Source organism: Balaenoptera acutorostrata, chromosome 13, assembly GCF_949987535.1.
Source record: "Balaenoptera acutorostrata chromosome 13, mBalAcu1.1, whole genome shotgun sequence".
In the NCBI taxonomy this organism is placed as follows: domain Eukaryota; kingdom Metazoa; phylum Chordata; class Mammalia; order Artiodactyla; family Balaenopteridae; genus Balaenoptera; species Balaenoptera acutorostrata.
Genome location: NC_080076.1, coordinates 93,748,528 through 93,820,616, shown reverse-complemented (window position 1 = coordinate 93,820,616; position 72,089 = coordinate 93,748,528). Strand labels below are relative to the sequence as shown.

Below are 72,089 nucleotides of genomic sequence, written 5' to 3'. Positions count from 1 at the left end.
CTTTGAGCTAATCAACTAATGAAGCAAAGTTATAGAACAAAATATCAATTCATGAAAATCTATCTTATATGCATACGCTGGTAAAAAATAATCTGAAAAAGAATTTATGAAAACAATTCCATTTTTAATAATGTCAACATCAATATTTAGGAGTATATTTAATCAAGGTACAAGACTTGTTTTTATGTATGTAAAGTTGTATGTTTGAAATTATTGGAAAGTCAATTACTTTTCAAAACATCATGTACGTCAATAGCATGCCAGAAAAGCAGAGAAAACATCAGACTTCCATATAGAAGCCAAGCCTTACCCAGATCCAGTTCACCCAAAGTCCACATGTCATTTAGAGGCGCTGTGGGAAGGTGATATTAGGAGCCGCTGTCCTCCGTGTTGTGGACGACCTGGATATGGTAGAAACAGTGGGATTTTCGAATTCCAATTTTCCACTTCATTCCACAAAAAAACTATTAGAACTAATAAATTCAGTAAAGTTGCAAAATCAATACACAGAAATCAGTTGCATTTCTAAACACTAATAATGAACCATCAGAAAGAGAAAGAACGCAACCCTATTTACAAATGCATCAAAAAGAACAAAATACCTGGGAATAAAGTCAACCAAGGAGGTGAAAGACCTGCACACTGAAAACTTTAAGACATTGATGAAGACAGTGAAAAACACACCAATAAATGGAAAGATATCCTGTTCCCACGGAATGGAACAATTAATGTTGTTAAAACATCCATGCTACCCAAAGCAGTGGACACAGTGAATGCAATCCCTCCCAAAATTCCATGGTATTTTCCCCCAAAACAGAGCAAATCCTCCTAATATCTGTGGGGAACCACAAAGGACCCCAAATAGCCAAAGAAACCCTGAAAAAAGAGAACGGGCTGGAGGCAACTCCCTCCCTGACGTCACACTCTGCTGAGAAGCTACAGTCACCAAAACAGTGTGGAACTGGCTCAAAACGGGCACAGGGACCAGAGGAACAGGACAGAGAGACCAGAATTCAACCCACACGGACGGGGTCGGTGAATTTAGGACACAGGGACCAAGGACACACCAAGGAGCACGACACTCCCCACGATAAATGGTGCTGGGGAAACTGGACGCCCCATAACTCACGCTGGCTGCCCTGCACACAAACCTGACCAAACACCCAGCTTTCCACGCCAAGCCCTCCCTCGCTCACACGAAGACGGACCCCCTCAACGGTCAGTCGCCCACAGGAAGCTTCTCCCCACTTTTCCTCACCGTCTCTTCACCTTTTCCTCAGGCATCACCTGGGTCCTCAGGAAACCTAGTTCCCTAGTCAGCGTGGACGCAGCTCCACTTTGTCCTGAAGCCGAAACCCCAGCGAGTCCTAAGGAGACGGAGACCGAGCTCCTCTCAGCAGAGAGGCTGAGCCAGGAGTCCTACCCGAAGGCCCCGCCCCCGCGCCTGAGGCGGTTCAACTCCTCTCAGCTGCCCTCACAATGGAGTTCGCAGGGAACGAGCATGCGCTGTGGGGCAGAGAGGCGAACTCGGCGCCACCCTGTGGTCAGTGCAGGAAGTGCAGGCCGCGCCTCCCTCACAGGTCACTGGAGGCAGCGCGCCCTACTGACAGGACTGCTGAATCCATTAAACTGGAAATTCAAACTAAAATGGAGTCTCTATCCCAAAACTTTTCTAAAATTAGTTAAGGAACAATTAATTGGAAACCATTTGGAGTGAAGTGAATGTAGATGCAAACCTTACAACTTCTACCAAATTCACTCAAAGTTATTCAGAGGCAAATTTTATTTTATTTTATAATTTATTTTTGGCTGTGTTGGGTCTTCGTTGCTGCATGTGGGCTTTCTCTAGTTGCGTCGAGCGGGGCTACTCTTCGTTGCGGTGCACGGGCTTCTCATTGCAGTGGCTTCTCTTGTTGGGGAGCAAGGGCTCTAGGCACGCAGGCTTCAGTAGTTGCGCCGCGCAGGCTTAGTTGCTCTGCGGCATGTGGGATCTTCCCGGACCAGGGCTCGAGCCCGTGTCCCCTGAACTGGCAGGCGGACTCTTAACCACTGCGTCACCAGGGAAGTCCCCACAGACAAACTTTAAATACAAAACTACTCAAGGGGCTTCCCTGGTGGCACAGTGGTTGAGAATCTGCCTGCTAATGCAGGGGACACGGGTTCGAGCCCTGGTCTGGGAAGATCCCACATGCCATGGAGCAACTAGGCCCGTGAGCCACAACTACTGAGCCTGCGCGTCTGGAGCCTGTGCTCCGCAACAAGAGAGGCCGCGATAGTGAGAGGCCCGCGCACCACGATGAAGAGTGGCCCCCGCTTGCCACAACTAGAGAAAGCCTTCGCACAGAAACGAAGACCCAACACAGCCAAAAATAAATTAATTAATTAATCAATTAAAAAAAAAAGGTGTATCTCAAATTTCACTTCCAGAATATATTCAGGAAAAACGCATACGCCCTTTTTGGCCAACCAAAGAAGCGGGCAATGCAAATCAACACTACAAAGAGGTATCACTTTGAATCAGAAAAAAGGACCATCCTCACAAAGGGTAAAAACCAGATATGCAGGACAAGAAGAGGAGAAAAGAGGCCTTGTTACGCTGAAGGGGGGAATGTAAATTGCCAACGGCCACTCTGGAGAAGTGTACTGTGTTTCCTAAAACATCTAAAAACCAGAGCTACAAAGCATAGGGCGCTTCCACTCATGGGCCTATATCTTGGAAAAAACAAAAATCCACAGGACGCGGGCACCCCGCTTACTGCTGCTATGTTTACAACAGCCTCGATTTGGGTACAACTTAAAAGTCCTTGGAAGGAAAAAATGGTGAAAGAAAATTTGGTACTTAAGCACAATGGAATATTACTCAGCCCTGAAATCAATGAAATGAGGCCAGGTGCAGCAACTCAGGGGGACTTATGTACGGTCATTGAGAGTGAAAAAAGTTAGACAGCAAAAGAAACTTATCATAAGGTATCACTTATAAAGGGAATCTAAAAACCGCCAAACATGAACTGAATTACAAACAGAACACCATCACACATTTACAAAACACACTTATGGCTGCTTAAGGGGAAAAGTGTGGTGCGGTGACGCATAAACCAGGAGGTTGAAATTGGCACAGATACCGTTCCATACACCAATAATGTAATCGCCAAGACATACTCATTGCTAAAGGAACTGGACTCGGCACACTCTATTCACAGAAAAAACATATATCTGACCACTAGAAACTAGAAAAGAATTTACTGATGTCTCTCTGTGACTCAAGTGGATGTACAGCACCAAGAAACACAACGTTGCAAATCAGCCACACCCCATTATAAAAATTAATTATCACAAAAAAAAGACAGTGAGAGAGAGAGGAATTCTTACAAAATTCGATCAGGGGCTGTGATGCAACTGGACTGACTACATCTACACTCACAGCTGAATGGGACATAAGGCTGGACACCCTAACCCTAAACCCTAACCCTAACCCAAGCCTAACCCTAACCCTATCTTAACCCTAACCCTAACCCAACACTAACCCTAACCCTAAACCTAAACCCTAACCCTAACCCAACCCTAAGCCTAACCGTAACCCCTAGCCCTAGCCCTAGCCCTAACCCTGATCCTAACCCCTAACTCTTAACCCCTAACCCCTAACCCTAACCAAGTTCACAAGTAAACTTCTCGCCCACCTGGAGAGACTGATTTAATTTTAAAGAGTAAAGACACAATCAGCTCAGTAATTGGCCACGGGGGCTGGAGAGGCCAAGGCTAACCTGAGCTGGAGGAACGTGGGTGCCTGCCTGGACGCTCAGAGGCCAAGGGCTGTTCTGAGAGCTGCTTGGACACCCGTGCAGATGGAACAAAGGATCCGTCCAGTCCCAGGAGGGCCCCACCAGCCCTCAAGAACGCAACACCAGACTTCCCTGGTGGCGCAGTGCTTAAGAATCCACCTGCCAATGCAGGGGACACGGGTTTGAGCCCTGGTCCGGGAAGATCCCACGTGCTGTGGAGCAACTAAGCCCGTGCGCCACAACTACTGAGCCTGAGCTCTCGAAGCCGCGAGCCACAACTGCTGAAGCCCACGCGCTAAGAGCCTGTGCTCTGCAACAAGAGAAGCCACTGCAATGAGAAGCCCCCACTCGCCGCAACTAGAGAAAGCCTCCGTGCAGCAATGAAGACCCAACACAGCCAAAAATTAATTAATTAATTAATTTTTTTAAAAAACAGGCAGCACCTGGGGGCTGGCAGACTGATGCACCGAGTCTTACATAACGTCTACTTAGTATCCTGCATGTCAGGGCCATGCTGGACCTGGGGCTGCCCAGACAGTGTGGGACCTGCATCACCCTTCCCAGGAGGGAGGGTGGAGGGAAACCCTGCATGACCTCTGAGGCCCTAAGAACCCTTGACTAAGGCTGAGCTCAATTTGAAACAGTGGGTGACCAGAGCAGACATTTCATTCATCTATCAATCAGAATCCAGCACTGGAGGAGCAGAAAACAATGGCCTCGCTCAACCTTGACACTAATCCTGACATGGACCCTAACCCTAAACTCTGATCCTGACCCTACGCCCTGACCTAACCTTAGCCTAACCCGTACCCTAAACCTGTACCTTACCCTAACCCATGCTCCACCCGTATCCTACCTGTACCCCAATTCTCACCCATACCCTAACACCCACTCTAACACAGAACCCTAACACCCTGAGACCAAAACCATAAACCTTAACCAATAAGCAAAACCATAACCATAACCAAACCATAAAACACATTCATTAACCATACCCATAAATAACTCATTAACCATAAAACTTAAACCATAACAGCAACCATAAACCGTACACAGCCCCAACCCTCACACCAGCCCCAGCCCTAATGCTAACCCTCCAAACCACTTACACCAAGCCAAGTCTAATCAGATTATACAAATACATCTTGAAAAAGAAAACTGGGGAATTCTCTGGTGGCCCAGCGGTTAGCACTCTGTGCTTTCACTGCCAAGGGCTCGGGTTCGATCCCTGACTGGGGAACTAAGATCCCACAAGCCATGGGATGGGGCCAAAATAAATAAATAAACAAAATGAAATAAAACCACTATTTTAAAAAAGATTTTAAAAATAAAGGAAAAAAAAGAAAACTACCCCAGTATAACTTACAAATATGAATGTAAAAATCTGTCACAAAATAATAGCAGCATGAAACCAACAGAACTTTAAATGGATAATGCCATAAGCAAGTATCTCTACACCAGAAGTTTCAGGTTGCTCAACATACTAAAAGTAAGCAATGTATTAAACCACAGTAATGGTGCGAAGTAAAAACACATAATCGTATCAATTAATGCAAAAAATCTACAATGAAAATCCAGTGTTATTTCATGAAAAACACTCAAGAAAGCAGGAATAAAAGGAAATCTGTTCAATATGGAAAAGAGTAGTACAAAAAGCCACAGCAAACATCATGCTCAATGTTAAAGACTGCAAGATTTACTCCTGAAATCAGGAACAAGGCAAGCAAGCTGGCCTTCATCACCGTTACTCAACAGTGTACTGGAAGTTCTACCCAGAATCTTGAGGAAAGAAATAAAAGGCATCTATGGGTGAATGGAAAAATTAAAACTGTGTCTCTTCACAGAACATAGGTCACATCATCTTATATATAAAACTACCTATAATCAGCAAAGAAATTCTTTGAGCTAATCAACTAATGAAGCAAAGTTATAGAACAAAATATCAATTCATGAAAATCTATCTTATATGCATACGCTGGTAAAAAATAATCTGAAAAAGAATTTATGAAAACAATTCCATTTTTAATAATGTCAACATCAATATTTAGGAGTATATTTAATCAAGGTACAAGACTTGTTTTTATGTATGTAAAGTTGTATGTTTGAAATTATTGGAAAGTCAATTACTTTTCAAAACATCATGTACGTCAATAGCATGCCAGAAAAGCAGAGAAAACATCAGACTTCCATATAGAAGCCAAGCCTTACCCAGATCCAGTTCACCCAAAGTCCACATGTCATTTAGAGGCGCTGTGGGAAGGTGATATTAGGAGCCGCTGTCCTCCGTGTTGTGGACGACCTGGATATGGTAGAAACAGTGGGATTTTCGAATTCCAATTTTCCACTTCATTCCACAAAAAAACTATTAGAACTAATAAATTCAGTAAAGTTGCAAAATCAATACACAGAAATCAGTTGCATTTCTAAACACTAATAATGAACCATCAGAAAGAGAAAGAACGCAACCCTATTTACAAATGCATCAAAAAGAACAAAATACCTGGGAATAAAGTCAACCAAGGAGGTGAAAGACCTGCACACTGAAAACTTTAAGACATTGATGAAGACAGTGAAAAACACACCAATAAATGGAAAGATATCCTGTTCCCACGGAATGGAACAATTAATGTTGTTAAAACATCCATGCTACCCAAAGCAGTGGACACAGTGAATGCAATCCCTCCCAAAATTCCATGGTATTTTCCCCCAAAACAGAGCAAATCCTCCTAATATCTGTGGGGAACCACAAAGGACCCCAAATAGCCAAAGAAACCCTGAAAAAAGAGAACGGGCTGGAGGCAACTCCCTCCCTGACGTCACACTCTGCTGAGAAGCTACAGTCACCAAAACAGTGTGGAACTGGCTCAAAACGGGCACAGGGACCAGAGGAACAGGACAGAGAGACCAGAATTCAACCCACACGGACGGGGTCGGTGAATTTAGGACACAGGGACCAAGGACACACCAAGGAGCACGACACTCCCCACGATAAATGGTGCTGGGGAAACTGGACGCCCCATAACTCACGCTGGCTGCCCTGCACACAAACCTGACCAAACACCCAGCTTTCCACGCCAAGCCCTCCCTCGCTCACACGAAGACGGACCCCCTCAACGGTCAGTCGCCCACAGGAAGCTTCTCCCCACTTTTCCTCACCGTCTCTTCACCTTTTCCTCAGGCATCACCTGGGTCCTCAGGAAACCTAGTTCCCTAGTCAGCGTGGACGCAGCTCCACTTTGTCCTGAAGCCGAAACCCCAGCGAGTCCTAAGGAGACGGAGACCGAGCTCCTCTCAGCAGAGAGGCTGAGCCAGGAGTCCTACCCGAAGGCCCCGCCCCCGCGCCTGAGGCGGTTCAACTCCTCTCAGCTGCCCTCACAATGGAGTTCGCAGGGAACGAGCATGCGCTGTGGGGCAGAGAGGCGAACTCGGCGCCACCCTGTGGTCAGTGCAGGAAGTGCAGGCCGCGCCTCCCTCACAGGTCACTGGAGGCAGCGCGCCCTACTGACAGGACTGCTGAATCCATTAAACTGGAAATTCAAACTAAAATGGAGTCTCTATCCCAAAACTTTTCTAAAATTAGTTAAGGAACAATTAATTGGAAACCATTTGGAGTGAAGTGAATGTAGATGCAAACCTTACAACTTCTACCAAATTCACTCAAAGTTATTCAGAGGCAAATTTTATTTTATTTTATAATTTATTTTTGGCTGTGTTGGGTCTTCGTTGCTGCATGTGGGCTTTCTCTAGTTGCGTCGAGCGGGGCTACTCTTCGTTGCGGTGCACGGGCTTCTCATTGCAGTGGCTTCTCTTGTTGGGGAGCAAGGGCTCTAGGCACGCAGGCTTCAGTAGTTGCGCCGCGCAGGCTTAGTTGCTCTGCGGCATGTGGGATCTTCCCGGACCAGGGCTCGAGCCCGTGTCCCCTGAACTGGCAGGCGGACTCTTAACCACTGCGTCACCAGGGAAGTCCCCACAGACAAACTTTAAATACAAAACTACTCAAGGGGCTTCCCTGGTGGCACAGTGGTTGAGAATCTGCCTGCTAATGCAGGGGACACGGGTTCGAGCCCTGGTCTGGGAAGATCCCACATGCCATGGAGCAACTAGGCCCGTGAGCCACAACTACTGAGCCTGCGCGTCTGGAGCCTGTGCTCCGCAACAAGAGAGGCCGCGATAGTGAGAGGCCCGCGCACCACGATGAAGAGTGGCCCCCGCTTGCCACAACTAGAGAAAGCCTTCGCACAGAAACGAAGACCCAACACAGCCAAAAATAAATTAATTAATTAATCAATTAAAAAAAAAAGGTGTATCTCAAATTTCACTTCCAGAATATATTCAGGAAAAACGCATACGCCCTTTTTGGCCAACCAAAGAAGCGGGCAATGCAAATCAACACTACAAAGAGGTATCACTTTGAATCAGAAAAAAGGACCATCCTCACAAAGGGTAAAAACCAGATATGCAGGACAAGAAGAGGAGAAAAGAGGCCTTGTTACGCTGAAGGGGGGAATGTAAATTGCCAACGGCCACTCTGGAGAAGTGTACTGTGTTTCCTAAAACATCTAAAAACCAGAGCTACAAAGCATAGGGCGCTTCCACTCATGGGCCTATATCTTGGAAAAAACAAAAATCCACAGGACGCGGGCACCCCGCTTACTGCTGCTATGTTTACAACAGCCTCGATTTGGGTACAACTTAAAAGTCCTTGGAAGGAAAAAATGGTGAAAGAAAATTTGGTACTTAAGCACAATGGAATATTACTCAGCCCTGAAATCAATGAAATGAGGCCAGGTGCAGCAACTCAGGGGGACTTATGTACGGTCATTGAGAGTGAAAAAAGTTAGACAGCAAAAGAAACTTATCATAAGGTATCACTTATAAAGGGAATCTAAAAACCGCCAAACATGAACTGAATTACAAACAGAACACCATCACACATTTACAAAACACACTTATGGCTGCTTAAGGGGAAAAGTGTGGTGCGGTGACGCATAAACCAGGAGGTTGAAATTGGCACAGATACCGTTCCATACACCAATAATGTAATCGCCAAGACATACTCATTGCTAAAGGAACTGGACTCGGCACACTCTATTCACAGAAAAAACATATATCTGACCACTAGAAACTAGAAAAGAATTTACTGATGTCTCTCTGTGACTCAAGTGGATGTACAGCACCAAGAAACACAACGTTGCAAATCAGCCACACCCCATTATAAAAATTAATTATCACAAAAAAAAGACAGTGAGAGAGAGAGGAATTCTTACAAAATTCGATCAGGGGCTGTGATGCAACTGGACTGACTACATCTACACTCACAGCTGAATGGGACATAAGGCTGGACACCCTAACCCTAAACCCTAACCCTAACCCAAGCCTAACCCTAACCCTATCTTAACCCTAACCCTAACCCAACACTAACCCTAACCCTAAACCTAAACCCTAACCCTAACCCAACCCTAAGCCTAACCGTAACCCCTAGCCCTAGCCCTAGCCCTAACCCTGATCCTAACCCCTAACTCTTAACCCCTAACCCCTAACCCTAACCAAGTTCACAAGTAAACTTCTCGCCCACCTGGAGAGACTGATTTAATTTTAAAGAGTAAAGACACAATCAGCTCAGTAATTGGCCACGGGGGCTGGAGAGGCCAAGGTTAACCTGAGCTGGAGGAACGTGGGTGCCTGCCTGGACGCTCAGAGGCCAAGGGCTGTTCTGAGAGCTGCTTGGACACCCGTGCAGATGGAACAAAGGATCCGTCCAGTCCCAGGAGGGCCCCACCAGCCCTCAAGAACGCAACACCAGACTTCCCTGGTGGCGCAGTGCTTAAGAATCCACCTGCCAATGCAGGGGACACGGGTTTGAGCCCTGGTCCGGGAAGATCCCACGTGCTGTGGAGCAACTAAGCCCGTGCGCCACAACTACTGAGCCTGAGCTCTCGAAGCCGCGAGCCACAACTGCTGAAGCCCACGCGCTAAGAGCCTGTGCTCTGCAACAAGAGAAGCCACTGCAATGAGAAGCCCCCACTCGCCGCAACTAGAGAAAGCCTCCGTGCAGCAATGAAGACCCAACACAGCCAAAAATTAATTAATTAATTAATTTTTTTAAAAAACAGGCAGCACCTGGGGGCTGGCAGACTGATGCACCGAGTCTTACATAACGTCTACTTAGTATCCTGCATGTCAGGGCCATGCTGGACCTGGGGCTGCCCAGACAGTGTGGGACCTGCATCACCCTTCCCAGGAGGGAGGGTGGAGGGAAACCCTGCATGACCTCTGAGGCCCTAAGAACCCTTGACTAAGGCTGAGCTCAATTTGAAACAGTGGGTGACCAGAGCAGACATTTCATTCATCTATCAATCAGAATCCAGCACTGGAGGAGCAGAAAACAATCGCCTCGCTCAACCTTGACACTAATCCTGACATGGACCCTAACCCTAAACTCTGATCCTGACCCTACGCCCTGACCTAACCTTAGCCTAACCCGTACCCTAAACCTGTACCTTACCCTAACCCATGCTCCACCCGTATCCTACCTGTACCCCAATTCTCACCCATACCCTAACACCCACTCTAACACAGAACCCTAACACCCTGAGACCAAAACCATAAACCTTAACCAATAAGCAAAACCATAACCATAACCAAACCATAAAACACATTCATTAACCATACCCATAAATAACTCATTAACCATAAAACTTAAACCATAACAGCAACCATAAACCGTACACAGCCCCAACCCTCACACCAGCCCCAGCCCTAATGCTAACCCTCCAAACCACTTACACCAAGCCAAGTCTAATCAGATTATACAAATACATCTTGAAAAAGAAAACTGGGGAATTCTCTGGTGGCCCAGCGGTTAGCACTCTGTGCTTTCACTGCCAAGGGCTCGGGTTCGATCCCTGACTGGGGAACTAAGATCCCACAAGCCATGGGATGGGGCCAAAATAAATAAATAAACAAAATGAAATAAAACCACTATTTTAAAAAAGATTTTAAAAATAAAGGAAAAAAAAGAAAACTACCCCAGTATAACTTACAAATATGAATGTAAAAATCTGTCACAAAATAATAGCAGCATGAAACCAACAGAACTTTAAATGGATAATGCCATAAGCAAGTATCTCTACACCAGAAGTTTCAGGTTGCTCAACATACTAAAAGTAAGCAATGTATTAAACCACAGTAATGGTGCGAAGTAAAAACACATAATCGTATCAATTAATGCAAAAAATCTACAATGAAAATCCAGTGTTATTTCATGAAAAACACTCAAGAAAGCAGGAATAAAAGGAAATCTGTTCAATATGGAAAAGAGTAGTACAAAAAGCCACAGCAAACATCATGCTCAATGTTAAAGACTGCAAGATTTACTCCTGAAATCAGGAACAAGGCAAGCAAGCTGGCCTTCATCACCGTTACTCAACAGTGTACTGGAAGTTCTACCCAGAATCTTGAGGAAAGAAATAAAAGGCATCTATGGGTGAATGGAAAAATTAAAACTGTGTCTCTTCACAGAACATAGGTCACATCATCTTATATATAAAACTACCTATAATCAGCAAAGAAATTCTTTGAGCTAATCAACTAATGAAGCAAAGTTATAGAACAAAATATCAATTCATGAAAATCTATCTTATATGCATACGCTGGTAAAAAATAATCTGAAAAAGAATTTATGAAAACAATTCCATTTTTAATAATGTCAACATCAATATTTAGGAGTATATTTAATCAAGGTACAAGACTTGTTTTTATGTATGTAAAGTTGTATGTTTGAAATTATTGGAAAGTCAATTACTTTTCAAAACATCATGTACGTCAATAGCATGCCAGAAAAGCAGAGAAAACATCAGACTTCCATATAGAAGCCAAGCCTTACCCAGATCCAGTTCACCCAAAGTCCACATGTCATTTAGAGGCGCTGTGGGAAGGTGATATTAGGAGCCGCTGTCCTCCGTGTTGTGGACGACCTGGATATGGTAGAAACAGTGGGATTTTCGAATTCCAATTTTCCACTTCATTCCACAAAAAAACTATTAGAACTAATAAATTCAGTAAAGTTGCAAAATCAATACACAGAAATCAGTTGCATTTCTAAACACTAATAATGAACCATCAGAAAGAGAAAGAACGCAACCCTATTTACAAATGCATCAAAAAGAACAAAATACCTGGGAATAAAGTCAACCAAGGAGGTGAAAGACCTGCACACTGAAAACTTTAAGACATTGATGAAGACAGTGAAAAACACACCAATAAATGGAAAGATATCCTGTTCCCACGGAATGGAACAATTAATGTTGTTAAAACATCCATGCTACCCAAAGCAGTGGACACAGTGAATGCAATCCCTCCCACAATTCCATGGTATTTTCCCCCAAAACAGAGCAAATCCTCCTAATATCTGTGGGGAACCACAAAGGACCCCAAATAGCCAAAGAAACCCTGAAAAAAGAGAACGGGCTGGAGGCAACTCCCTCCCTGACGTCACACTCTGCTGAGAAGCTACAGTCACCAAAACAGTGTGGAACTGGCTCAAAACGGGCACAGGGACCAGAGGAACAGGACAGAGAGACCAGAATTCAACCCACACGGACGGGGTCGGTGAATTTAGGACACAGGGACCAAGGACACACCAAGGAGCACGACACTCCCCACGATAAATGGTGCTGGGGAAACTGGACGCCCCATAACTCACGCTGGCTGCCCTGCACACAAACCTGACCAAACACCCAGCTTTCCACGCCAAGCCCTCCCTCGCTCACACGAAGACGGACCCCCTCAACGGTCAGTCGCCCACAGGAAGCTTCTCCCCACTTTTCCTCACCGTCTCTTCACCTTTTCCTCAGGCATCACCTGGGTCCTCAGGAAACCTAGTTCCCTAGTCAGCGTGGACGCAGCTCCACTTTGTCCTGAAGCCGAAACCCCAGCGAGTCCTAAGGAGACGGAGACCGAGCTCCTCTCAGCAGAGAGGCTGAGCCAGGAGTCCTACCCGAAGGCCCCGCCCCCGCGCCTGAGGCGGTTCAACTCCTCTCAGCTGCCCTCACAATGGAGTTCGCAGGGAACGAGCATGCGCTGTGGGGCAGAGAGGCGAACTCGGCGCCACCCTGTGGTCAGTGCAGGAAGTGCAGGCCGCGCCTCCCTCACAGGTCACTGGAGGCAGCGCGCCCTACTGACAGGACTGCTGAATCCATTAAACTGGAAATTCAAACTAAAATGGAGTCTCTATCCCAAAACTTTTCTAAAATTAGTTAAGGAACAATTAATTGGAAACCATTTGGAGTGAAGTGAATGTAGATGCAAACCTTACAACTTCTACCAAATTCACTCAAAGTTATTCAGAGGCAAATTTTATTTTATTTTATAATTTATTTTTGGCTGTGTTGGGTCTTCGTTGCTGCATGTGGGCTTTCTCTAGTTGCGTCGAGCGGGGCTACTCTTCGTTGCGGTGCACGGGCTTCTCATTGCAGTGGCTTCTCTTGTTGGGGAGCAAGGGCTCTAGGCACGCAGGCTTCAGTAGTTGCGCCGCGCAGGCTTAGTTGCTCTGCGGCATGTGGGATCTTCCCGGACCAGGGCTCGAGCCCGTGTCCCCTGAACTGGCAGGCGGACTCTTAACCACTGCGTCACCAGGGAAGTCCCCACAGACAAACTTTAAATACAAAACTACTCAAGGGGCTTCCCTGGTGGCACAGTGGTTGAGAATCTGCCTGCTAATGCAGGGGACACGGGTTCGAGCCCTGGTCTGGGAAGATCCCACATGCCATGGAGCAACTAGGCCCGTGAGCCACAACTACTGAGCCTGCGCGTCTGGAGCCTGTGCTCCGCAACAAGAGAGGCCGCGATAGTGAGAGGCCCGCGCACCACGATGAAGAGTGGCCCCCGCTTGCCACAACTAGAGAAAGCCTTCGCACAGAAACGAAGACCCAACACAGCCAAAAATAAATTAATTAATTAATCAATTAAAAAAAAAAGGTGTATCTCAAATTTCACTTCCAGAATATATTCAGGAAAAACGCATACGCCCTTTTTGGCCAACCAAAGAAGCGGGCAATGCAAATCAACACTACAAAGAGGTATCACTTTGAATCAGAAAAAAGGACCATCCTCACAAAGGGTAAAAACCAGATATGCAGGACAAGAAGAGGAGAAAAGAGGCCTTGTTACGCTGAAGGGGGGAATGTAAATTGCCAACGGCCACTCTGGAGAAGTGTACTGTGTTTCCTAAAACATCTAAAAACCAGAGCTACAAAGCATAGGGCGCTTCCACTCATGGGCCTATATCTTGGAAAAAACAAAAATCCACAGGACGCGGGCACCCCGCTTACTGCTGCTATGTTTACAACAGCCTCGATTTGGGTACAACTTAAAAGTCCTTGGAAGGAAAAAATGGTGAAAGAAAATTTGGTACTTAAGCACAATGGAATATTACTCAGCCCTGAAATCAATGAAATGAGGCCAGGTGCAGCAACTCAGGGGGACTTATGTACGGTCATTGAGAGTGAAAAAAGTTAGACAGCAAAAGAAACTTATCATAAGGTATCACTTATAAAGGGAATCTAAAAACCGCCAAACATGAACTGAATTACAAACAGAACACCATCACACATTTACAAAACACACTTATGGCTGCTTAAGGGGAAAAGTGTGGTGCGGTGACGCATAAACCAGGAGGTTGAAATTGGCACAGATACCGTTCCATACACCAATAATGTAATCGCCAAGACATACTCATTGCTAAAGGAACTGGACTCGGCACACTCTATTCACAGAAAAAACATATATCTGACCACTAGAAACTAGAAAAGAATTTACTGATGTCTCTCTGTGACTCAAGTGGATGTACAGCACCAAGAAACACAACGTTGCAAATCAGCCACACCCCATTATAAAAATTAATTATCACAAAAAAAAGACAGTGAGAGAGAGAGGAATTCTTACAAAATTCGATCAGGGGCTGTGATGCAACTGGACTGACTACATCTACACTCACAGCTGAATGGGACATAAGGCTGGACACCCTAACCCTAAACCCTAACCCTAACCCAAGCCTAACCCTAACCCTATCTTAACCCTAACCCTAACCCAACACTAACCCTAACCCTAAACCTAAACCCTAACCCTAACCCAACCCTAAGCCTAACCGTAACCCCTAGCCCTAGCCCTAGCCCTAACCCTGATCCTAACCCCTAACTCTTAACCCCTAACCCCTAACCCTAACCAAGTTCACAAGTAAACTTCTCGCCCACCTGGAGAGACTGATTTAATTTTAAAGAGTAAAGACACAATCAGCTCAGTAATTGGCCACGGGGGCTGGAGAGGCCAAGGCTAACCTGAGCTGGAGGAACGTGGGTGCCTGCCTGGACGCTCAGAGGCCAAGGGCTGTTCTGAGAGCTGCTTGGACACCCGTGCAGATGGAACAAAGGATCCGTCCAGTCCCAGGAGGGCCCCACCAGCCCTCAAGAACGCAACACCAGACTTCCCTGGTGGCGCAGTGCTTAAGAATCCACCTGCCAATGCAGGGGACACGGGTTTGAGCCCTGGTCCGGGAAGATCCCACGTGCTGTGGAGCAACTAAGCCCGTGCGCCACAACTACTGAGCCTGAGCTCTCGAAGCCGCGAGCCACAACTGCTGAAGCCCACGCGCTAAGAGCCTGTGCTCTGCAACAAGAGAAGCCACTGCAATGAGAAGCCCCCACTCGCCGCAACTAGAGAAAGCCTCCGTGCAGCAATGAAGACCCAACACAGCCAAAAATTAATTAATTAATTAATTTTTTTAAAAAACAGGCAGCACCTGGGGGCTGGCAGACTGATGCACCGAGTCTTACATAACGTCTACTTAGTATCCTGCATGTCAGGGCCATGCTGGACCTGGGGCTGCCCAGACAGTGTGGGACCTGCATCACCCTTCCCAGGAGGGAGGGTGGAGGGAAACCCTGCATGACCTCTGAGGCCCTAAGAACCCTTGACTAAGGCTGAGCTCAATTTGAAACAGTGGGTGACCAGAGCAGACATTTCATTCATCTATCAATCAGAATCCAGCACTGGAGGAGCAGAAAACAATGGCCTCGCTCAACCTTGACACTAATCCTGACATGGACCCTAACCCTAAACTCTGATCCTGACCCTACGCCCTGACCTAACCTTAGCCTAACCCGTACCCTAAACCTGTACCTTACCCTAACCCATGCTCCACCCGTATCCTACCTGTACCCCAATTCTCACCCATACCCTAACACCCACTCTAACACAGAACCCTAACACCCTGAGACCAAAACCATAAACCTTAACCAATAAGCAAAACCATAACCATAACCAAACCATAAAACACATTCATTAACCATACCCATAAATAACTCATTAACCATAAAACTTAAACCATAACAGCAACCATAAACCGTACACAGCCCCAACCCTCACACCAGCCCCAGCCCTAATGCTAACCCTCCAAACCACTTACACCAAGCCAAGTCTAATCAGATTATACAAATACATCTTGAAAAAGAAAACTGGGGAATTCTCTGGTGGCCCAGCGGTTAGCACTCTGTGCTTTCACTGCCAAGGGCTCGGGTTCGATCCCTGACTGGGGAACTAAGATCCCACAAGCCATGGGATGGGGCCAAAATAAATAAATAAACAAAATGAAATAAAACCACTATTTTAAAAAAGATTTTAAAAATAAAGGAAAAAAAAGAAAACTACCCCAGTATAACTTACAAATATGAATGTAAAAATCTGTCACAAAATAATAGCAGCATGAAACCAACAGAACTTTAAATGGATAATGCCATAAGCAAGTATCTCTACACCAGAAGTTTCAGGTTGCTCAACATACTAAAAGTAAGCAATGTATTAAACCACAGTAATGGTGCGAAGTAAAAACACATAATCGTATCAATTAATGCAAAAAATCTACAATGAAAATCCAGTGTTATTTCATGAAAAACACTCAAGAAAGCAGGAATAAAAGGAAATCTGTTCAATATGGAAAAGAGTAGTACAAAAAGCCACAGCAAACATCATGCTCAATGTTAAAGACTGCAAGATTTACTCCTGAAATCAGGAACAAGGCAAGCAAGCTGGCCTTCATCACCGTTACTCAACAGTGTACTGGAAGTTCTACCCAGAATCTTGAGGAAAGAAATAAAAGGCATCTATGGGTGAATGGAAAAATTAAAACTGTGTCTCTTCACAGAACATAGGTCACATCATCTTATATATAAAACTACCTATAATCAGCAAAGAAATTCTTTGAGCTAATCAACTAATGAAGCAAAGTTATAGAACAAAATATCAATTCATGAAAATCTATCTTATATGCATACGCTGGTAAAAAATAATCTGAAAAAGAATTTATGAAAACAATTCCATTTTTAATAATGTCAACATCAATATTTAGGAGTATATTTAATCAAGGTACAAGACTTGTTTTTATGTATGTAAAGTTGTATGTTTGAAATTATTGGAAAGTCAATTACTTTTCAAAACATCATGTACGTCAATAGCATGCCAGAAAAGCAGAGAAAACATCAGACTTCCATATAGAAGCCAAGCCTTACCCAGATCCAGTTCACCCAAAGTCCACATGTCATTTAGAGGCGCTGTGGGAAGGTGATATTAGGAGCCGCTGTCCTCCGTGTTGTGGACGACCTGGATATGGTAGAAACAGTGGGATTTTCGAATTCCAATTTTCCACTTCATTCCACAAAAAAACTATTAGAACTAATAAATTCAGTAAAGTTGCAAAATCAATACACAGAAATCAGTTGCATTTCTAAACACTAATAATGAACCATCAGAAAGAGAAAGAACGCAACCCTATTTACAAATGCATCAAAAAGAACAAAATACCTGGGAATAAAGTCAACCAAGGAGGTGAAAGACCTGCACACTGAAAACTTTAAGACATTGATGAAGACAGTGAAAAACACACCAATAAATGGAAAGATATCCTGTTCCCACGGAATGGAACAATTAATGTTGTTAAAACATCCATGCTACCCAAAGCAGTGGACACAGTGAATGCAATCCCTCCCAAAATTCCATGGTATTTTCCCCCAAAACAGAGCAAATCCTCCTAATATCTGTGGGGAACCACAAAGGACCCCAAATAGCCAAAGAAACCCTGAAAAAAGAGAACGGGCTGGAGGCAACTCCCTCCCTGACGTCACACTCTGCTGAGAAGCTACAGTCACCAAAACAGTGTGGAACTGGCTCAAAACGGGCACAGGGACCAGAGGAACAGGACAGAGAGACCAGAATTCAACCCACACAGACGGGGTCGGTGAATTTAGGACACAGGGACCAAGGACACACCAAGGAGCACGACACTCCCCACGATAAATGGTGCTGGGAAAACTGGACGCCCCAGAACTCACGCTGGCTGCCCTGCACACAAACCTGACCAAACACCCAGCTTTCCACGCCAAGCCCTCCCTCGCTCACACGAAGACGGACCCCCTCAACGGTCAGTCGCCCACAGGAAGCTTCTCCCCACTTTTCCTCACCGTCTCTTCACCTTTTCCTCAGGCATCACCTGGGTCCTCAGGAAACCTAGTTCCCTAGTCAGCGTGGACGCAGCTCCACTTTGTCCTGAAGCCGAAACCCCAGCGAGTCCTAAGGAGACGGAGACCGAGCTCCTCTCAGCAGAGAGGCTGAGCCAGGAGTCCTACCCGAAGGCCCCGCCCCCGCGCCTGAGGCGGTTCAACTCCTCTCAGCTGCCCTCACAATGGAGTTCGCAGGGAACGAGCATGCGCTGTGGGGCAGAGAGGCGAACTCGGCGCCACCCTGTGGTCAGTGCAGGAAGTGCAGGCCGCGCCTCCCTCACAGGTCACTGGAGGCAGCGCGCCCTACTGACAGGACTGCTGAATCCATTAAACTGGAAATTCAAACTAAAATGGAGTCTCTATCCCAAAACTTTTCTAAAATTAGTTAAGGAACAATTAATTGGAAACCATTTGGAGTGAAGTGAATGTAGATGCAAACCTTACAACTTCTACCAAATTCACTCAAAGTTATTCAGAGGCAAATTTTATTTTATTTTATAATTTATTTTTGGCTGTGTTGGGTCTTCGTTGCTGCATGTGGGCTTTCTCTAGTTGCGTCGAGCGGGGCTACTCTTCGTTGCGGTGCACGGGCTTCTCATTGCAGTGGCTTCTCTTGTTGGGGAGCAAGGGCTCTAGGCACGCAGGCTTCAGTAGTTGCGCCGCGCAGGCTTAGTTGCTCTGCGGCATGTGGGATCTTCCCGGACCAGGGCTCGAGCCCGTGTCCCCTGAACTGGCAGGCGGACTCTTAACCACTGCGTCACCAGGGAAGTCCCCACAGACAAACTTTAAATACAAAACTACTCAAGGGGCTTCCCTGGTGGCACAGTGGTTGAGAATCTGCCTGCTAATGCAGGGGACACGGGTTCGAGCCCTGGTCTGGGAAGATCCCACATGCCATGGAGCAACTAGGCCCGTGAGCCACAACTACTGAGCCTGCGCGTCTGGAGCCTGTGCTCCGCAACAAGAGAGGCCGCGATAGTGAGAGGCCCGCGCACCACGATGAAGAGTGGCCCCCGCTTGCCACAACTAGAGAAAGCCTTCGCACAGAAACGAAGACCCAACACAGCCAAAAATAAATTAATTAATTAATCAATTAAAAAAAAAAGGTGTATCTCAAATTTCACTTCCAGAATATATTCAGGAAAAACGCATACGCCCTTTTTGGCCAACCAAAGAAGCGGGCAATGCAAATCAACACTACAAAGAGGTATCACTTTGAATCAGAAAAAAGGACCATCCTCACAAAGGGTAAAAACCAGATATGCAGGACAAGAAGAGGAGAAAAGAGGCCTTGTTACGCTGAAGGGGGGAATGTAAATTGCCAACGGCCACTCTGGAGAAGTGTACTGTGTTTCCTAAAACATCTAAAAACCAGAGCTACAAAGCATAGGGCGCTTCCACTCATGGGCCTATATCTTGGAAAAAACAAAAATCCACAGGACGCGGGCACCCCGCTTACTGCTGCTATGTTTACAACAGCCTCGATTTGGGTACAACTTAAAAGTCCTTGGAAGGAAAAAATGGTGAAAGAAAATTTGGTACTTAAGCACAATGGAATATTACTCAGCCCTGAAATCAATGAAATGAGGCCAGGTGCAGCAACTCAGGGGGACTTATGTACGGTCATTGAGAGTGAAAAAAGTTAGACAGCAAAAGAAACTTATCATAAGGTATCACTTATAAAGGGAATCTAAAAACCGCCAAACATGAACTGAATTACAAACAGAACACCATCACACATTTACAAAACACACTTATGGCTGCTTAAGGGGAAAAGTGTGGTGCGGTGACGCATAAACCAGGAGGTTGAAATTGGCACAGATACCGTTCCATACACCAATAATGTAATCGCCAAGACATACTCATTGCTAAAGGAACTGGACTCGGCACACTCTATTCACAGAAAAAACATATATCTGACCACTAGAAACTAGAAAAGAATTTACTGATGTCTCTCTGTGACTCAAGTGGATGTACAGCACCAAGAAACACAACGTTGCAAATCAGCCACACCCCATTATAAAAATTAATTATCACAAAAAAAAGACAGTGAGAGAGAGAGGAATTCTTACAAAATTCGATCAGGGGCTGTGATGCAACTGGACTGACTACATCTACACTCACAGCTGAATGGGACATAAGGCTGGACACCCTAACCCTAAACCCTAACCCTAACCCAAGCCTAACCCTAACCCTATCTTAACCCTAACCCTAACCCAACACTAACCCTAACCCTAAACCTAAACCCTAACCCTAACCCAACCCTAAGCCTAACCGTAACCCCTAGCCCTAGCCCTAGCCCTAACCCTGATCCTAACCCCTAACTCTTAACCCCTAACCCCTAACCCTAACCAAGTTCACAAGTAAACTTCTCGCCCACCTGGAGAGACTGATTTAATTTTAAAGAGTAAAGACACAATCAGCTCAGTAATTGGCCACGGGGGCTGGAGAGGCCAAGGCTAACCTGAGCTGGAGGAACGTGGGTGCCTGCCTGGACGCTCAGAGGCCAAGGGCTGTTCTGAGAGCTGCTTGGACACCCGTGCAGATGGAACAAAGGATCCGTCCAGTCCCAGGAGGGCCCCACCAGCCCTCAAGAACGCAACACCAGACTTCCCTGGTGGCGCAGTGCTTAAGAATCCACCTGCCAATGCAGGGGACACGGGTTTGAGCCCTGGTCCGGGAAGATCCCACGTGCTGTGGAGCAACTAAGCCCGTGCGCCACAACTACTGAGCCTGAGCTCTCGAAGCCGCGAGCCACAACTGCTGAAGCCCACGCGCTAAGAGCCTGTGCTCTGCAACAAGAGAAGCCACTGCAATGAGAAGCCCCCACTCGCCGCAACTAGAGAAAGCCTCCGTGCAGCAATGAAGACCCAACACAGCCAAAAATTAATTAATTAATTAATTTTTTTAAAAAACAGGCAGCACCTGGGGGCTGGCAGACTGATGCACCGAGTCTTACATAACGTCTACTTAGTATCCTGCATGTCAGGGCCATGCTGGACCTGGGGCTGCCCAGACAGTGTGGGACCTGCATCACCCTTCCCAGGAGGGAGGGTGGAGGGAAACCCTGCATGACCTCTGAGGCCCTAAGAACCCTTGACTAAGGCTGAGCTCAATTTGAAACAGTGGGTGACCAGAGCAGACATTTCATTCATCTATCAATCAGAATCCAGCACTGGAGGAGCAGAAAACAATCGCCTCGCTCAACCTTGACACTAATCCTGACATGGACCCTAACCCTAAACTCTGATCCTGACCCTACGCCCTGACCTAACCTTAGCCTAACCCGTACCCTAAACCTGTACCTTACCCTAACCCATGCTCCACCCGTATCCTACCTGTACCCCAATTCTCACCCATACCCTAACACCCACTCTAACACAGAACCCTAACACCCTGAGACCAAAACCATAAACCTTAACCAATAAGCAAAACCATAACCATAACCAAACCATAAAACACATTCATTAACCATACCCATAAATAACTCATTAACCATAAAACTTAAACCATAACAGCAACCATAAACCGTACACAGCCCCAACCCTCACACCAGCCCCAGCCCTAATGCTAACCCTCCAAACCACTTACACCAAGCCAAGTCTAATCAGATTATACAAATACATCTTGAAAAAGAAAACTGGGGAATTCTCTGGTGGCCCAGCGGTTAGCACTCTGTGCTTTCACTGCCAAGGGCTCGGGTTCGATCCCTGACTGGGGAACTAAGATCCCACAAGCCATGGGATGGGGCCAAAATAAATAAATAAACAAAATGAAATAAAACCACTATTTTAAAAAAGATTTTAAAAATAAAGGAAAAAAAAGAAAACTACCCCAGTATAACTTACAAATATGAATGTAAAAATCTGTCACAAAATAATAGCAGCATGAAACCAACAGAACTTTAAATGGATAATGCCATAAGCAAGTATCTCTACACCAGAAGTTTCAGGTTGCTCAACATACTAAAAGTAAGCAATGTATTAAACCACAGTAATGGTGCGAAGTAAAAACACATAATCGTATCAATTAATGCAAAAAATCTACAATGAAAATCCAGTGTTATTTCATGAAAAACACTCAAGAAAGCAGGAATAAAAGGAAATCTGTTCAATATGGAAAAGAGTAGTACAAAAAGCCACAGCAAACATCATGCTCAATGTTAAAGACTGCAAGATTTACTCCTGAAATCAGGAACAAGGCAAGCAAGCTGGCCTTCATCACCGTTACTCAACAGTGTACTGGAAGTTCTACCCAGAATCTTGAGGAAAGAAATAAAAGGCATCTATGGGTGAATGGAAAAATTAAAACTGTGTCTCTTCACAGAACATAGGTCACATCATCTTATATATAAAACTACCTATAATCAGCAAAGAAATTCTTTGAGCTAATCAACTAATGAAGCAAAGTTATAGAACAAAATATCAATTCATGAAAATCTATCTTATATGCATACGCTGGTAAAAAATAATCTGAAAAAGAATTTATGAAAACAATTCCATTTTTAATAATGTCAACATCAATATTTAGGAGTATATTTAATCAAGGTACAAGACTTGTTTTTATGTATGTAAAGTTGTATGTTTGAAATTATTGGAAAGTCAATTACTTTTCAAAACATCATGTACGTCAATAGCATGCCAGAAAAGCAGAGAAAACATCAGACTTCCATATAGAAGCCAAGCCTTACCCAGATCCAGTTCACCCAAAGTCCACATGTCATTTAGAGGCGCTGTGGGAAGGTGATATTAGGAGCCGCTGTCCTCCGTGTTGTGGACGACCTGGATATGGTAGAAACAGTGGGATTTTCGAATTCCAATTTTCCACTTCATTCCACAAAAAAACTATTAGAACTAATAAATTCAGTAAAGTTGCAAAATCAATACACAGAAATCAGTTGCATTTCTAAACACTAATAATGAACCATCAGAAAGAGAAAGAACGCAACCCTATTTACAAATGCATCAAAAAGAACAAAATACCTGGGAATAAAGTCAACCAAGGAGGTGAAAGACCTGCACACTGAAAACTTTAAGACATTGATGAAGACAGTGAAAAACACACCAATAAATGGAAAGATATCCTGTTCCCACGGAATGGAACAATTAATGTTGTTAAAACATCCATGCTACCCAAAGCAGTGGACACAGTGAATGCAATCCCTCCCAAAATTCCATGGTATTTTCCCCCAAAACAGAGCAAATCCTCCTAATATCTGTGGGGAACCACAAAGGACCCCAAATAGCCAAAGAAACCCTGAAAAAAGAGAACGGGCTGGAGGCAACTCCCTCCCTGACGTCACACTCTGCTGAGAAGCTACAGTCACCAAAACAGTGTGGAACTGGCTCAAAACGGGCACAGGGACCAGAGGAACAGGACAGAGAGACCAGAATTCAACCCACACGGACGGGGTCGGTGAATTTAGGACACAGGGACCAAGGACACACCAAGGAGCACGACACTCCCCACGATAAATGGTGCTGGGGAAACTGGACGCCCCATAACTCACGCTGGCTGCCCTGCACACAAACCTGACCAAACACCCAGCTTTCCACGCCAAGCCCTCCCTCGCTCACACGAAGACGGACCCCCTCAACGGTCAGTCGCCCACAGGAAGCTTCTCCCCACTTTTCCTCACCGTCTCTTCACCTTTTCCTCAGGCATCACCTGGGTCCTCAGGAAACCTAGTTCCCTAGTCAGCGTGGACGCAGCTCCACTTTGTCCTGAAGCCGAAACCCCAGCGAGTCCTAAGGAGACGGAGACCGAGCTCCTCTCAGCAGAGAGGCTGAGCCAGGAGTCCTACCCGAAGGCCCCGCCCCCGCGCCTGAGGCGGTTCAACTCCTCTCAGCTGCCCTCACAATGGAGTTCGCAGGGAACGAGCATGCGCTGTGGGGCAGAGAGGCGAACTCGGCGCCACCCTGTGGTCAGTGCAGGAAGTGCAGGCCGCGCCTCCCTCACAGGTCACTGGAGGCAGCGCGCCCTACTGACAGGACTGCTGAATCCATTAAACTGGAAATTCAAACTAAAATGGAGTCTCTATCCCAAAACTTTTCTAAAATTAGTTAAGGAACAATTAATTGGAAACCATTTGGAGTGAAGTGAATGTAGATGCAAACCTTACAACTTCTACCAAATTCACTCAAAGTTATTCAGAGGCAAATTTTATTTTATTTTATAATTTATTTTTGGCTGTGTTGGGTCTTCGTTGCTGCATGTGGGCTTTCTCTAGTTGCGTCGAGCGGGGCTACTCTTCGTTGCGGTGCACGGGCTTCTCATTGCAGTGGCTTCTCTTGTTGGGGAGCAAGGGCTCTAGGCACGCAGGCTTCAGTAGTTGCGCCGCGCAGGCTTAGTTGCTCTGCGGCATGTGGGATCTTCCCGGACCAGGGCTCGAGCCCGTGTCCCCTGAACTGGCAGGCGGACTCTTAACCACTGCGTCACCAGGGAAGTCCCCACAGACAAACTTTAAATACAAAACTACTCAAGGGGCTTCCCTGGTGGCACAGTGGTTGAGAATCTGCCTGCTAATGCAGGGGACACGGGTTCGAGCCCTGGTCTGGGAAGATCCCACATGCCATGGAGCAACTAGGCCCGTGAGCCACAACTACTGAGCCTGCGCGTCTGGAGCCTGTGCTCCGCAACAAGAGAGGCCGCGATAGTGAGAGGCCCGCGCACCACGATGAAGAGTGGCCCCCGCTTGCCACAACTAGAGAAAGCCTTCACACAGAAACGAAGACCCAACACAGCCAAAAATAAATTAATTAATTAATCAATTAAAAAAAAAAGGTGTATCTCAAATTTCACTTCCAGAATATATTCAGGAAAAACGCATACGCCCTTTTTGGCCAACCAAAGAAGCGGGCAATGCAAATCAACACTACAAAGAGGTATCACTTTGAATCAGAAAAAAGGACCATCCTCACAAAGGGTAAAAACCAGATATGCAGGACAAGAAGAGGAGAAAAGAGGCCTTGTTACGCTGAAGGGGGGAATGTAAATTGCCAACGGCCACTCTGGAGAAGTGTACTGTGTTTCCTAAAACATCTAAAAACCAGAGCTACAAAGCATAGGGCGCTTCCACTCATGGGCCTATATCTTGGAAAAACCAAAAATCCACAGGACGCGGGCACCCCGCTTACTGCTGCTATGTTTACAACAGCCTCGATTTGGGTACAACTTAAAAGTCCTTGGAAGGAAAAAATGGTGAAAGAAAATTTGGTACTTAAGCACAATGGAATATTACTCAGCCCTGAAATCAATGAAATGAGGCCAGGTGCAGCAACTCAGGGGGACTTATGTACGGTCATTGAGAGTGAAAAAAGTTAGACAGCAAAAGAAACTTATCATAAGGTATCACTTATAAAGGGAATCTAAAAACCGCCAAACATGAACTGAATTACAAACAGAACACCATCACACATTTACAAAACACACTTATGGCTGCTTAAGGGGAAAAGTGTGGTGCGGTGACGCATAAACCAGGAGGTTGAAATTGGCACAGATACCGTTCCATACACCAATAATGTAATCGCCAAGACATACTCATTGCTAAAGGAACTGGACTCGGCACACTCTATTCACAGAAAAAACATATATCTGACCACTAGAAACTAGAAAAGAATTTACTGATGTCTCTCTGTGACTCAAGTGGATGTACAGCACCAAGAAACACAACGTTGCAAATCAGCCACACCCCATTATAAAAATTAATTATCACAAAAAAAAGACAGTGAGAGAGAGAGGAATTCTTACAAAATTCGATCAGGGGCTGTGATGCAACTGGACTGACTACATCTACACTCACAGCTGAATGGGACATAAGGCTGGACACCCTAACCCTAAACCCTAACCCTAACCCAAGCCTAACCCTAACCCTATCTTAACCCTAACCCTAACCCAACACTAACCCTAACCCTAAACCTAAACCCTAACCCTAACCCAACCCTAAGCCTAACCGTAACCCCTAGCCCTAGCCCTAGCCCTAACCCTGATCCTAACCCCTAACTCTTAACCCCTAACCCCTAACCCTAACCAAGTTCACAAGTAAACTTCTCGCCCACCTGGAGAGACTGATTTAATTTTAAAGAGTAAAGACACAATCAGCTCAGTAATTGGCCACGGGGGCTGGAGAGGCCAAGGCTAACCTGAGCTGGAGGAACGTGGGTGCCTGCCTGGACGCTCAGAGGCCAAGGGCTGTTCTGAGAGCTGCTTGGACACCCGTGCAGATGGAACAAAGGATCCGTCCAGTCCCAGGAGGGCCCCACCAGCCCTCAAGAACGCAACACCAGACTTCCCTGGTGGCGCAGTGCTTAAGAATCCACCTGCCAATGCAGGGGACACGGGTTTGAGCCCTGGTCCGGGAAGATCCCACGTGCTGTGGAGCAACTAAGCCCGTGCGCCACAACTACTGAGCCTGAGCTCTCGAAGCCGCGAGCCACAACTGCTGAAGCCCACGCGCTAAGAGCCTGTGCTCTGCAACAAGAGAAGCCACTGCAATGAGAAGCCCCCACTCGCCGCAACTAGAGAAAGCCTCCGTGCAGCAATGAAGACCCAACACAGCCAAAAATTAATTAATTAATTAATTTTTTTAAAAAACAGGCAGCACCTGGGGGCTGGCAGACTGATGCACCGAGTCTTACATAACGTCTACTTAGTATCCTGCATGTCAGGGCCATGCTGGACCTGGGGCTGCCCAGACAGTGTGGGACCTGCATCACCCTTCCCAGGAGGGAGGGTGGAGGGAAACCCTGCATGACCTCTGAGGCCCTAAGAACCCTTGACTAAGGCTGAGCTCAATTTGAAACAGTGGGTGACCAGAGCAGACATTTCATTCATCTATCAATCAGAATCCAGCACTGGAGGAGCAGAAAACAATGGCCTCGCTCAACCTTGACACTAATCCTGACATGGACCCTAACCCTAAACTCTGATCCTGACCCTACGCCCTGACCTAACCTTAGCCTAACCCGTACCCTAAACCTGTACCTTACCCTAACCCATGCTCCACCCGTATCCTACCTGTACCCCAATTCTCACCCATACCCTAACACCCACTCTAACACAGAACCCTAACACCCTGAGACCAAAACCATAAACCTTAACCAATAAGCAAAACCATAACCATAACCAAACCATAAAACACATTCATTAACCATACCCATAAATAACTCATTAACCATAAAACTTAAACCATAACAGCAACCATAAACCGTACACAGCCCCAACCCTCACACCAGCCCCAGCCCTAATGCTAACCCTCCAAACCACTTACACCAAGCCAAGTCTAATCAGATTATACAAATACATCTTGAAAAAGAAAACTGGGGAATTCTCTGGTGGCCCAGCGGTTAGCACTCTGTGCTTTCACTGCCAAGGGCTCGGGTTCGATCCCTGACTGGGGAACTAAGATCCCACAAGCCATGGGATGGGGCCAAAATAAATAAATAAACAAAATGAAATAAAACCACTATTTTAAAAAAGATTTTAAAAATAAAGGAAAAAAAAGAAAACTACCCCAGTATAACTTACAAATATGAATGTAAAAATCTGTCACAAAATAATAGCAGCATGAAACCAACAGAACTTTAAATGGATAATGCCATAAGCAAGTATCTCTACACCAGAAGTTTCAGGTTGCTCAACATACTAAAAGTAAGCAATGTATTAAACCACAGTAATGGTGCGAAGTAAAAACACATAATCGTATCAATTAATGCAAAAAATCTACAATGAAAATCCAGTGTTATTTCATGAAAAACACTCAAGAAAGCAGGAATAAAAGGAAATCTGTTCAATATGGAAAAGAGTAGTACAAAAAGCCACAGCAAACATCATGCTCAATGTTAAAGACTGCAAGATTTACTCCTGAAATCAGGAACAAGGCAAGCAAGCTGGCCTTCATCACCGTTACTCAACAGTGTACTGGAAGTTCTACCCAGAATCTTGAGGAAAGAAATAAAAGGCATCTATGGGTGAATGGAAAAATTAAAACTGTGTCTCTTCACAGAACATAGGTCACATCATCTTATATATAAAACTACCTATAATCAGCAAAGAAATTCTTTGAGCTAATCAACTAATGAAGCAAAGTTATAGAACAAAATATCAATTCATGAAAATCTATCTTATATGCATACGCTGGTAAAAAATAATCTGAAAAAGAATTTATGAAAACAATTCCATTTTTAATAATGTCAACATCAATATTTAGGAGTATATTTAATCAAGGTACAAGACTTGTTTTTATGTATGTAAAGTTGTATGTTTGAAATTATTGGAAAGTCAATTACTTTTCAAAACATCATGTACGTCAATAGCATGCCAGAAAAGCAGAGAAAACATCAGACTTCCATATAGAAGCCAAGCCTTACCCAGATCCAGTTCACCCAAAGTCCACATGTCATTTAGAGGCGCTGTGGGAAGGTGATATTAGGAGCCGCTGTCCTCCGTGTTGTGGACGACCTGGATATGGTAGAAACAGTGGGATTTTCGAATTCCAATTTTCCACTTCATTCCACAAAAAAACTATTAGAACTAATAAATTCAGTAAAGTTGCAAAATCAATACACAGAAATCAGTTGCATTTCTAAACACTAATAATGAACCATCAGAAAGAGAAAGAACGCAACCCTATTTACAAATGCATCAAAAAGAACAAAATACCTGGGAATAAAGTCAACCAAGGAGGTGAAAGACCTGCACACTGAAAACTTTAAGACATTGATGAAGACAGTGAAAAACACACCAATAAATGGAAAGATATCCTGTTCCCACGGAATGGAACAATTAATGTTGTTAAAACATCCATGCTACCCAAAGCAGTGGACACAGTGAATGCAATCCCTCCCAAAATTCCATGGTATTTTCCCCCAAAACAGAGCAAATCCTCCTAATATCTGTGGGGAACCACAAAGGACCCCAAATAGCCAAAGAAACCCTGAAAAAAGAGAACGGGCTGGAGGCAACTCCCTCCCTGACGTCACACTCTGCTGAGAAGCTACAGTCACCAAAACAGTGTGGAACTGGCTCAAAACGGGCACAGGGACCAGAGGAACAGGACAGAGAGACCAGAATTCAACCCACACGGACGGGGTCGGTGAATTTAGGACACAGGGACCAAGGACACACCAAGGAGCACGACACTCCCCACGATAAATGGTGCTGGGGAAACTGGACGCCCCATAACTCACGCTGGCTGCCCTGCACACAAACCTGACCAAACACCCAGCTTTCCACGCCAAGCCCTCCCTCGCTCACACGAAGACGGACCCCCTCAACGGTCAGTCGCCCACAGGAAGCTTCTCCCCACTTTTCCTCACCGTCTCTTCACCTTTTCCTCAGGCATCACCTGGGTCCTCAGGAAACCTAGTTCCCTAGTCAGCGTGGACGCAGCTCCACTTTGTCCTGAAGCCGAAACCCCAGCGAGTCCTAAGGAGACGGAGACCGAGCTCCTCTCAGCAGAGAGGCTGAGCCAGGAGTCCTACCCGAAGGCCCCGCCCCCCGCGCCTGAGGCGGTTCAACTCCTCTCAGCTGCCCTCACAATGGAGTTCGCAGGGAACGAGCATGCGCTGTGGGGCAGAGAGGCGAACTCGGCGCCACCCTGTGGTCAGTGCAGGAAGTGCAGGCCGCGCCTCCCTCACAGGTCACTGGAGGCAGCGCGCCCTACTGACAGGACTGCTGAATCCATTAAACTGGAAATTCAAACTAAAATGGAGTCTCTATCCCAAAACTTTTCTAAAATTAGTTAAGGAACAATTAATTGGAAACCATTTGGAGTGAAGTGAATGTAGATGCAAACCTTACAACTTCTACCAAATTCACTCAAAGTTATTCAGAGGCAAATTTTATTTTATTTTATAATTTATTTTTGGCTGTGTTGGGTCTTCGTTGCTGCATGTGGGCTTTCTCTAGTTGCGTCGAGCGGGGCTACTCTTCGTTGCGGTGCACGGGCTTCTCATTGCAGTGGCTTCTCTTGTTGGGGAGCAAGGGCTCTAGGCACGCAGGCTTCAGTAGTTGCGCCGCGCAGGCTTAGTTGCTCTGCGGCATGTGGGATCTTCCCGGACCAGGGCTCGAGCCCGTGTCCCCTGAACTGGCAGGCGGACTCTTAACCACTGCGTCACCAGGGAAGTCCCCACAGACAAACTTTAAATACAAAACTACTCAAGGGGCTTCCCTGGTGGCACAGTGGTTGAGAATCTGCCTGCTAATGCAGGGGACACGGGTTCGAGCCCTGGTCTGGGAAGATCCCACATGCCATGGAGCAACTAGGCCCGTGAGCCACAACTACTGAGCCTGCGCGTCTGGAGCCTGTGCTCCGCAACAAGAGAGGCATGATAGTGAGAGGCCCATGCACCGCGATGAAGAGTGGCCCCCGCTTGCCACAACTAGAGAAAGCCTTCGCAGAGAAACGAAGCCCCAACACAGCCAAAAATAAATTAATTAATTAATCAATTAAAAAAAAAAGGTGTATCTCAAATTTCACTTCCAGAATATATTCAGGAAAAACGCATACGCCCTTTTTGGCCAACCAAAGAAGCAGGCAATGCAAATCAACACTACAAAGAGGTATCACTTCGAATCAGAAAAAAGGACCATCCTCACAAAGGGTAAAAACCAGATATGCAGGACAAGAAGAGGAGAAAAGAGGCCTTGTTACGCTGAAGGGGGGAATGTAAATTGCCAACGGCCACTCTGGAGAAGTGTACTGTGTTTCCTAAAACATCTAAAAAACAGAGCTACAAAGCATACGGCGCTTCCACTCATGGGCCTATATCTTGGAAAAACCAACAATCCACAGGATGCGGGCACCCCGTTTACTGCTGCTATGTTTACAACAGCCTCGACTTGGGTACAACTTAAAAGTCCTTGGAAGGAAAAAATGGTGAAAGAAAATTTGGTACTTAAGCACAACGGACTATTACTCAGCCCTGAAATCAATGAAATGAGGCCAGTTGCAGGAACTCGGGGGGGACTTATGTACGGTCATTGAGAGTGAAATAAGTTAGACAGCAAAAGAAACTTATCATAAGATATCACTTATAAAGGGAATCTAAAAATCGCCAAACATGAACTGAATTACAAACAGAACACCATCACACATTTACAAAACACACTTATGGCTGCTTAAGGGGAAAAGTGTGGTGTGGTGATGCATAAACCAGGAGGTTGAAATTGGCACAGATACCATTCCATACACCAATAATGTAATCGCCAAGACATACTCATTGCTCAAGGAACTGGACTCGGCACACTCTATTCACAGAAAAAACATATATCTGACTACTAGAAACTGGAAAAGAATTTATTGATGTCTCTCTGTAAGTGACTCAAGTGGATGTACAGCACCAAGAAACACAGCATTGAAAATCAGCTACACCCCATTATAAAAATAAATTAAAAAAAAAAAAGACAGTGAGAGAGAGAGGAATTCTTACAAAATTCGATCAGGGGCTGTGATGCAACTGGATGGACCACATCTACACTCACAGCTGAACGGGACGTAGGCTGGACACCCTAACCCTAACCCTCACTTCATTCCAAACAGTTTTGTTAGATTGTATTGTGACAGCTGTCGTATCAGCGTGCATTAAAAAACAACTTATCAAAATTCGTGAATTCTTGTGTAGCCATTTTAATATTGAAGATGGAAGAAAGCAACATTTTTGGCCTATTACACTGTATTATTTCAAGAAAGGTAAAAACGCAACTGAAATGCAGAAAAGGATTTGTGCAGTATATGAAGAAGGGGCTGTGACTGATCTAACATGTCAAACGTGGTTTGCGAAGTTTCATGCTGAAAATTTCTCTCTGGACGATACTCCACGGTCAGGTAGACCAGTTCAAGTTGATAGCAATCAAATTGAGACATTAATTGAGAAAATTAACGTTATATCAAAAGGGAGATAGCCGACATACTCAAAATATCCAAATCAAAGATTGAAAATCATTTGCACCAGCTTGATTATGTTAATTGCTTAGATGTTTGGGTTCCATATAAGTTAAGGGAAAAAAACCTTCTTGACCATATTTCCAAATGCGATTCTCTACTTAAATGTAATGAAAACGTTCCATTTTTAAAACGAATTGTGATGGGCGAATGAAAAGTGGATACTGTACAATAATGTGGAACAGAAGAGATCGTGGAGCAAGCGAAATGAACCACTACCAACCACACCAAAGGCTGGTCTTCATCCAAAGAAGGTAATGTTGTGTATATGGTGGGATTGGAAGGGAGTCCTCTATTATGAGCTTCTTCTGGGAAACCAAATGATCACTTCCAACAAGTACTCCTCCCAATTAGACCAACTGAAAGCAGCACTCGACAAAAAGCATCCAGAATTAGTCAACGGAAAACACATAATCTTCCATCAGGATAATGCAAGACTGCATGTTTTTTTGATGACCAGGCAAAAACTGTTACATCTTGGCTGGGAAGTTCTGATTCATCTGCCATATTCACCAGACATTGCACCTTTGGATTTCCATTTATTTCGGTCTTTACAAGATTCTCTTAATGGAAGAAAATTCAATTCCCTGGAAGACTGTAAAAGGCACCTGGAACAGTTCTTTGCTCAAAAAGATAAAAAGTTTTGGGAAGATGGAATTATGAAGTTGCCTGAAAAATGGCAGAAGGTAGTGGAACAAAATGGTGACTATGTTGTTCAGTAAAGTTCTTGGTGAAAATGAAAAACGTATCTTCTATGTTTACTTAAAAACCAAAGGAACTTTTTGGTCAATCCAGTAATAGCCAGTAATACTCCCTCCAAAGCCATTGTAATAGTCAGACATGCTCATGTTCATTTCTCACTGCATATGGTGGGTACTGTCCCAGTTGGGAATTGATGTTTGGGAAAATATAATTTGGAGGTTGTGTACAAAATGAATAAGAGGGTTCAAATTTAGGATGTAGGGAAACCTGAAATGAGGTATTAAGATCCTGTGATGTTGCAATCTTCAAACCTGACCTGCTTCTGTGTTCTCTTAATACTCTTTTCTGCCCATTGCCTTGGTCAGCATATTACTTTGGGACACCTAGGTCAACTCTACCCATTCTCTCTTCTATTCAACCTCCAAATATTTGTGATTATGACTGAGGACTTAGTCCTGGGTCTAGTTCCCTATCTACTTTGTATTTTTGGATTTTGGAGTTTTTTCTATGTTTAAACAGCATTCTGTGCACCCTGCCCCTTCTGTTTTTCATTCCCCCCCCCCCCGAGAAAAACAATTTCATCTCTTTTAGCTCTTTCTTATGGTACTTACCTCCATGTTTTCTAAATAAACAACTTATTCTCTTACACCTTGATTTTCTCCTCTAATTATTCAGTATGAAGGGTAAAGATTTCCTCTTCCCCACGATACACACACTCTCTTCCCATACCTCCATCATCCTAATCAAGCTATTTCATACTTAGATCAGTCTTCAGTTTTTATATCTTTACGACCATGTAATTTCTTTTCATGGGCAAATCGTGCAAGTGTACAATGGTTAGTTTTGTTCATAAATCATTTTTTCTCTTGAGTTGTTTTATTTTCCTACAAAGTTTTCTCTGTTATCATTAATGTATTTATAATTAATTTAACCCCAGACTCGTCTTCACATGTCTAAATATTCTTTTGGTACATTCAGCTAAATTAGTGATTCTGTCAATTTCATCTTCCTGGTGACATCACTCCCATGTCGTTTGACTTGCTCCAGTGTAACCTGATTTTTCTCAAGACCTGATTGTACAGTTTTTATCCTGGAATCTCCTTTTAGATTTTCTTTTCTATTTTCATTGTGTCACCTTTTTTCTTGGTTTGTTTTGTTGGAACACCTCTCACAGTAGCTTCCTTTGAAACAGTGCATTTGATATAGATTTTGCGACCTGTGCCTCTACTTTACTCCTGAATCCTCTGTTTTTCTCTTCTAGTGATGCTAATGAGAAGTCAGATCCATTCTAAATTTTGATCCATTATGTGAAACTTTTTTGGTTTCTCTGGAAGCTTTATTAGCTGCTGCTTGTCAGTGTTCTGAAACATCTCGATGATGTTTCTTGTGAATTTATTTTCATCTCTTTGAGTATTCAGCGGAACTTTATTCCCAGGAGGACTGTAAACCAACCTGCAATGGTTCTGCTCTTTCTCCTGAGCTTAGCACAGTGTTTGGCACATAATAGTATTTAACGATTATTTGTTGAATGAAGCCTATGCTCAGAGATCTCTTCCCACTTCTTTATATTTTGCTCATTTTTCCTTGTGCTTTCTAAAGAAGACATTATGCAAAATTTTGAAACTCAAGACTACCTTTATTTATTGTCAGTTCCCTTTGCCTATTTTCATGTTTTGTTTTGCTTTGTTTTACCCAGAGCCCAGGAGTCTGGGTATGTTTACACTTGAGATTTTACTTACATTCAGAATTGACTTCAGAAACTAAGAAAAACCTCATGAAATGACATTTATAAGGCAATTTTATGCTGTACTAGGATCATGTTACTATTTATAGCGTGAGTATTTTCATTTCTAGACGAAGTCTGGGAAATTGATGGTGGTATGGAATGGCATCAGGAAAATCAAGGCAAGCTGAGAAGTATGTCAAAAGGCTATCAGTGTACTGCATTTGGAAAACTATGTCTTCTTCGTACAGATTATGTTTCTTCAAGACAAAAACTTCAGGGCTTCCCTGGTGGTGCAGTGGTTAAGAGTCTGCCTGCCAATGCAGGGGACACAGGTTAGAGCCCTGGTCCAGGAAGATCCCACATGCCACGGAGCAACTAAGCCCGTGTGCCACAACTACTGAGCCTGCGCTCTAGAGCCTGCAAGCCACAACTACTGAGTGCACGTGCCACAACTACTGAAGCCTGCATGCCTAGAGCCCGTGCTCCGCAACAAGAGAAGCCACAACAATGAGAAGCCCGTGCACCGCAACTAGAGAAAGTCCACACACAGCAGCGAAGATCAAACACAACCAAAAATTTAAAAATTTTTATAAAAAGACAAAAAGTTCATAAATATGTCACAAATGGAAAGAGTCTGAAATATAATATAGATTTCAGTAATAATTATGCTGGAAAGAATCCTAATGGGTTTCATGCACATGGGGAATCATCCTTCCATTCTAAACATGAGCAAGCTCTTACTGGAATAAAATAGTGAAAGTAATGAATCTGGAAAAACTGCGAACAGAAAGTCACAGCTCATATGCCAACAAATACGTATGGGAGGAAAACCCTTTGAATGCAGTTACTATGGGAAGGCCTTCAGCAGCAAGTCATACCCTGTGGTGCATCAGCAAACTCATTCACAAGAAAAACCCTGCAAATGTACTGGATGTGGGAAAGACTTCAGCAGCAAGTCCTACCTCATTGTTCATCAAAGAGCTCACACAGGAAAGAAACTACATGAATGCAGTGTTTGTCAGAAAACTTTCAGTTTCAATTCACAACTTGCTATACATCAAAGAATTCACACACGGGAGAATCCCTATGAATGCTGTGAATGTGGGAAAGTCTTCAGTAGGAAAGACCAGCTTGTTTCACACCAGAGAACTCATTCAGGTCAGAAACCCTATTGGTGTCATGAACGTGGGAAAGCTTTTGGTTTGAAATCACAACTCATTATACATCAAAGAATTCATACAGGAGAGAAATCTATGAATGCAGTGATTGTCAAAAAGCCTTTAATACAAACTCAAACCTCATGGTACATCAGAGAACCCACACGGGAGAGAAACCTTATGGTTGTAGTGAATGTGGGAAAGCCTTTACTTTTAAGTCACAGCTCATTGTACATCAGATAAGTCACACAGGAGTGAAACCTTATGGATGCAATGAATGTGGGAAAGCTTTTAGGATAAAGTCCTACCTCATTATACATCAGAGGACTCACACAAGAAAGAAACTCCATGAATGCAGTGAATGTCGGAGAGCCTTCAGTTTTAATTCACAACTTGTTATACATCAGAGAGTTCACACAGGGGAGAATCCTTACGAATGCAGTGAATGTGAGAAAGCCTTCAGTCGGAAATACCAGCTCGTTTCACAGCAGAGAACTCATGCAGGGGAGAAGCCCTATGAATGCAATGACTGTGGGAAAACTTTTGGTTTGAAGTCACAGCTCCTGATACATCAGAGAACTCATACAAGAGAGAAACCCTCTGAATGCAGTGGATGTCAGAAAGCATTTAATACAAAGTCAAACCTTATTGTACATCAGAGAACCCACACAGGAGAGAATCCCTATGAATGCAGTGAATGTGAGAAAGCCTTTAATAGACAAGATCAGCTCATCTCACATCAGTGAACTCATGCTGGGGAAAAACCTTATGGGTGCAGTGAGTGTGGGAAAGCCTTTAGTAGCAAGTCATACCTCATTATACACATGAGAACTCATTCAGGAGACAAACCATACGAATGTCACAAATGCGGAAAAGCCTTCATTTGGAAGTCACTTCTCATTGTACATGAGTGAACTCATGCAGGGGAAAACCCTTATAAATGCAGTCAATGTCAGAAATCCTTCAGTGAAAAATTAAGGCTCATTATACATCAGAATGCACAAAAGAGAGAAGCCCTCTCAATGCAACGAGTATGAAAAAGCCTTCATTAGGAAATCTCAGCTCATTGTACATCAGAGAACTTATTAGGGGAGAAACCCTATGGGTGCAGTGAATGTGGAAAAACCTCTCGGAAATCAATTCTCAGTGCACATCAGAGGACTCATACAGGAGAAAAACCCTGTAAGTGCAGCGAATGTGGGAAAGCCTTTTGTTGGAAGTCACAGCTCATTATGCATCAGAGAACTCATACAGATGAGAAACATATTGGTGAAGTAAATGTAAGAAACTTTCTCTCAAAAGTCAATTCAGGGCTTTCCTGATGGCACAGTGGTTAAGAATCCGCTTGCCAATGCAGGGGACATGGGTTCGAGCCCTGGTCCAGGAAGATCCCACATGCCGTGGAGCAACTAAGCCCGTGTGCCACAACTACTGAGCCTGTGCTCTAGAGCCCGCGAGCCACAACTATTGAGCCCACGCGTCACAACTACTTAAGTCCGCGCGCTTAGAGCCCATGTTCTGCAACATGAGAAGCCACCGCAATGAGAAGCCCGTGCAATGAAGAGCAGCCCCCACTTGACGCAACTAGAGAAAGCCCGCGCATAGCAATGAAGACCCAATGCAGCCAAAAATAAATAAATAAATTTTTTTTTAAAAAAAGTCAATTCACAGGAATTCCCAGAAAATTCGTACAAGAGAGAAACTCTATAAATGGAATAATCTCATGGTACACCGTGTATGTATGGCATGTGGAGGGGCATCCAAAGAATGCTGTTTTTTATATACACAAAAAAAATCAGTAAATGTACACAGGAACCCTATCAATTCAGTGAACCCTATGAAAGTTCTCAGCAAGAAGTCATACCATTTCTTTAAGTTTGTGCAGGTAAGGAACAATATGAATGAAATGAATGTCAGAAGTCATTTTTTAACATGCTAACATCCACAAAGAGGAATCCCATAATGCAAATGAATATAGAATACAATCCTTTGAAATTCATAATTTATTAAGAATTAGGATTTTAATGAGAGAAAATATAAAACGAATGAATTGCAGGTATTAGAAGCTCATACCTTGGAGAAACCAAGCCAGAAAAAAAAATACAAGAAAAGAAGATTTTATGAATGTTTCAAATGGGATAAAGCCTCAGCAGAAAAGTTTACTTCACTATTATTTTGGTTCACTTGGAAAAAATAATTTCCTTTACAAATTACTTTGAAGTTGTAAAGATGTTCCAAACTTTTAGGAAAAGATGGAGAAAATGTTTAAATGTCAATGATATGCATGTTCATAATAGAACATAAAGATTTTTTAAAGTGTGTAAGTAAATGTAATAACCAGGAAAACAATAAGGATTACATCATAAGACCTAGGATGTTTAGGTGTTATCTTTCTCTGTACTGTAAAATATGCTTTGTGTAGTCTGCTGCCATTATTAATTAGTTCCTTCTACATAGATTACCCAGAATAGCTTTAGTTATTGCCACTTTTTAATCAAATTATCAAATTAAAGAATTCTCGTCATTTTAATTATAGCAATGTAATGGCAATTCTAGCCAATGTGTGAGAAGAAAAAGTTGTAAGGAATTGGGGATTGGGGCTGAAACAAAAATCCTTTTGTTTGGAGATGTGATAGTCTATTTAGAAAAACCAAAATAAACTATAGGCTGTAAGGCAAGGAGATGTTTTGCACAGCTCTGAGAGCTGGCAGCTTGGCTGTGAGCACAAGCAAATCTCTACGGCGTCTCCACACTCAGATTCCAGGCCCTGCTGAGGGAAACATTCTGATTTGCCCTCAAAATATCTGAAGGCAGTTTTGCACTAAATCAACCAAAAGCTTCAACAAAGCTCAGACAGCTGAAATACATATCAGATTGACTCAGCCCCACCCTATCTCCCAGCCTGAGAGCTGACATTAGAAAATATGTGCCCTTTTATGGAAGAAAATATATATTCAGAGCAAAGAAAATTATCAGCAATGTATAGGTACCTTATATAATGAAAACCATCATTTTACCCAAAAGACAATTCTAAATGTGCATGTACTTAACAAGAAAGCTTCAAAATCATGTAAAAACAGAGCTGAAATGAGAAATATACTCTACCATTTTAGTTGGACACTTCAACAGTTATATCTCAGTAACATAACTTGGAGACTAAAAATCAGCAAGGCTATAGAAGCCCTGAATAATGCCATCAATAAGCTGGACCTGGTAGACATGTCTAGAACATCCAACAGAAGAATACACATTCTTTTCAATTACATGTGAAGCATTCACCATTACAGATCATGTCCTAAGTCATTAATCCTAAAATTTTTTAAATAATTGAAACCATGCAAAATTTCTCCCATCTATAGTGCAGTTTAACAAGAAATCAATTGCAGCAAGAAAAGAAAAGTCTCCGACACTTGGAAATTAAGCAACACAATTCTAAATAATTCATGGGTCCAAGAAATTTCAAGCATAATATGGAAAATATTTTGAATTATTATTATATACGATGTGTACAAATTAAAATACAACATATATCAAAAATTTTGAGATGCAGAAAAAGCAGTGTGTAGAGAGAAATTAATAGCACGAAATGCTTACGTTAGAAAAGAATAAGGATCTCGCATCAATAATCTAAAGTCCTACCTTAAGGAACTAGGAAAAGAAGAGTAAAGCCCAATGTAAATAGGAATGAAATAGTAAGGATAAGACCAGAAACCAGTGAAACAAAAACAGTGGAAGGGATAAGCAACACAAAACACAGATTTGACAACTTTGATGGACTAAATTCTTGAAAGACACAAACTACCAAAGCTTACTCAAGAAAGGGTAACCTATTACATTTCTTAAAGAACTTAAATTCAGTTAAAAATCTCCCAACAAAGAAAAACCCAGGCTCAGATAATTTCACTGATGATTTCTAGCAAATATTTAAGAAAGAAGTAATACCAATTCTATACAAACTCTTCCAGAAAATAGATGACAAATTCTTAACTCATGAAGTCAGTATTACCCTGATTTTTAAAAAAAAAAAAAGGATTACAAATTGTTTAAAAAACTACAAATGTTCCTCATGAACATAGATGTAAAAGTCCTCAAAACTAGTTAATTTAATCCAGCAATATATAAAAGGGCAATACATGAAGGCAAATTGGAGTTTATCTTGGGAAGACAAAGCTGAGGCTGATTCGATATTCAAAATCCAATCACTAATTCATACCTGACCAACTAAAAAATAAAAATCATACGGCCACATCAACAGGCATAGTAAAAGCATTTGTTCAAATTCCATAACATTCATGATAAAAAACCTCAGCAAACTAGGAATAGGAAGTAACTTCCTCAAACTAATAAAGCACATCTGAAAAATGTCTACAGTTAATGTCGTAACGGTCAAAGAGTGAATAGATTCCCCTAAGACTGAGAACAAGTGAAATATATCCACTCTCTTTCAACATTGTACTGGAAGATTTAGCTGACTGCATAAGGCAAGAAAAAGAAATTAAAAAGATACAGATTGGTGGGAATTCCGTGGCAGTCCAGTGGTTAGGACTCTGTGCTGTCACTGCTGAGGGCAAGGGTTCAGTCCCTGGTCGGGGAACTAAGATCCCACAAGCCACGTGGCGTGGCCAAAAAAAAAAAAGGGATACAGATTGGAAAGGAAGAATGACAACTTTATTCAGAGACAGCACGACTGCCTTCACTGAAACTCCTTTTAAAACTTTACCCAAAAAAAAGGCACCTTGGGGAGGGCGGGTGGAGGAAAAGTTGGGAGATTGGGGTTGACATATATACCATACTATATATAAAATAGGTAACTAATAAGGACCTACTGTATAGCACAGGGAACTCTACTCAATACTGTGTAATGACCTATATGGCAAAAGACTCTAAAAAAGAGTGGATATATGTATAACTGATTCACTTTGCTGTATGGCAGAAACTAACACAACACTGTAAATCAACTGTGCTCCAATAAAAAGAATTTTTAAAGCCACTGTAACAAATCAATTTAGCAAGATAGCAAAATACAATTTTTAATTAATAATGTTACTTTTTAAAAAAATATTTATTTATTTGGCTGCACTAGGTCTTAGTTGCAGCATGCAGGATCTAGTTCCCTGACCAGGGATCAAACCTGGGCCCCCTGCATTGGGAGCGTGGAGTCTTAACCACTGGACCACTAGGGAAGTCCCAACTATTACCTCTTTAATTCAACACTGAATATTGGTGGTCCTAACCATGGAATAAGTTTTTTTAAAACTGTGAAGATTAGAAAGAATGAAAGAAAACTTGTCATTCCTACACAATACGTTTATGTACCTAGAAAACCCAAAAGAATCTACAGAACCTGTTAGAATTATGTGAATTTAGCAGAGTTGCTAGATATTGATAGAATGTCAATATACAAAAGTCATTGGTATTTCCATATATTACAAAACAATTAGATAATGGAACGAAAAGTACCATTGACAATAGCATCAAAAATATCAGAAATAAGGCTAAAGAAAAGCCTCTATACAGAAAACTACAAAATACTGCTTGAAATTAAATAAATGAGATCTATTTTATATTTGAGAATTGGGAGACTCAATATTGTTCTCAAACGTTTCCCAAGTTGTATAAATTCAGTGCCATCTCAGAGTCCTAGTAGATGCATTTTTGTCAAAATTAACCAGCTGATTCTGAAATTCACGTAAAAATGCAAAGGGTGAAGCATAGCAAAGACAAAGAGGAGGAAAATTGAAGGATACACACTGAATATCAACTTATCCCATGATTAAAATAGTATGGTTTTGTGTAAAGTTGGACAAACAGACCAATGGAACAACAGATCAGAGAGCCCAGAAGCAGACCCACACATGTACCATCATCTGATTTAAGACAAAAAGTGCCACTGTAGTGCAATAGTGAAGACTCTTCAATAAATCAGGTAAATTGGATGTCCTATTGAAGGGGGGGGGCAGTTGACACACCCATACCTCGTACCATAAGTTAAAATTATTTCCAGATTAATTGTACACCTAAATGTAAAGGGGAAAAAAACTGACCTTCTAGAAGGTTACATGGGGGAAATTTTGTAGCATTTGAGAAGGCAGATCAAGTGCAAAAACAGGCAAAGCTAACATTTGGTGACTTAAGTCCAGGGTGGTCACCGTGGGGGGGTAGTGACTGGAAACAAGCACGAGAGAGCCTTGAAGCGTGCTGGAAATGGTGAGGACACAGTATCTGCACGTATGGAAAAATCAGAGGTAAACCCTAAAGATCTGTGCACTTTATGTAACTTACAAGGATAGAAAATCAAAATCATCAAGAACTTTCACAATGTGCTTTCATTTTCTTGGACTTGTATGTCTGTGCAAGTTTTCACATGTAATATTATGTTAATTTAAAATACTTTTGGTTAAATATCTATTTAGGTTTTTTTCAATGACAAAAATAGATAAATAGATTGATTTTTTTCCTGCTCTGCACAGAGTAGGCAATCAACAGGTCCTGAGAGGATGGATTCCTCAAACGCAGGGACACTCACTCATCTGTGATGTCAGTGTCCAGCCTCGGCCTGGAGTGTAACAAGCACGGTTACTGAGTAACGAGAATGTAGTGCGCAGCGAGGCTTCCCTCCTTCTCTCCCACCCTCCGAGTCAGTGTGCTGCTGGGTGACGTGAAAACCAACACTTGAGGGCCAGATGGGAGTGGGCTAACCTCAAACCCACCCCCTACCAGTTCTGTGAGTAGACCAGTGACTTAACCTCTCTGATGGGCATCTTGTCACATGGGAATGATGGCAAAATACCCACCTCACAGAGTCCCGTATGCTCAGTAAATAAACCTTGGGCTCTGAGTCCCTGTCCCCACCCTGCACCTGACCTACCACCAGAGGGAAAGAAGGTTTGTAGCAGGTGAAGTGGGCCTTGTTTGGGCACAGCACCACTGCCCAGCCACCTCTGACCCTGAAGCAGAAGGAAAAATCGGTAATACTCATCTCATCTTTAAAATTTTTTTTTAATATTTTGATCATCATGGATTCACTAGCAAAAAAAAGAAAAAAAAAAAAGCATTCCTAGTGCCTCTGGGTCAGTATGTTGGGAGGGTTTTCCTGTTCCCTACCCCACCTGCACCTGCCATCTTCCAAGAAAGGAAGGACAGCTGAGTCACTCTTTCAAGCTCTTGTTTACGTTCCCTCTGTCCTTCTCAACATTCTACCCAGGACGTCAAACATCCCCTCTCTTTTTCTGTCAGGCATTGGTTTCCCAAGGGTGTTCCCCAGACGGCCTGCTCCCCGTAGTTCTGTGAACCCAACGAACGGCCCAAAGGACTGGTCTCCAATGGCTACAAGAACCCCAATATACAGACAGATTAGACAAATCTGACAAATCTGCCAGGGGGTACTCACCCTGGGGCTTCGAGAAGGCTTCATGGGGCAGTGCAGGTGGGCGAGGAACTCCCTCAGGGGGACCTCTGGGAACGAAGGTAATTCCCTGGAGGGAAGAGGGGTTCAGGGTGAAGTAGAGGTTCTTAGGAGGCTGTATCTAGATGGGCTTGCAGCCTTCCGTGGATCAGGGATTTTAAAAAATGTGTTCAGCTACTCACTATGGGGGAAAGTACATGAATGGCCAGGACATTTCTGAAAAGGAGAAGTCCTAAGGCGGAAGTTCCCTTACCAGATTTTGAATGTGTTAAAAGTGAACAACACCGGTAAGAAACAAAATGGTAAAGAAGATAGTGCGTGTAGAGTACTGACTCATTTAATGATCTCAAACCAAAGAGGAAAGAGGGCCTGTTATTATTACAAATCATAAACTTTACCAAGAGGAGAGACGGTACAGGATCAGTACCTTGTCCAAAGTCACACAGCTATTAAGCAATTGAACTGGGAGTCCGCCCCAGGTAGACTGGGTCCAGAAGAGAATAGAAAATAAGGAAATAGCAGGTAAGTATGCCTTAGGTTGCGTTATGTGGTAATGATTGCATTTCAGACTAGTGAGCATGGAAGAGAGAGGCAGCCTCTATTTACAGTGGGTGTTAGATAATTACCTTTTGGCCTACCTTTTGTTGGAAGATCGGACCTCTATTAAAAATGAAGCTTATGAAGAGTTTGCCCTGATTTAGAATACTTGAAATTATTATGTGCTTAAGTTAAGAATGTATGCTTTTGAGTCTGACAGTTAAAGGAGGCCACTTACTGGTTGGAAGTGTTTTAAATGCACTGGGACCTATTTCCTTTTTAGTAACAAGGGAACATAACTCGCTCAGAGGGGGCTTGGGAGGCTCAAATAAGACAATGTTTGTAAACAATAACGTCTCACTTGGCAGCCAAAAAAAGTAACTGATTTTATAACAATGAATTAGAATCATAAAATTTGTTGAATTACATTTAAATTTAATAACGTAGGTACCTGGACATTTTGGTTTCCATTGAGGTTTTAACTTCACTGATGCTTCGCGGGTGGAGTGCAACCAGGAATATCCTCACTGAGCACCAGCTGGTCCTGGAGGAAGGGCCTGCGATCGCATTCCCACGACAGGAGGGTTTCCTGCAGCAAATCTCCAATTTCCTCTCTGTTCACCCATGTCCGCCTTAGTATATTTGGACGGTGGGGATTGCTTCCCCCAACCCTGCTGTCTATGTTTTTTCTCTCACTTCTTGAAAAGAACCTTAAAACGAGAAAAACAGATTATCTTTTTATAAAAATTAGAAAACATGGATAAGCAAAAGGAGAAAATTTAAAAGCCAAATAAAAGTAATAAAACAATAATTTTGTCACCCGGGGGCAACCAGGGTTTAACAATGTGGCATACATCGTGTGTCTGTACTTTTCAAATGGGCTCGTCTCACTCACACTGCTTTATAACAGCGGTTTTTATTGTACAATGTATCACTAGTCGGGTCAGGAAGCATTCTTTCTCCGCGCAACTACTAATTACCCTCCAGGAGCCCATCCTGTTTGCGAAGTGTGATGTGTTTAGCAATAGTCCACCAGGCGCTTGGGTCGTCTCCAGATTTTCAAGTGAACAAACGCTAAAATGTTTCTCTTTCTGCCGAAGTCTTTTGCGTAAGTTTAGGCATGAGCTTTGATGTCAGAAAATTTTTGCCCTGACCACCCTTTAAAAAGCAACTCGAAACCCTCCTCGTCTCCTCTCTTAGAGCGCCTTCCAGCTCGCTGTGTGTGCAACATCTCCCCAAACTAAACTGCACAGGGGAGAGGCCAGACCGTGTCCGAGCCAGGACGGCGGCACTTCAGAGGCTTCCCCTGCATGGCTGACCAGGGTCACCGAGAACTCGGGCCCCCAGGCCCCCAGCGTCGCGAAGGCCTCTCCGCTGCGCGCAGCTGCGCCCCAGGGTCACGCGGGGGTGGGATCGCCGGGGGCCTCCGGCTGGGGGTGCGGAGGCACGGGCGGGGCGGGGGTGTCTGCCCCCCGGGCTGCGATCCCAGCCGGGCTTTGTCTCCGCAGAGCTCCAGGGCGGTGGCGTGGGGTTAATCCAGGGTCACAGCTTCCTCCTGCTGCAGGGGCCGGGGGTCGTGGCGCCCTCTCCTCCACCCCATCCCAGCGCCCCCAGGACCCCGGCTCCGCTCCTTCTGGGACCTGAGAACGCGCAGAAGCAGGCTGGGTGGCGCCTTCAACGCCCCCCCTCGCCCCCCAACCTGTCGGCTCCCGTGCAGCCCCCCGGATGCCACGGACCCCCGAGAACCTCTCGGCTCCCCGAGAAACACCGGAACGCCCCAAACCCAGGCTGGCGGACCCGCAGGCCCCCCGGACTTACGGGGCGCAGGGCACGGGCGGGGGTCGTCGGGCGGGGCCCTCGCAGGGATTGGCGGAGACCTTGATACTCTGTAGCGACCGCGCCTTCCCGCCGCCTCCCCGGACGTGCGGGCGGAGCACGTGCGCGCCGAGCGTGGAAGCGGCCCCGGGCGCCTGGCGCGGGTAGTTGGGGGCGTGCGGATGAAGGTGAGTGAACGTGGGGGGCGTCCGGGGCGGGCCGCCGGGGAGGCTTCTCGGGCCCCGCGGGGAGAAGGGCGCCGGGAGAGGTCCGGCGGCGCAGGGCCACGGCCAGACGGAGGTGTCCGGGCAGGACGCAGGGCAGAGCCGCCTGCCCCCCGCCCCCTCTGTGCCCGCCGGGCCGGGCCCCCTCAGTGTTCGGGGTGCCCCCCGAGCCCACCTCCTTCCCGAACTCCGGGACCCTCTCCATGAGCTCGGCCCTTAGCCTCCTTCCCGCCCTTCCTGGAGCCGGGTGGGGCGGGCTGTCGGCGCTGGGGGACACCTGGGTCTCTCGAAGGGTGCGGGGTCGCGGGCCTCCTGCCAGTCGCGACGGGAAGAAACGTGGGGCCCCGAGGCAGGAGCCCGTGACAAGGCGCTGAGGCCCGGAAGCGGCGGCGAAAGCGCGTCCCCTGGCGGGCGCCCTGGAGGCCCTGTCGGGAGGAAAGAGCTGGAAGCAGGCCAGACCCTCCGCCGGGAGCGCGGCACTTCTCCGCAGGTTCCCTCAACCCGTGCGGACAGCGGTTTGGCAGCATCGACTAAAAACGCGTCCTTTACGCTCGCTTCCAGGAGCCTGTTCCACAGACGTGAGGTAGTTGTGAACACAGGTCTGCACGTGCTGTTTGAAAAAGCGATCGCCAGCTGCGTCAGCGGCCGCGGCTGGGAAGCTGCCGCTGCACGTTACGCGTTACGCCGCGCCTCGCACGGGTGCTTTGCAGGACCCGGCGCAGACCGGGAGTCATGCCTGCGGTGCGGGCCCGATTGAGTATCGCCACAAGCAAACTCTCTCTGCTGTTAAAACTTGGTGTCTGTTTGCATAGTTAGACGGTAATTTTTTAGAACAATGCAAAGCCTTCGGTCCAGCTTGCCGTGGCTCACCTGTTTGCGTCGGGGTGGGAGGGCGGCAGAGCGGGCGTTTGCGGTGCAACGGGCCACACGGAAGCCAGCCTGGCCGGGCCCCCGCCCTCGGGCCTTTGCAGGTCACCTCAGCTCTCAGCCTGTGCCCTCACCGGGCAGAGCGGGAAGCTTGGTGCCTGTCCCACCCGCCGCCTGCTGCGCACGGAGGGGCGTCGCTCCGGGACTTTGCTTCGCATGTGTGAGATCCCCGAGCCAGTAAACCATGTAGGTTTCTGCGGTGGTCGCTGACTCCAGGCTTGCTCTTTGGTCTTGAGGCTGGGCAGGCCCAGGGCTTGCAGGCCTTCAGAGTGCAGCCCAGCGGTTTGTTTACAAAGCCTTTGCTTTTCCATCTCCGTGTGAATTGCCTTCCTCCCCTTTGAGGTCGTGAATCACCCTCCCCCACAGGCTCTCTGGTCTTTAGCCGAGGATGGTACTTAGGGTGAGGGCCTGGGCCTGGGCCACCGCTGCAGGAGATCAGGAGGGATGTGTTTGCGCATCGTGTGTTGCGTCAGGTGTGGTTCCGGCGTGTCGGCCCGGCTGCAGGCGGCGCAGGTGTACACCTTGCTTCACGGTGTGCGTGGACAGGGGCGTCTCCAGCGAGGTTGTGTCGCAGCGTGCCCGGTGACAGCTGTGGCCCTGGCAGGGTTTACCTTTGTTGCGCCGTGGCCTGTGGGACTGCGGGTTCGAGCTGTGTGGAGGTGTTCTCACAGCCTGGCTGTGCACACCTGCGTGTCCCGGGGTGGATGCGGGCGTGCGGCTGGAGTGAGAGAGCTGCCGGAAAGACTTCTCACAGAAGTTACATCTCTGGGCTTGGCCCCTGAGTGGATACGCGTGTGCTGGGCCAGGTAGCAGCTGCTGGCGAAGGGCTGCAACAGCGTGGGCACTTGTGGGGCTTGGTCTCATTGTGTGACCTGGAGTGCATCCACATCTCCGCCTTCGAGTAGAAGGTCAGGGAGCACGTCCGGCTCTCTCTGATGGTCGTCATCATCGTCAGGGCAGAGGACAGAGGGAGCCCTGATTCCAGCATCCGCTTCTTTTCTCGGCCCCAGGGGTTCTTAGCGGCCACGGTGCCACCTCCTTCCTCCGTGAGGGTCAATGCTGTCTTCTCAGAGAGGTCAGGGGCCACCCGCAGGGCTTGTGAGCGGGGGAAGAGCTGAGACACTCATGGGAGCTGAAGCTGGGGAGGTCTGAGCTGACGAGGCCCTTGTCACAGGGATCCTGAGAGGGACGTGATGACCAAACCGGGACCCCTTGATTGACCCCCTTCCCTCCTCCACCTCTGAGAACAGGAGACTCCAGCAGTCCGCAGTCCTGTCCACGGCATGGGTACCACCGTGATATTCTGGGTAACGGATGGCTGGCTCTGTGGGGTCAGCTGCTCTGACTTGGACTCTGTCCACGCTGATGCCTGAGGGCAGGCATGCGGAGGCAGCACAGCCAGCGAGGTGGGGCAGGGCGCAGCCCTTCTCCGGCAACAGCCGACCGCGCCCTTGTTGATGCACATCTGTTCTCACCCTGCCCCGAGGCCCAGGCCCCCCAGGCTTCGCAACCACCACACTTCCGGTCCCCGGGGGCAGCCCCCCAGCCCTCCCCCCAGTGTTCCTTTGACCTGACCCCCTAAAGACGGCGGAGCATCACGAGGACCTCTGTCTCACTGTCACCAGCAGCACCATCCCGCTGGAGCACCTGGCCAGCTCGTGGAGACCTGTGCTGCGGTCCACCAGGTAGAGGGGAAAGAAGTTCTGGTCCCATCTTTCTGCAGCTCCTCTCGGTGGGAAAAGTCCTCTTCTTCCTTGACAGGCCACGGCTCCATCTCCTTGGGCCTCAGGCACGGCCCTCCTCCACAGGATACCATCCTTATTCTCAGCCTCTCTCAGAAGGAACGTCAGCCCTCCTGAATGTCAGTGGAGTACTGAGCTGGTAGCGAAATCCAGCAGCCTCCCCGCCCAAGCATAGCTTTTAACACTGGGGGTTGGTGCTCAGGGAAGGGGTTTGCTGTGACCTCATGGAGAGTTTTCCAGCGTGGGCACTTTCTCTCTCCTCACCCTCGTAATCCTCCAAGCGCGGGCTGACGGAGGACTAGAGGCCAGTCCTCCCAGACGTCAGAGAGGAGGGAGCCCTAAATGCAAGCAGCCTCCTGTTCTATTCTTGCTGTGCCCCTGTCCCTGGGAGCCGCTTTCTTCCCCTCATGATCTCGATTCACTTCCTACCTAATGCTGGAAGGAGATGGGGGCGGTCAGACCTCCTTTACTGTTAAAGGGGCAAGGGCTGAGATGTGGTCCCCAAGGGCTGGAGATCCCCAAATTGGTCGAGGGTGGCTTAGAAGTGTGGGTTATGGTTCTCCTTGGAGCCTCTCCGCTTCTCTGCCAGCTGAGGCCCTGTGCTCAGTCTCCCCATCCCCAGCCTAAGGAGCTGTGGGTTCTTTGTGAAACCCCACAGCTGGGGGCGCTGCAGAGAAGGGAGGGTTCGGGGCAAATGGCAAGGACTGGACTTACCTCCTTAGGTGCCACAGTCAGTTGCTGGACAAGGATTTATATATAAATGTATATATATATAAATATATACATACCCACTCGTCACGGCCATCTTTGTTGTAACCATTTCTGTGTTTATAAATACATTATTTCTGGGGGAAAAAAAAAAAGGTGACGGTTTCCAGCATTTTGGAGAGTTACTCAGTTTTCTTGGGTCGCTCCCAAGCATACGTTTTATTAAACTTCTGTGTGACTTTCTCCTGTGATCTGTCTCATGTCAGTTTAAATCTTAGACCAGTCAGAAGAACCTAGAAGCGTAGAGGGAAATTCCTCCCTCAACAACATCAGCAAAGCTTTCAAATTCTCCTCCTTAGCTCTCCGAGGTCTTATCTGCAAAAGTTCTTCTCCCACTACCAGAACCCCGGGTCTCCCTCTGTCTTCCCCTGCAGTCCCCCTTCATCTCTGTTCTCACAAGCAGCTCACCGTGAAACCAAGTCCCCCTAAAACCGAGCTACCCTGCCATGTTGATGATTAGCCTCTGTCCAAAACTTTACTCCCTTTCTTGTCCCCTCTGACTTAATCCTTTGCTCACTGAGCGCTCACCCCCCGAGTCAGATGAGGTCTCATCATCAACATACAAAGTCGTGTTTTTTCTCCAGAGCAAGATGAGCTCACGGATGGCCAAGCCATGGATCTCCAGAGAGTGGCAAACCAGAGACATCCTGAGCCCCAAAACTACGACTAAGAAATGTCACAAGGGGACTTCCCTGGTGGTCCAGCGGTTAAGACTCCACACTCCCAGTGCAGGGGGCCCAGGTTCGATCCCTGGTCAGGGAACTAGAGCCCGCAGGCCACAACGAAGATCCTGTGTGCCGCAACTAAGATCCAGCGCAGCTAAATAAAAAATATTAAAAAATGTGTCACAAGATGATAATTCACCCCAACTTCTTTGTTCTTCGCCTTTAAAAACGGTCAAGCTGGAGTGGATCTGAGGCTTGTCACCCACTCTCTTGCTTGTTGCCATAAGCCCTTCCTTTGCTGCAAACTCCCACTGCAGGAGTCGGGCTCTCTGTGCCACAGGCGCACGAGCCCATTGCTGGGTTACAGCAACTCACAAACTCCACTCAACAAAACAAAGCCCTCTGTGGCTGGCCTTCCTCGTGCCCTTGTTTAAAGACAGCTGCTCTGGGATTATCAGCGTTGGGGTGGGGGGGGAGCGTGTGCACCAAGAGAAGGTTCTCGCCCTTCTGTCCCCAAACAATTGATCAAAGATTTCACCGGGCAGATCCTTTGCGGGCAGAGTGAGCGAAGTGGGGTAAAGGTGCTAAGCGTCAGGGAGAGACTCTGCTTAAAAGAAAGCAAAGCACGACATCTGCCAAAGGGAAAAAGGGAACTGCCCGATCTGTCCTCTTGCTCTCTCTGGCCTAACAGATGCGCTCCATGCCCTCGGATTATGACATGAGAAAAGCATGCCATCTCCTAGTCAAAAGCCGCTGACCCAGAAGTGCTGTTGAACCCAAGTTCATGTGCCTGACACACAATGAGGCCAAACAAATGGAAACATCAGCGTTTGGAGCAGAGAGAGTTGTATTAATCTGTAAGCAGCTTTTGGCAGGAAAGAGCTCTCTGCAGGAGGCCCCGTTTGTCCTACCACTTCAGCAAAGCTGTATTTTAACTAACCCAAGCACATCTTCCAAATGTTTTGATCACATAATACTTTGCCTAACCTGTTGGTTCTTTCCTTAGATTAAAGAAATAAAAAGAATAAGTAATTAACAGATGATTGGACCTTTTCCCCAGCTTGGCCTACAGTAACCTCACGAGCAAACTGTGTGAGCAGGATAGCATCTCAAGAGAGGTCACAAGGAGTCCACAAGCCTGCACACAGTGGGGCGTGGGATGACTTGGACCCCCTACCTCAGTGATTAACTGAGATTACTTCACCTTTTTCGTGGCTAAGCAGACTCTTTGGAGTTGGTTTTGGGACATGAGTTTGCCTTCTCCCCAGACTGCTGGCTTTCTTATTAAAGCAATTTTTCTGTTCCTGCCAGCACTTGCCTCTGGAATATTGACAAGCGGCTGGACCTGAGCTGTGCACCAGTCCAGAAGGTGGGGGATGCAGGTCTGTCTCAGGTCCATCTTGCTGGCTGGCCAGGGTGCAAGGTCTTTAAAGGCAAAAAGGGTAAATGGGAGGGGGTCTTGGTGGTTGCAGCTTCCTGACGGGACTCAGACTTCCCAGCACCATCCTGTGACTCCAAGTGACTGTGACTGATCTTCATGTCCCCGGAAAGCAAACTAGAAAATCATGGTCTCGTCATCCTTTAACCTGTTTCTAGGAGAGAGCAAAGGCCACAGTTGAGGCACTTTATTATTTACTTAGAGCCTATGTGATGGGTTAAGAATTTTAATTCCTGGTCGGCCCCTGGTGTTTCCTCTGACACCATCTGGGCCTGCCTTTCCTTCGTTTCTGCATTCCCTATCTTCCCTAATTAGTAAGGGCATGTGTCCGCTCTTTGGAACTCAGGAAAGGCCTAGGAGACTAAAGCCTTTCTCTGCAAACAAGAAATGGGGGACATGGAGAGTCTTTTGAACCCAGGAGGGCCCTGCAGGGTCCTGACCGGTTCCCCCCCGCCCCTTTTCTCTGATACTCCTCAATCCTGAGGGGAACAGGGGTGGGACAAAAAAAGGGATACACTTGTGTAAAGAAAGGTTAATCATAAACTCAGCAGGGGAACTCGGTATCAGAAGCTTGATATAAATACATCACCTTCCTACCATGAGTCCAGTACCGAGCTAGGGAGAGGAGGGTACAGCAGAATATTCTCTCCTCCGGAAAACTGTCAACTTTCTGGAGACTCCCAGACATGGGATTTCTAGAGAACAGATACTACAGGAAGGAAGCAGACCAGCAACATGTGACTTGAAGATCAGAGCTACAGAAACTCAGAGAGGGGAGTGATCAGGATTGGCTGGAGCTGTCGGGAAAGGTTCCAAAATGCAGTGGGAACCTGACAAACTACCTCAGCCAGGTGACCAAGGTTAACAGTAACAGTGGTAAGTATCTCGAGAGCCTACTGCCTTGATATAAAGTGATGAGAAAGCCCTTGACCTCTGTGATCTGCTTCCACAAAACCCATAACCCCTGTCTAACCATGAGAAAAACACCAAGTAAATCCCAATGCGGGACAGCCTACAGAGTACCTGCCTGGTCCTCCACCACCCTGCCATGGTCATCGAAACAAGGAGGGTCTCAGAACCTGTCCAAGCCCAGAAGAGCCTAAACAGACATGATGATCACATGTCATGTGGTGCCCTGGATGGGATCCTGGAACAGAAAAAGGTAGAAGGAAGGGAACTTGAATAGCATAAAATATGGATTGCAGTTAATAATAATGTTTCAATAGTGCTCATTAATTGTGACAATTCTATAGAAAACTAGAAAGAGAGGGAAAATTAAAGTCAAATAAAAGAAATCTTTTGCTTCAGATTGGAAACCTAGAAGAAATTGGTGATTCCTAGTAAAAATACACATTAACAAAATGGACCCAAAAATAAGGACAATGTAAACAGACCAATTAGCATAGAAAAGCTGGGAATGGTGCTTAGAAATCTCCCACTAGAAAAGACCCCGGACCATTTGGGTTCACAGTTAACAGCTGAGTGTTAAGTGACCTTTAACAAATTCTGATTTTAATAACAAAGCTTGATATACTTACATGTTTCATTTAGTGTAGGATGTCACTGTTTACAAAACAGACATATCTTATGTAGTATTACAAATATGCTGCCTATTAAACGGTGACTTTCTCAACAAAAGGAAAAAGTTGTTGATGAGCTCACTTCCATTAAAGCCAGAAAGGAAAAATTTTAATATATTCTCGTTTTGGTGTAAAAACTGGATTTAAACTTAATGTTGTGAGTTTTAACACACCTCCTTTTCAACGTGTCGATTAACTTGTTCAACGGCATCAACACTGTAACAAGAAAGGGCCATCAGAACACTCATGAGAGCAAGAACGCAGGGGCGGCTGGCCCTCGGGTGGCTGGCGGGGCCGGTCCCCGGTGCACGTGCGGCCCTTCGGAAGTACCACTATGACCCACTTCTGTACGAAGAACGCTGTGTGCCCTGAGTGACAGCGCCTTAATGCGGGGATGCTTTCGTAAAATACAGTTGACCCTTGAACAACTCGGGTTTGAACCGCTCGGATCTACTCACGTGTGGATTATTTTCAATAGAAAATGCTGCAGACTGGATCCACCAATGCGAAACCAGGGTGACGGAGGGCGACCATCAGTCATACTCCATTCTGACGGCAGAGGGTCAGCGCCCCAGCCCCACTGGCTCAAGGGTCAACTGGAGCCCTGATGAAATTCTAGTGAGAAAATAAAGAGAAACCCTGGGGCAAAGCCCCGAGGATGAGATTCCGTGCCCACATCCAAGACCGACGCCTGCGCTCTGCCCTCCCGGCCGCTGTCCCCCGAGTCCCAGCTGGGGACAGCACGGGCTCCACAGGCCACCAGAGGGTGGCATCTTGCTCAGGGGAAGGACACTGCGGTGTTGTCGGGACCACGAGTGAGGGCAGGCATGGCTCACCCACGACACAGCCTTGGAGTGGCGTGGCACTCGGGCGCCACCAGCACCAAGTGCGTGACCCAGATGAACACGGTCCGGCCACACAGAAGGGCTCCCAGCTGTGTAATCCCGCGGGGGCCCAGGTCCACGAGAAGCCGCACGAACCCCGCGGATGCTGTTACAGACACACAGGCCCGGGCTCCCCAGGGGTCGGCTCCAGAAGCGGATCCACGCTAGTGCTTCTGTACTGGGTTAGAGCTGAGGGTGCCTGCGCCTCACTCCGTCCACACTCTCCGCTCTCTGGATACTGAAGACACGGTCCGGGCCCCGCTGGCCCTGCCAACGTGGATATGGCTCTGCACCCAGAGAGGCAGGCCTCCATCTAACTACCTTCAATACTTTAGCACCTCCAACCCCAGGACAGGCTGGCCCCAGCCCTCACTGGGCGGAGGAACCCAGCACCAGACCCAAGTCCTACAGCCAGGAGGGATAGGGTCTCCTGCCTGGGGCCCCCAGTAAGCGTGATGGGGTTGCCCCAGGGAGGGACCAAGGCGCCTCAGGCCAGCAAGGGGTGGAGATCACTGCCAGAAACAGGGACACTGTTACAGGTTGAATTGTGCTCCCAGAAATCCACGTGTGGAAGTCCCAACCCCCAGTACCTGTGAATGTGACATGACATGGATATGGGGTCTTTGCAGATGATCAAGTCAAGAGGAAATCATTCGGGTTGGCCGGAACCCACTATGATCGTGTTGGTATAAAAAGGGGGAATTTGGACAGACAACACACACACACACACACACACACACACACGGAAAATGCCTTGTGAGGACTGCAGCTATGCTGTCCCAAGACGAGAGCTGCCAGAAGCTGGAGGGAGCCCTGAATCAGATCCTCCCCCCGGTGCCCTCAAGGCCTTGCCAGCACCTAGATGCCACACTTCCGGTCTCCAGGACCACGAGGCGACAGGTCTCTGTTGTCCTGAGCCACCTGCTTTGTGGTACCTCGTTGTTTTGTTTTTCGGCTGCACCGCGCGGCTTGTCGGATCTTAGTTCCCCGACCAGGGATGGAACACGCACCCTCAGCAGTCAGTGTGTGGAGTCCTAAGCACTGGACCGCCAGGGATTCCCTTGTGGTACTTTGTTACAGCAGCCCTGAGGAACAGATACAGGCACCCTCTGCTCTGTCCCCTTCCCCCCAGACCACGGTGGGTGAGGGTAGAGGCAGGGCCCTTCACAGACCAAGGCCACTGCTGGGTGGTCACTCTGGCCCTGACTGTCTGGGAGCTCTGGACACAGCTCTCAGCCTCCAGGGGCCATGGGAGGATGAGGACAAGCGGGGGGGGCTCCCTGGAGCTGGTCACAGCACCTCCCCTTCCTGGAGCCCGGAAAGCCCAGGAATAGCCAGACCCCACCCCTCACCGTCCTCTGGGCCCCTCCCCCAGCCATCAGCAGGTTGGAATGGCCGCTATCTGCGTCTTCATCTCAGTAGGGGAGACACAGAAAGAGGCACTCTTGCCTGGTCATTGCATCTCACCAATGTCCACTGGCTCAGGCTGGCCCTTTCAGGAGGGGCGAGCAGGACAGACTGTGGGCCAACACCCTCTTCTCAGAAGGGCCTGGGGTCAAGCCAGGAAGCAGGGAGGGAAGTGGTGGGCAGGAGGCCTGATTGGCAGGACCCAGAGGGCAGAGCCCCCTCCCTCCAGGTGCTCTGTGGAGGAGGGGCGAGCCCCTTGCCTCCTTCCGCAGGTCTGACACAGCACAGGTGGCCCTCCGCAGGAGGTCCGGTCTGTCAAAGGTCAGCTCCAGAGACTTTAGTCCATTTTCTCCAAAGCAGACCTGATGCAGCTGGCGACTCAGGGCTCTGGGACTTTCAGGTTGGAGCCCAGTGCCTGCCAAGGGTAGGAGGGAGGAAAATGCCCTAGAGGTCCTCATGAGAGGACCACGGGTCCTCACCAGGGTCCCGCCTCTGACTGTGACCAGTCCCCACCCAGGGCAAGCAGGGTCTGCTGGCCACAGGAGACGAGGACAGGCCCAGAGCTCTACATGTTTCCTGGGAAGGTCGACGGGTGGGACACCCTGTAGCAGCCCAGGGCGTTATGACCCCTAACCCCTAACCCCTAACCCTAAAGCACGTTCACTGATTGTGCTGACATGTTGTGCAGAATTTGAATAAGGGCGAGTGAGTCTGAAGAGCGTGCTTCATGTGGGGACAGGTTGTGTGGATAAGCGTGGGTAAAATGCGTTGGGGAACTCAGTTATTCACATCAGTCACCATTTGGGTGAAGGGTACATCATGAAGAGGGACTCTTGGTGACGGGGTTGTACACTGTGTGCATGTGCGGGAACATCGGTGACGTCTGAGATCCCAGAACTGGGGTAAAAGGGACAGTAAAGTGTTCACGAATTCTGAGAATTAGGTAAGCACATTAGGGAAACTAATGAATTAGTTAATAGAAAATTTGATGAGAAACAGGATATTTACATAGCTTCAAAGCACCACCCCCTAAAATACTTACACAAAGAGAAAAAAGAGGAACTTTACAGTGGAGAAGCTTGGTCGGCAACACCCTAACCAGGTGATGGAGATGAACACCATCAGCGATAGGGTGAGGTGAGCAAGACCACGTGCCGCCCAGAAAATGCAGTAAGGACCAAGCGTCACTTCTGGGATACTCCTTCCAAATGCAAACCCCAAATCACAAGGAAACGTCAAACATGGCCACCTTGGGGGACATTTTGCAGAGTAACCGGCTTGCAATCCTCAAGTCGAGGTCATGGAAGGCCAGGAAAACCCAGGGACTGTCCCAGGCTGAAGGGCACTGAAAGCCCTGTTGAGTAAAGGCAGCCAGTGCTATGGGGCGGATTTGGATTCTCTCACATCCAGGGCATTACTGGGACAACTACCTGAACTCTCCTGGTGTCTGGCAATTAGGAGGCGGTAAAGCACCAGGACTGATTCCCTGATTTCCATGGAGGTGCTGTGCATGTGTAGAATTCCTTATCTGAAGGAAACACATAAAAATATTAGGGGAATATGATGGGGCAGCAGGTCAGTAACTTGTTCTCAAATGGCTCAAAGGAAAAAAGATCTTTGTACCCCATTTTCAACTTTTGGCCAGTTTCCAATTGTTTCAAAGTAAGGAAATGTTTTCAAACTGAAAGGCCCGAGTTTCCGGGAACCTGGAATGTGAGTGGCCGTCCAAGTGGCACGCCTGTCACTCGTGGTGCTCGGCCCTGCCTGCGGTTCTGGCGAGGAAGATGGGACGTGACGGGCTGCGGGGGGAGCACTGGTGGTCTCAGCTGAGACACCGCTCCTGGGGAGCTCCCGGTGTCCACTCAGGCGTCCCAGGCTCTCAGCTGCTCCCCACTTCACCCCATCCCCCAGCAAGTACCTGGAAGCGCCCCCTTAGTCCTCTGCCTCTCCCCACTCTCCTGTGAGCCCCGAGGGCACAAACCTGACTTTGCTCCCCGCTGTACCACTTCTGCTGACCAACAGGACGGGGAGGTGAGGGTCAAGGGCCCATTCCCAGAGGGGACAGTCCTGGGTGTCAAAGCTCAGCCCCTGGCCTGTGCGCTCGACACGCCGCTTCCACCTTGGGGGCAATTCCTCGTTCCCAGGGCAAAGTGACCAGGTAAGGGGCAGAGTGCAGAGATGCCCACGGGACGCTGCTTATAAAATGGAGCCGGTGGGAAGGATCCGAATATCCCTCACCAGGTCCTGATGCGTGGAGTAGTGCCCACGCGCTGTGCAATGGGGGCCAGGCCTGGGAGGGGCAGGTGTCCGGGACAGTTAAGTGAATGGGGGAGGGGGGTGTCAGAACATTAAACTTTAATTGAACACAACACTTGGTCGGCAAACACAACGGATCACAACGCGAGGGGAAGGCGCCGCGCCCCACCCAGCGCTCTCCTGCGGAGCACGTGCCTATGTGCGGGCCCACACCGCACTCACCACGGGGCTGGGCGGAGAAGGCCGGCCTGTCACAGCACAGGCGGGAGGGCGGCTGCAGTGCCACGCCCTCCTCTCTGGAGCGGGGCCTTCCTGCCCACAGCCTGCCCAGGAGCTTGACTGCAAGCTGCTGCCGCCTGAGCAGAACAGACCCACCTCTGACTGCTGACTTCATGAATGTTTTTCAGATGCTTCTTGCGGTATAGGGAGTTGCCAACCAAACTATTCAAACATGGCAGGGGACTCAGCCGCCCTCAGTGCTTCTCAGCAGAACCCCCAGGGAACTCTGGGGACCTCCTTCTTCTGTAGGGACAGAGCTCTGTAACTTGTGTTACCAGACGTCCACACTTGCTCCCCTGGAGCACTGGCCGGGCTCCCGAGGGGCAGCTCAGCCCAGGCTGCCCCCTGAAAGCTCAAGGAGCATCCTGGCTCCCCAGAAGGCGTCGCTGGAGGTCTGGTCATCGGGCCACTGCACCTGGAATGCCAACACAGCATCACACACGGAGGTACCCTCTGTGGGCTCTGCCTTCCCATCTGGGTCACCCCTGATCCTGGGACCCACCCCCTCTGGACTCCGTAAGGAACACCTCCCCATGACACCTGCCTCCCAGTTCTCATTCCACCAAAGTCCAGCCTCAAGGCATCCCTGCCCCATGTTCAATTCTGCCCGTTTTATTCACTCCAAAGTCCCAAGCTGAGGACCCAGGAGTTAGGAGGGAAACCCACGGTACCTCGTAGGAAGGCCTCACCTGGCTGGAGGGCATGGGCTGGCCCAGCTCCATGGCCGACTCGGGGCCAGGGAAGGCAGGCGGGGCCGGGGCCAGCTCCGGGGTGCTGGAAAAGGGACAGTGTCAGGACAGGCCCTTTGCCAGGCCCTATTTGAGGCTCACGCTGTTTACTGTGAGCGACACATCCTGAGAACTTTCTGCCCATCAGAAGCCCTTCCTGGGGCCGGACTCTCTTTTGGGAACGGCCTCCTCCTGCAGGGCCCTCAGGTGTGCAGGATGCTGGAGGGGCCTGTGTGACACCTTGGGCAGGTGGCTCAGGTAATCAGAGAGCACATCAGGGCAGGCTCTGTCAGAGGAGGGGGTGGTGAGCAGAGATGGGAAGGAAGAGAAGGTCACGAGAAGGAACAGGCCTGAGGTGTGAGGGAGTCCAGAGGTCCTTAGGACCGAATCAGGGGTAGCGGCAGGGAGAGCAGGTGCGGCCGCTCGGAACAATGACCACGCAGTTCCTCAAAGTCACACCACACCTACCCTGTGACCCAGTCATCCCACCGCTAGGTGTACACGCCCCAGGGACACGAAGGCAAACATGCAGGCCGCCACGTGTCTGGGGATGTGCACAGCAGCCCCAAACCAGGAGCTCCCAAATGCCTGCCAACAGGTGATGACAATCCCCACCAAGGACCGGGACGCGGCAACGAAGCGGGAGGGACGCTGACACACACAGCAGCGGGGCAGGCCTCACAGCAGTCAGGCTGCGGGAAAGAAGCCACACCAAAAAGAGAGTCCACGCTGTACGATTTAACTTCCACGAGACTCTAGGAAACGCAGCTAAAGAAAGCAGGGCCTTGGTCCTGAGGCGGCCGGGGTGGAAACAGCCCTGTGACCTGTGACTAGCAGCACAGCTATGGTTTGTAGGAAATATGTAAGTCACACTCGGAAAACTGTCCTGTGTACCATCTAAACATGTTGGTTTACTTCATGCCAACTACACCCCAATGAAGCTGTTTTTAAACAAGGAATCAAGGTTACCAGATCAGAGCAAGGCTGAGCCGGGGCACTGGAGTCCAAGGGTGACCCAGCCAGTGGAGAGGCCCAGCAGGCCACGAGGGGCCCTGTGGCTGCTGTGTGTGGTTCCCGGTCATAAACGGAAAAGCGAGTCCATCAGCACGGTCTGGGTTTTCCCTCCGTCTGGCTGTTTCCGCAAGCAGAGCCTGTGACCTGGGAGGCCGCTCCCCTTCTCTCCCATGTCCCCCAGTAATTCTGCCCTCACGGGGCACCTGGCCTTCTGCTCCCAGACTCGGGAGACCCCGAACCCTGGGGACCCTGTCCTGCGGCCCCCATCGTAGATTCCCTCTCCACCGGAGGACCCCTGGCCCGACATCGCCTCCTGTGAAGTCTCTGGGCACTGCCACGGCCTCCACTGGCCACAGTCCACAGCACCTAGGCCGTTCACGGCCGTCCCAAGCCCCTTTAAAACTCCAATTTGGAATATACAATCAGGACCTTGATGCTGTCCAGAAACTAAAACAGTCTTTGGGGAAAAGAAAATGCCTGAAAGAGGCTGCTGGGGCCCAGGGAGACCTCTGGGGAAGCGTGAAGGCCTAAGCCCCATCCACAGAACGGATGCCCGCATCTGCTCCAATGCTTCTCTGAGGGAAACACTACCATCTTCTTTAGGTAGATGTAGGATGGGGGACTGCTGAGGTTTCCAGAAATCCATGAGGAAAGGACGCACTCTGCACCGTTGGAGATGGTGAGTCTGTGCACCAGGCACCCCGTCCGCGGCCCGTAGGCAGTGTCACCTGAGCCCTGTGGCTGTGCAGCTTACCTCTGGGTGAGGGTGAACTCGGGAGCCTGCAGCGGAGGCTGGGGCACCAGGAAGCCGCTCGCCTGTGGTTCCACTCGGCCACCGCTGGTACCGGGACCCTCCTCCAGGTATGCGCTCTGGGCGTTGCTGCTGGGAGGGTCAGCGAATCCTGCACGGGAAGAAATCCCACAACCCAGTGCTGGGGGAAGGGGGCACAGCCTACGTGCAGCCCAACACAGGCCTCCGCGGAGAGGCGGCGTCCAGCCTGGCCAGCCCCCAGCCTCGGCTCCCGCGCCGAGGAAAGAGCAGCCACCACTGCTGATCTCAGTGGCCTCTGCAGGCTCCCAAAGACCGAAACGATGTCAGGTTTTGCTGACCTCAAATTTTTCTTTGTCATTCTAGATCTCACGCCAGCCCCGGTGCCAAACAAAGACTCAGCACCCCAGTCCGCCCTACGCCCACCGCGGCTGTCTGAGTAGAGACCCCGCGGTGTCCCCTGTTCACCACAGGCTGGCCCAGCCCGTGGCCGTTGCCCTCCCCTTTCACCTTGGGTTTCACCATGATTTCACTGCAGTGCAAGGTGTTACTACCTTACCTTGCCTTTTCTCTCTACTTAAAATATTATAGAAAATCCCTCAGGGTGTCTTTCACCCTAAAAGGCAAGCCACTGTGGACGTGATCAATTCTGGGTCAACAGACATTTAGGAGCAAAGTGAGCTAAGAAGGAAGGTCCATTGCTGCCCTAAGTCTATCCAGGTGGTAAAACTAGCATGCATCCCTGATCTCAGACCCCAAACAACAGTCCTCCCTCCTGTCTGCTAGAGCCTAGACCTTCCTAACCATTTGGTGTATGACTCTACCTCTGCCTTCTGCTGTTTCCCCTTTCCTGCAGAACTTTACAGATAGTCTGAGGTCCAGGAAATATGGTTAAGTGCTAATTTGAACATTTCCAGTTTACACAGAATAGATCAGTGGGTTTTATCTTCTTCCTCCAAGAGAAACAGAAATAAAAAGCCCAAAGCCTAGAACAAAGCGAGTGTCATGGGAAGGGTAACTGGCAGGTGGGAGACGTCCATGTTCTGCAGATGCAGGGCACAGGTCTGATCCCACGGTGGGGGGAGTCTGAAGGGAAGCTGGGGCATAAGCAGGGGCCAAGGACCCTGAGAGGTTTGCAGGGAGGGAGGGAAAGCAAGGTGCTCAGGCAACCGGCAGGGAGCTCTCCAATTCCCAGAGAACATCACCCCTCACATAGGCTGGACACGGTGTGAAGACCAGCTTCCCTCATCCCAGTATGAGGCTGGCCACTGCCCATCCCAACTCCAGCCTTGTTAGTAAACATGGACAGGAAAAGGTCTCTGAAATCAAAGACCAATCCAATCAGATGGAAAAGTTGCCTCGGAGAAATGAGTCTCCAGGCTCTTCCTCTTTGGGGCACCTCTTCCTCCTCTGTTCAAGGAAGGGCCTGAATCCACAACCCCAACATTCCCCCCTTCAGGCAAGAAAGCACATTTTCTGAAACTTCTAACTAGGATACTCAGAGACATATAAGATATTGCATCTATAAAAAGTAATATGATCGGGGCTTCCCTCGTGGTGCAGTGGTTAAGAATCCACCTGCCAACGCAGGGGACACGGGTTCGAGCCCTGGTCTGGGAAGATCCCACATGCCGCGAAGCAACTAAGCCCGTGCGCCACAACTACTGAGCCTGCGCTCTAGAGCCTGCGCTCCACAACTACTGAAGCCCGCGCACCGAGAGCAGATGCTCCGCAACCTCAATGAGAAGCCCGCACACCACAACGAAGAGTAGCCCCCGCTCGCCACAACTAGAGAAAGCCCGTGTGCAGCAACGAAGACCCAACACAGCCAAAAATAAATAAATTATTTTTTTTTAAATTTATTAAAAAAAACAAAAACAAGTAACATGATCTATGAAGAAAGGAAAATCAGAAATAAGAAAAGGGAGCTTGGGGAACTTCCCTGGTGGTCCAGTGATTAAGACTCCATGCTCCCAATGCAGGGGGCCCAGGTTCGATCCCTGGTCAGGGAACTAGATCCCGCATGCCGCAACTAAGAGCCTGCACGCGGCAACTAGAGACCCCGTGTGCCGCAACTAAGACGCGGCACAGCCAAATAAATAAATAATTTTTTTAAAAAAAGAAAAGAGAGCTTGGAGTTCTCTTAAAGTAAATAACTGTCAAAATATCATAAGACAGAGTTTAAGACAAAAGCACATACAATAAAAAAGAAATTTTTTTAAAAGGTAAGCATTTTGGGAGATTGGTCCAGGATTTCCAACATCCAAGTAACATTTGTGCTCTAAAGAGAGAACTGGAAGGAGGAAACTATCAAAGAAAATCACAAAAAGTGCCCAGAGCTTAAAGAAGACCTTGTTCTCTGGTTCTTTAAATTGAAAAGCTTAACAACAAAGTGAATTCAAAAGACTCACACCTGGGACCATCAATGTGAAATTTCAGAACACCAAGACTTCAAAAATAAAAAGCTCCAATAAAGGAAAAATACGTGAACATCAGAATGACATCTGACTTAAAATGACAACATTGGATGCTATGATTGGATGCTGTGTTGCTTTCAAATTTCTAAGGGAAAAAGTATTTTTAAACTCAGAATTCTGTCCCTGACAAATCGTTAATCAAACTTGAGGGCGGATTAAAGACAATTTCAGAAGATGCAAGGAATCAGACACTTTACCTTGCAGGCACCCTTTCTTATAAAGTTAATTAAAGACATTCTCTAACATAACAAGAGTCAAGAAAGAAAGAACAAGACTTGCAATTAAGGAAACACTGAAGCAAACCCAGGGAAGCAGTTAAAGTTGCTCCTGGGATGACGGCTCCACCCCAGACTGGGAGCAGGAAGAAGGAGGCCCCAGCAACAAGTCTTCAGAGGGGATGCTTAAGACACTGCAAGAAGTCAGGGATGTTGATAAAAGCAGACAACGTAAGAAAAAAGGGAGGCAATGACAAACTACAAGATGACCTGTATGTAACCGCAGAAGACTAAGGAATTTAGGTGACGGGCTGAGTTCAGTGCCAACATCCTCCTTAGAAGCTGGGATGTCACAAGTTGCTATCCTGTTTGGTGCACAAAATATATACCTGAATACGTGTTCTTTAAAGGTATTTATAGCGACAGTTACAACTAAGGAAGAAACTAGGACGAGAGGGCCAGGGGTCTGAACTGCTCAGCCCTCCTCTGTTGGAGCAGATGTTGGCTGGTTAGTTACAGGGACTGGAGTACAGGGGTGGCAGCCATTTCATTTCATTTTAACTCTTTCCTCACCGTCTTATTTTTTTAGTCACGTGCACATTTTATTTTGAAAACAAAAATAAAATGAAAAATATCCAGGCTGTTGGTGGGAAGAGCCTGTTCCAACTGCACTGGTCTGGGGACTAATCAAATACACGAGATTCAAGCAGAAAGTCCTGGCCCCTCAGAATTCTTCCCCATCAAATGACATACAAGCAGTTGAAGCATCTGATGTAGAAACACATGGTCTGTCTAGCGTAGACCCACCTGTGGCGCTGGGCTCACCAAGGGCGGCGATGGACACAGCCAGAGGAGCATCTGCAGCGCGCATCGTGAGGTCCAGCCCGTGACTGTGGATCAGTTGCCTGGTCTGGAAGGAAACTTCCTTGGAGGATGCCAGTGCAAGAGACGTCAGCCACGACTCGGGGGCACCCAGAGAGGGGTCCAGCGTGTCGCTGCCAGCAGCCAGAGGGCAGAGGCCAGGGCCAGGGCCAGGGCAGACGGGAGGAAGAGTGGCAGGATCGTGGCTAGGCCCCTCCTGGTACATCTCACCACCCTGCAGAGACCTGGGGAGCACAGCGAACATCATCCCTTGGTGGGCAGAGGCTCCCTCAGGCTGGGGGAGGTGGGCCTGGGAGGAGATTCCGGCCCAGTTTGGGAATCTGGGCTCCGGACTCAACGCAGCCACAGATGGCTGTGGGGTCCACCCCAATCACGCTGCCTTCACAGTTCTCCCTGGGGCTGCAAGGGTTCCAGAGACAAAAAAGATACTACCGCTGGAAACCTAAGATACATTAGCAGTTTATTTACAAGGGCCTTCAATGAAGCATTGTTCCACAATATTGAAAGCTGAAAATGATTAGGAAGAGCCTAATAGTTGAATGATTAAATGAAGGTGGATCTTAAAGGAATGTTAGGCTGCAGCTAATAATTTAACGAATTAAACTATTCCCCAAATGCCCCCTGTGTCTCAGATGGTGCTCCTGGGCTTTTGTCGACAACCCCCCACCCCTGTCATCTGTGCAATGACGTGCATGGCAGGGTCCATCACCAGCCTCATTTCACAGGTGAGAAAAAGCAGACACTGAGAGGCCACGGGAAGCTGCCTAAGGCCACACACCTGGGTAGTGCCCGCCCGGATGGGGCATGCCAGCCCAGGCGGTGTCATGAGAGACGCTGAAAACACACGTGGAAATGGAAGACGTGGGCACAGCTTGATGTTTACCCAGACGTGGGCCTGGTCCCCCACTCAGACTCAGTCCTGCTGCTGCCGGCACTGCCCTCACAGCAGTCTGTGCAGCACCACAGGGGCCACAGGGTGAGGGAAAGCGGTTGGACGGGGCCGGGTCTGCAGCAGGAACTCAAGAAATGTTGGCTGTTACTAACTTAATGATACACCAACCATACCAAATGCTAGAGAGAAACAGACCACGAGGACAGCGGGTTTGCCTTTAGGAGACAGGTCTGCATGTTTTTCTTTGTTTTCCCCGTTCTCCAAAATTTACGTTAAGTCAGGCTGCGAGTCAGGCTCCAGGGAACAAGTTTGGGGTCCATGACGTGGGCTCCTTGCCAGTGGCTCCCCGGTACCTGGGGTCTCAGCTCTCTCCGCCCTCCATCACTGAGCTGGTCCCAGTGTCCGGCAGGCATTCCCACGCCCACTCCAGGCCTGGTCTCCCACTGAGGATGGGGAATTGAACAGGGGACGGTCCCATGGCCCACGTGGGTGGCAGTACCTGGGAGCCAGTGACTTTGGCATGGTCTCGTCTCCAGAGAAGTCTGGGGTCAGGACCAGTGGCTCCCACGGTCCTTGGGTGGTCTCCTGGGTCTGTGCAGACCCACTTTCCTCAGGTCCTGCGAAAAGCCGATCAGACAGGAGGGGAAGCTGGGTGATGCTCAGACTCCCAGCCTCCTTCCCAGCAGGTTAAGAGCAGCCATGCTGGCTGCCCAGTATTCTTTGTTTGTCCCTTGATCTGTCTTTGGTCTGAACCAACACCCATAATTAGGAACCCAGAACACCCTAAATTCTAGTGCTTGGCTCACTTCCCACTGACTCCTGGCCCTGGCCGCAAAGCAACCTCTCAACGCAAAACGCTGCTGCAGCCCCACCTGGGCCCATCCTGAGCCCAACCTGACCCTCAGCTTCAGCGATCTCGCTTCCCACAGGGTGAAGTCCCGAACGTGCAGACGGCGGCTGGCGGAGAGGGTCCTGTCCTGTACCCAGTGACCCTACCTCGGCCTGGCCCTAGACACAGGTTTTGGGAGAGGGGCCACTCACCCGACCACTGAGGGCGGTCCACGCACCCAGAGCCAAGGTGGGGCTGGCCTGTGGGCTGCGGGGGGCGCGGGACGGCCTCCCTCGCGGTGCGGTCCTCCGCCGAGTCCCGGGCTGGCGCCGCGCGCTGCACAAGGGCCCTCTGGCGCCGCCGGTAATTGGCGAACCAGTTGTAGACCTGCTCCGTGGTCAAGCGCGTCTCCGAGGCCAGGTGCTCCTGCCCCGAAACAACACGCCGCTTGCCCAGCCCGCTCCTGAGACGCGGGGCCGGGACACAGGGCGGCCGGGGCATCACGCGGGCCGGCGCCGTGGCCTCTGGCCTTGTTCCTCCTCAAGCCGCCGCCCGGCCGACGGCCACTCACAGCCGGCAGGGCTCGGCAGGGCTTGCAAACCGGACCCTCCCGAGGCGCCACCAAACCACTGACCGCCCGCCCGCCGGCCCGGTGCGAGAGCGCGTCGGCCACGACCGACCCTGCGATCAGGAGCCTGTCCTTCCTCAGGAGCCACATCCGCACCACCAACGGCCACAGCACGGAGCTCCGGGAGGGCCCCGCTGATTGGACCCGGAGGGAAGGGGCGGGGCGACCACTGGGAGAGCCCCGCTGATTGGACCGGGAGAGAAGGGAGCACGCCAGCTTTACGAGCGGCAAGGCTCTTATGCTGCCCCCTCCACCTACTCCCGAGAGCTCACCCGTGCATCCCTCCTGCCGGAGCCCCGGCCGCGGTGAGCGCTCAGTGAGCATCTGTTGAAGCCACACTGGATGACGGGGTATTAAGACTCCCGTGATGAAACTAACCCCGCCACGTGTGCAGGCGGCTGCCAGCCAAAGGGCTTCGTCCCCAGGGCAGTTCAGGGCAGGCGGAGAGCGCCAGCGCCCTGGCAGATAGGCCACTGGGGAGGCGGAGAGGTGTGGCTAAGGATGCGGGTCAATCCCCTCAGGGTGGTGATGTCACCTAAGGGTGGGAGTCCCCTAAGGACCGGGGAGGATGGGCTAAGGGGAGGGTTGCCTGGCCTCCTTCTCATCTGCTCTTACCCGCTCGGCCTTGCTGGGGTTGGTGCTCACGCCCGAAGCAAAGTCCTGCAGCTTCTGGCGAACTTCTCTGGGGAAGTTCCTGTTCTTGAGGCCGTCAGGGCAGAGAGAGGCGGGCGGTGGGTTCCTGGATGAGGACAGTGAGGAGGTAGTTACGGACCCCCCCCCCTTCTTCTGAATGCACCTGTCGTGCTGCCCTGGACTTCCTGTCCTTTCACTGGCCACCCCCCTCCCCTGCAGGACTGTGTGCTGCAGTCCCCGGGTCCGTCCCCTGAACAAGGGAGGGGTCTCGTGTTGCCCGGGCCCACACCCCACACTTCCACCAGGGTTTCCGGTAACACTCACTGACCAGTGGCCATGACTGTTAAAGCTGGGGGATGAGGGTACTGAGGTTGGTTATGCTACCCTCTTTACTGGGTGTATATTGGAATTTTTCCAAAAGAAAAAAGTGGCATATAAACAAACAGCACCGGTCTACACAGGATTTGCTATCCAAATGCCAATTGAACAAATCCCCACGAACATCGCAAATACACCCCACACATCCCAGTGGAGCTCAATCTCCCACTCCCCACACAGTCCCCCAGCCCGTCCTGCGCATCCAGTGAGAGACCAGCACGTCCCTGCCAATCAGCCCAAGAGCCCTGCAGCCAGGTTTATTCTCTCTACCTTCTCCAGTACATTCAACCTATCGGCAAATCCTCTAGAGTCAATCCTGACACAACCTTTTCCCCAGCCATGGCCACTCCCAGAAACTCCAAGAACCTCCCACCTCCGCTCCTGCACTAACCATCTGCTGTTAACTCCAGTGTCGCCCCTCCTTATGCCCAGAGCACGCCTTCCCTGGGCTCAGGCCTCTCCAAGGCTCAGCCCTGTGCTGCAGCCCTACCACAAGCAGAGGGCCAGTGAGTCACAGCCCTCTACTGAACGAGTTCCGTCTAGCATTCCTTGCTCTGAATTACGGGATCTGCTTTGTTTCCTGGTCTACTGTCCATCGTCCACACCCGCGGGCAGCTCCAGGACAGCAGGGCCCCAGCACCTCTAGTAATGCCCAGCAACCAGGGGCCTCTTCACAAACACTGCATGCTGGTCCCCAAGGCATTTACTTTGCTGAGCCACCCTCTGGCAGGCTGTCAGAGCCTATATGGAGGGACCTGACTGCATCCCTGAAGACCTCAAGACTGATTAACTGCTGGGCTTTGAGGACATATCTGGTGGGCACCATGAGAAAAATTCTGTCTGATGCAAAAGGAATCCATCTCTTCTTCCATCAACCAGGCCCATGGCTCAGAAACTCCTGTCACTTGGGCTTTCAGGAGCTCAGAGCAAGACCTGCAGCTCCTCCTGGCCAGTGGGGGACACCCAAGGTCAAAAACAAAGGCTCTACAGTCTCGATGTCTAGGCTGGAATCCTGCCTTTGCATCTCTCTAGTGTGTAACCAGGCAAGTGACTACCTTTTCTGTGCCTTGGTGACCTCATCCATGAACGGTGATGATGGTAATGATGGTAACTAGCAGTCGTAACGTGTGCTTAGTGCTGATAATGGTCACGGTGGCGATTATCATCAACATCTATCCAGCAGCCACCGGGTACCAGACGGCCTTCTAAGCACTAAGTGTATCTCATGTGGTGCTTGCAGACCCTCACCTTTATCTCTCTTTTAAAGGTCCTGCAGCCCTGAGGGGCCGTGCTGGGATCCGGGCCAGGCGCCTGCAGAGCCTGACCATGGGGATTAGCCGAGCTGAGGGGCACCCATCCTGCAGGAAGCGAGTGAGGTCAGGGTGCCCACCTGCCGCCTCCCTCACCGCAGGGCCCTCACTGACAGGCAGCGGCTCCTGCTGCAGCTACAACTTTCGGCCTGGGTCCTGGGAACAGCTCCCTGTCCTCGCCCTGCGGGCACAGGTAGGAAAGCGTCCCCACAGCCAGCCGAGCAGTGGAGAGGAGGCTCAGTGGCGGGCACCCGCTGCTGTTGACCCTATTGCCCTCTGTCTGTCACTGCTTCCTCTCATCTCCCTGCCTCTACCTCACCTAAGTCCTTCTGTGCTCTGGGAGAGCAAACCCCTTGGGAGCCCCAGGGAATAAGCGCCGATAAAGGCCGGTGCATACCTCTTCCTGCACCGGAACTTCTGCACCGGGGTCAGCGTGGCCACGCCGAGCCTCTTCATGACCAGACGGTAGTGGATGTCATTCCAGAGCTGCACCAGCTTCAGGCTGCCACCCGGCACCCGGCATCCCTGTGGACAAGAGCCTGCTGAGATCCGGCATGCTCGCCTGCCCCGCAGCCCCGCCGTTGACCCAGCCTGACCGCTAAGAACATCCGCTGGCTGGTGCCCCGCGACGAGGGCACGAGCCCCATGGCCGGGCTCCTGTCCCCAGCAGGCCCTCCCACGAACGGGAGGCGGGCACAGCTCTCCCTCGCCCCCCCCCAAGGTGAGGGCCAGGCAAGGGGAAGGCCAACTCCGGGCTGTGGCCATAGCACACAAGAGGCCGAGCCACGCTGAGAACCACATGGTCAGGTCTGAGGGGCCCGAGGCTTGATCCCCGTCTTGCGTGAAAGGCCTTTCTCTCCCACCAGCAGGGCGGGCCCCTGGGGCTCAGTGAGTTCATTCTGAGCTGAGGGGGACGAAGGGGTCCCGGTCTGTGCCAGTGACAGCTCCCCAACCCAGTGCGGCTTGGTCATGTAACCAGACTTTAGAGACGGCCAAGGACGCTGAGTGTGGGCCTCCGCTAGACACAGCCCCTGTGGTCAGTATGTGGTTCTTGCCTTTAACCCCAGTGTTCTCAGGCCCATCTTGGCGAGGGAGGTGCTGAGAATCATTTAGCTTTCTCTCAACAGCGTCAGGAAAAGCCCATTTTGCTGGGTTGAGGCCTGCAGTCTCCTGCCAGGATGGAGACGGCAGCACAACCGTCAGACAGGGCACCCACTTGGCGCCTCCCCAGCTGCAGGGGTGGCCCTTGGCGGGAAACGCCCTTTCTTGACGTGGCAGCCCCATCCGTTCTCTCAGGTCTCAGAACACATCGCTTCCTCAGAGGCATTTCTGGACCATCCTGAGTTACGGTCCCTCTCCTGGGAGTTTTTCATCACTGATGTCACGCTCACATTCCACCACTGACTGCCTTCACGGCAGCTACTTCAGCTGTGTGTGTTCAGCCATTTATTCTGACGTATTTGGAAGGCTGAGCCCTCTTATGTTCCAGGCTGGGTGTTGGGGATCCTTTAGTGAGCAGAACTAACGCACCCCTGCTCCTGGGGCCTGCAGTGCAGGAGGGGAGGCGGATCACAGATCGAAAAAGACAGGTTTCTAACTGTGAGCTGAGGAAGGAGTCATAGAGGGGGGGTGAGGGCTCCCTTAAGTCCTTGGGAATAAAGGAGGCACTAGCTCGACGGGGTGACATTTAAAGCAGAAACCGGACAGGTAGGAAGGCACCAGCCACACAGAGTGGTGTCCAGCCTCTGGCAGAGGGAACGGCACACACAAAGGTCAAAAGACAAAGATCTCGGGAGTTCCAAGAGAGCAGCAAGCCACTGTGCGGGAGCCAGGACGGCGTGGCAGGCTCTGGGGCCGCGCCTCGGCGCGTACCGTGGTCCCTTCCGCAGTTTTAAAACTGCCTCTGGCTGCTACGTGAAGACTAATAGATAGAGGGGGCAGGAGAGGACACGGTGGTGGGGCGTGAGCGCCAGGAGGGTGCCGCAGGGCTTGGGGGAGAGGGAGCAAAAACAAAGACCTGGGCAGTTTAGTATCGTGAAGGTAAACTCAGCATGAGTTATGCATGGACTGTAATATGGAGTGAAAAAGGGAAACACAGGTCCCCAAATCTCTTACTAAAACCTTTTGAGGGCTTCCCTGGTGGCACAGTGGTTGAGAGTCTGCCTGCCAATGCAGGGGACACAGGTTCGAGCCCTGGTCTGGGAGGATCCCACATGCCGCGGAGCAACTGGGCCCGTGAGCCACAACTACTGAGCCTGCGCGTCTGGAGCCTGTGCTCCGCAACAAGAGAGGCCACAACAGTGAGAGGCCCGCGCACCGCGATGAAGAGCAGCCCCCGCTCACCGCAACTAGAGAAAGCCCACGCACAAAAACGAAGACCCAACACAGCCAAAAATAAATAAATTTAAAAAACAAAAACAAAAAAAAAACAAAAAAAACCTTTTGAGCCAGATGTATTTTGGAATTCAGAATTCCTCACACTTTAGGAAGTAACACAGGTATATACTCCATAATTTGCACTATCCCAGTATGATCTAGGGCAGGAAGCATCCTGCAAGCAAACATACCAGGATTTCGGTAGCAAAACGTACTGCAGAAATATTAAGTGGATAAATAAAGACATAAATAGTTTCCCATCAATGCAGCTCAGGTTTGATGCCAATTGAGTTGAAGTTCAAAGTACCACCAGAGGAGTGACAAAGATACTTGTGGTTTCAGAGTTCCCGAATGCAGACCCGCAGCTAAGGGACTGCGGTCCTGGGTCTGTTTGATTGCTTGCCTCACTAACCGGAGTGCCAACTTTCCAAGCCAGGACCACTGGTCCAGGACCAGAGGGATTCGATAGATGGACAGTTTTGTCTCAGGTTAGCAGGCAAGTTAGAACTTAGTACAGTGAGACTGAACTGCCCTGGCTCGGTTTATAGCAGCTCTCCCCAGGCTCCTGCTGGCTTCTGGGCGTTTCCATCGTCTTCAGGATGGCGTGGGCTGCTGCCCCTCTCCCCGCCCGCCCCCCCCCCCAGTCCTACCTCTAGCAGCTGGCAGGCAGCCCGGTACTGCTCCTGCTGGGCCAGCACTCTGGCGCACACCTGGGCCACGTCCGCGTTGTCCAAGAGGTACAGGCGGAGCTGGCTCTCCAGCACGGCCGTGACCAAGGGCTGCACCTGGGCGGGGTCGTCCTGTACCTCCCGGCACAGCCTGCCTGCGAGGGTCACCAGCTCGGCCAAGGGCAGGCCAGCACCTCCGCTTCCCCTCAGCAGCTGCAGGAAACTCTGCATCCTGAGTCAGGTTGAACCCCTCTGCAAACAAGGCGACAGTCAGGACCACCGCCGGCGCTGATCGGCTGACTGCACGTCAATCCTCAGAGCAACTCTGCGAGGCCTCTCCCGCGACAGGTACTTGTATCGTGGCGGCAGCGAGAGAAGGCGGCGCGTCAGGGCCCGCCAGACTTTCCTTGTAGTCCCCACAACAGCGTAGACGCTGGCGGTGCACCAAGGCCCAGCTCGCTGCTCTCGCTGCCAGACTTCTCACTCCGCACGCCTGGAACCTCCGTCT

General features: G+C 48.4%; 1 protein-coding gene and 1 pseudogene across 2 annotated transcripts; both read right to left on the bottom strand.

Moving 5' to 3' along the window:
• Nucleotides 1-47,158: 47,158 nt before the first annotated feature.
• LOC102998161 (zinc finger protein 384-like) lies at nt 47,159-57,897 on the bottom strand (annotated as a pseudogene).
• Nucleotides 57,898-58,110: 213 nt separating this feature from the next.
• Nucleotides 58,111-71,812, bottom strand: ANHX (anomalous homeobox). Of its 2 annotated transcripts, XM_057526053.1 has the most exons (9): nt 71,564-71,812; nt 68,935-69,062; nt 66,832-66,955; nt 65,801-66,014; nt 65,259-65,376; nt 63,793-64,091; nt 60,279-60,426; nt 58,472-58,556; nt 58,111-58,197 (listed from the first exon to the last, which is right to left on the bottom strand). In XM_057526053.1, the coding sequence occupies exons 1-9, from the start codon at nt 71,810-71,812 to the stop codon at nt 58,111-58,113; spliced, it is 1,452 nt and encodes a 483-aa protein (XP_057382036.1). The 2 variants fall into 2 exon arrangements, with proteins under 2 accessions (XP_057382036.1, XP_007181376.2); XM_007181314.2 differs by lacking the exon at nt 63,793-64,091 and having other exon boundaries at nt 60,279-60,407.
• Nucleotides 71,813-72,089: the final 277 nt, after the last annotated feature.

Excerpts from the sequence above, each read along its gene's own strand:
- ANHX (XM_057526053.1), bottom strand. The coding sequence starts at position 71,812 with ATGCAGAGTTTCCTGCAGCTGCTGAGGGGAAGCGGAGGTGCTGGCCTG. Across the intron at positions 64,092-65,258 it reads CCAAAGTCACTGGCTCCCAG|GTCTCTGCAGGGTGGTGAGA; the intron begins GTACTGCCACCC and ends TGTGCTCCCCAG. Across the intron at positions 60,427-63,792 it reads TGGTGAGCCCAGCGCCACAG|GATTCGCTGACCCTCCCAGC; the intron begins GTGGGTCTACGC and ends CTTCCCGTGCAG.